At 39.3% G+C, this 71,931-nt stretch overlaps 2 protein-coding genes across 2 annotated transcripts in view; both read left to right on the top strand.

Moving 5' to 3' along the window:
• Positions 1–6,480, top strand: part of PARP11 (poly(ADP-ribose) polymerase family member 11) — a 12,708-nt gene extending 6,228 nt beyond the window's left edge. The window contains exons 6-8 of the mRNA XM_041414150.1: positions 1–82; positions 3,718–3,869; positions 4,294–6,480. The exon at positions 1–82 is cut by the window's left edge and continues 49 nt beyond it. Of these exons, the coding sequence (XP_041270084.1) occupies positions 1–82; positions 3,718–3,869; positions 4,294–4,607 (548 nt within the window). The 3' untranslated portion in view covers positions 4,608–6,480. The remainder of the gene's footprint in view (positions 83–3,717; positions 3,870–4,293) is intronic.
• An 11,377-nt stretch (positions 6,481–17,857) lies between these two features.
• On the top strand, positions 17,858–69,668 carry CRACR2A (calcium release activated channel regulator 2A). Its single transcript, XM_041414149.1, has 18 exons — positions 17,858–17,977; positions 27,390–27,628; positions 31,904–32,015; positions 34,394–34,562; positions 36,087–36,233; positions 41,551–41,641; positions 44,221–44,316; positions 49,042–49,229; positions 51,119–51,190; positions 53,301–53,346; positions 54,143–54,255; positions 55,001–55,325; positions 58,874–59,006; positions 60,977–61,058; positions 61,990–62,104; positions 63,799–63,900; positions 68,494–68,570; positions 69,521–69,668. The coding sequence occupies exons 2-18, from the start codon at positions 27,461–27,463 to the stop codon at positions 69,609–69,611; spliced, it is 2,127 nt and encodes a 708-aa protein (XP_041270083.1). The 5' UTR covers positions 17,858–17,977; positions 27,390–27,460; the 3' UTR covers positions 69,612–69,668.
• Positions 69,669–71,931: the final 2,263 nt, after the last annotated feature.

Below are 71,931 nucleotides of genomic sequence, written 5' to 3'. Positions count from 1 at the left end.
TCTTTGGAAAAACAATGGATAGCCACCGAATTAAAAGAATTAAGAGAATACAAAATCTAGACTTGTGGGAGTTTTTTTGCAGGTGAGATTATTTCTAAACCCAACAGTTTTAGGATTGTTAATGGAGAAAAATTTTAAGTCATACAGCAGAAATATGTTTAATTGTTTTTATTATTAATGAAATTTTTGTTACTTTTTAACTTCTAAAAGTTTTCGTATTTGTCATTTATTTTATTCAAAATTTAATTTTCAAGACTGTAGCTTCTACAGGTACAGAAATTTAATACTTACAGAAATGCATTAGATAAAGCTGTAGCATAGATAATGTATTTAAGGTGTTCAGAATATCTGTGTGTAGATGCCCATGATCCTTACAGTGGAGTAAAGAGACAAAAATGAACTTTTTGTAAAATGATTCCTTGAGAGACTTGTATTATTTTAATTTTTACTGAACAAAGCAAATTGATATTTCAGTCTTGTTAAATTTCTCACTTTTATGAATCATAGGACAGAATTAAGTGTCTAATGAACACATATTTATGCAATTCTTTTAAGTTTAATGTCCTACAAAACCTTCTTATAAGTTCTTGGCTTTTCCCTCTTCACATTCTGCTGGCCTGGAAGAAGTAGGAAGTGCCCAGTTTGGTATCCACTTATTTTTTGGTGTCAGTCTTAAGCAATTCTACTTGACAAAAGTTATTTGTGTATCTTGTAGGAAGGAGTGCATATCAGAAGGTTTAAAGATGTTTTACTCTAATAAAATAATCTAGATTAAGTTAAAGAGTGAGGAAATAACTAACCAGATGTATACTAAAATCTTGCATAAGTTACATGATTTTTTTTTAAAGATATGTAATTTATTGTTAATTTAAAGCTATATCAACATGTGTGAGGAAGTGAAATTCCTTACATATGTTAAGGGTTAAGAGCGTTACCCAACTTCTAGTTAAGTTTCCTTTTTTTCTTGATGGAGTAAGGAAGAGGGTCAGCAGAACTCCTGCCTTGGACTTCCAGAGGTCAAACTTTGGGTTGTTCAGGAGGCTGCTTGACAGAGTCCCTTGTGAGGCAGTCCTGAAGGACAGAGGAGTCCAGGAAGGCTGGACACTCTTCAAGAGGGAAATCCTAAAGGCTCTGGAGCAGGCTGTCCCCATGTGCTGAAAGACATGTAGTTGAGGAATAAGATAATCCTGGATGAACGGAGAACTTTGGCTGGAATTCAGACAAAAAAGAGAGTTTATGACCTTGGGAAGAAGAGGCACGCAACTCAGGAGGAGTAAAAGATGTTGAGATGTTTTGCAGGGAGAAAATTAGAAGGACCAAAGCCCAACTAGAACCTAATTTGGCCACTGATGTAAAAGACAGTAAAAATATTTTTTAAAATAAGTCATTAACTAAAGGAGGGCTCTAGAGAATCTCCATCCTTTACTGGATGTGGGGGAAACAGTGACAAAGGATGAGGAAAAGGCTGAGGCAACAAAGGCACTAAGACCAGTTGTTATCTGGGCACCCAGGCCCTGAGCTGATAGTCAGAAGTGGGGAGCAAAATGCAGCCCTCATACTTCAAGAGAAAATGGAACCTGCTGCCCCACACAAGTCCATGGGAATGGATGGACTCTACTGGAGTGTACCAAAGGTGCTGGGGGGGTTCTCACTGAGCCACTTTCAACCATTTACCAGCAGTCCTGGCTCACTGGGGAGGTCCCAGTTGGCTGTGGTTGAGCAAGTGTGATGTCCATGCACAAGAAGAATTGGAAGGAGAATCCAGAGAACTACAGACCTGCCAGGCTGAGCGAGCTCAGTGCCAGGGAAGGTCAAGGAACAGCTCATCCTGAGTGCCATCACACAGTATGTGCAGGGCAACCAGGGGTTAGGCCAGGTCAGGATAAAATTAGGAAAGGCAGGTCCTGCTTGATGAGCAACCTCACCTCCTATGACAGGGTGACCCTGTCACCCTGTGGAAGAGGGAAAGGCTGCAGTTATTTTTTACGTGGACTTCAGCAGAGCCTTTGATACTTTTCCCACAGCATTCTCCTGGAGAATCTGGCTGCTCATGGCTCAGACAGGTGCACTGTTTGCTGGGTAAAAAACTGGATGGCCAGGCCCAGGGAGAGGTGGTGAATGGAGCTACATCCAGCTGGTCACCAGGGTGGTCCCCAGGGATCAGTGTTGGGGCCAGTCCTGTATAATATCTTTATCTGGGATCAGGACAAGGAGATCAAGGGCACCCTCAGTCAGTTTGCAGATGTCACCAAGCTGGGTGGGAGTGTGGATCTGCTGGAGGGCAGGAGGGCTCTGCAGAGGGATCTGGACAGGCTGGATTGATAGGCTGAGTCCAGCTGTGAGGTTCAATAAGGTGAAATGCTGGGTCCTGCCCTTGGGCCACATGACAGTGCTGTAGGCTTGCACACACTGGTGAAGAAATTATTGCCTGGTAGTATATTACAAAGAAATAGGTATTCCAGCATTTCAAATTCACTTCTTTTGGTGCCTCAGGTAGGAAAGATGAAAAGAGGATGATGCTTAGTTTAGCATCTCAGTTTGGAATTGTCAAGGAGTACAAGTAAAAAAAGGTGTTGGTCAGTGAGATTGCTGACCAGTTTTAGAAAAAGCTTTTGTGCTTACATAGGTACAAAGAGCATGTCTCTGGGTTTTGCTGTAGGTTTTACCTTTCATTGAGTGAATTGGCTGAACGAGAATTTTCACAGTGCCGGATCAAGTTAATTTTGTTGAACTGGATTATCTTGTCACTGCTTGTACAAGGTGCTAAGGTGATGCTTTTTAGAACAGTTGGACTCCTTGATTTCTGTTCCAAATTACCAAAGTGTCCTCTTGTGGCATTTCTGCATTCTGCACAATCAGCTTGCCAGTGTGCCCAGTATATTTTACTGCTTAGGAGGAACAATTGCCACTTAAACTTTTATGGTTTTGAAAAAGTGCTTTGTTTAATAAGATAAGGGATTACATTTGATCATTGCTTGAATGATTACTTCCATCACTGTAGTGGTCGGAATACTTTTGCCTCTTACAGTAGTTCCCATATTAATGACAAATCTAAATTGGCTTTATGAAATGAACTGGTCAGAGATAGTAAAGGACTGTCACAGAACATCTTTGATTGATTATTCACTTTTTCTATAAATCTGTTCCATTCCCCTGTTTCAAAAGTTACTTGAGGCTACATTTGTATATTGTCAGAGATCAACAGCCAGCAACAGAGGGCTCGTGGTTGAAGAAATTTCAGATGTTCAGCCTAACTAGCTCTTAGATCAGTTTCTAGGCACTATTACCTGGGCTGATTTGCCTAGGTAATAGTGATTTATAATCTGCCGATTTTGTATCCCTTCCACCATGACAGTAAAGCAGGGGGAGGAAACAAAATTTGCAAAATTACCTTTCTTTTAAAAATGTATCTGCTGAAAATGACCACACTAATAACACATGAACAATGTTGATAAAATTGGTGTAGGAAGACCTTTTTTTAAAAATCTTAGACTGTGTTGGAAAATAGTCCTACGGCATTCAGAAATGTGTGATTTCTAAATATGTACCTTTAAGAATTCCGACGTGTTTAAAAACTAGGGTCATGTAGGTACTTGTAAAGTGTAATGTGTTAGGTTTGTACCCTCAGCGGTGTTCTCACAGTAGTAATTTAGTGTGTTTGTACAACTATTTATTTATTATGTGCTTATTTATGTATTTATTCTGTGTTTTCTGTAGGAAAAAAGCTCAACTAAAGAAGAAAAGAGGTGTCCCAACAATTAATGAGCAGATGTTGTTTCATGGCACCAGTAATGAATTTGTAGAAGCAATATGTATTCATAACTTTGACTGGAGAATAAATGGGATGCATGCTGCTGTGTATGGAAAAGGTAAGTATTGCTGTCACATGCAACAGTGGTAGTGTTAACAGCTCAACATTAAGTCTTCCCTGTAGCGTGTACTTCGTGATACATGCCTTGTGTTTACCTAAGAGGTCTTTAATACAGCTCTGCTTTTATGGCAAGTGTAATTAAGGATGCAGTAAGGAATGTAATTGTCACAACTGGCTGGTAGGGCCAGGCAGCATGGGGAAGGGATGCCCAGCAAAGCAGTGTTGATCACAAGACAATATCTCTAATAAAATGTTCAAACTAAAAATATTTGGTCATATTGTTATAATATATAACGACAAATAAAGGATTCCTAATGAACATAGAAGAACTGTCATTTTTCATCACGGAGATAGCTATGCTCTGGTAGTCAAACTGTTATGGTAAGAATGTCATCAAATTTTCTTTGTCTTTTATTTGGAAGGGACTTATTTTGCAAGAGATGCATCATATTCCAGCCATTTCTGCAAAGAGAGCATGAAGCACGGAGATACTTTCCAGATTCATGGTGTGAACTTGCAGCCCCATCTGCACAGACCAGATAAAGTCATGTTTCTTGCTCGTGTATTAACTGGTGACTATATCGGTGGTGATTCAAAATACATGAGGCCTCCTTCAAAAGATGGAAGTTTTGTGAACTTGTATGACAGCTGTGTGGATAACACCTGGAACCCAAAGATCTTTGTCATCTTTGATGCCAACCAAATCTACCCTGAGTACTTAATAGAATTTTGTTAAGTTTGAACTGAGTATTATTTGTGGTTTTTTGGATAATTTTGTTCCTTTTGTAAAGACAACAACATAGAAACGATGCATGAAAGAGAGGTGAAAGAAAAGCTGGCATACATTTATTTAGGAGGGAAACTATTAAATATTTAAGAGAGACTGGTGAACTGTTTTTAAAAATCTGTAAACTTTACTAATGCATTTTTCAAATGTAGACTATTACAAATCTGAAGTTGCTTAGTGAGCCTTAAATACATTGAGCATTGGTAAGTTTTCAAAGGCAAGATTTATGTTTTGATTTTGTAAAGTATATTAAAAGTGGTTAGAAATATGCCTCTAATATAGTATGCATATGATGAAATTAATCTTTTATAAAGATTGCCTATAAAACAAAGTAAGAACAACAACAGCAAAAGCCCAGGGGACATGGCTATGTGTGTGTGTGTCTGTGTGTCTGTGTTCTGTAGTACATGTTACTTTGTTTGGAGGTCTCTTAGTTTGGATTCTAAACCTAAAAAAAGAAAAAGAATCTACGGCTCCTTCATCAGTTTCCTCCAGATAAAGTTCAACGAAGCTGTAAGGTTTAACTTTATGTACATTTTACTATGAGCTTCTATTATATACTGGGAAAACAACGAAGCCATTGCAGTAGGATTTGACCTTTGGTTTTGATGGAAATGAGGCCCATAAAGTTGTTGTGGTTGTTAGTTGTTTGGTATGTAACTGTTGGGCTCACTGTTGGGATATCAGCAGTTCCATACGCCCTTCTTAGTTCTTATCCTATGGAATTTTTGCCATCTTGTTGCAGTATTCATGAGCTGCTGTGATTCCTGTCTGTCAGTTTTAAGATCCACTCGGTGCTGATATACTTGATGTTACTGAAGACAATGTTTAGATTAACTTAACTGTAAACAATACAGTTAAAATAACAAGGAAAATTTCGAAAGATGCCATCCTTTAGCTTTTAAACACTACAATAGAAAGCTTTCAGTAACATTTGTGTAGACCAGGTTTTCATAACTGGTATGGTTGTAAAGTTGAAGAGTATTTTTCACATGTAGAAAGAGCAAGAGACAACATTTGGGTAAAGAACAGACCTGAGAACCTAAACACATGAAGAGGCTGAGGAAGGGGCTGTTACAGTGAAATGCACTGTTGTGTGAACAATCTGCTATGGAATTTGTCCCTAGTGTCCTTTGTTAAAGGACCTAACAGCACTAATGGGCAAAGTCAAAGTTGAAACCTTGCCAGGCTTTTTCTTTGGCTATGGCCAGTAACAAGTCCCTGTAGAATCAATATATAAGTGTGGCAGATATAGAATGATCTGTGTTCATTTGTTATAGAAATGTGAATGGACTTTTTGGATCAAAGGCTGTGTTTAAAATGGATTGCATTTAAAGGCACTGCAGCTGCTGGCATGACCAGGTCTGTTCAAAGTCGTACTAAACCGGTGGACCTGGAAGCAGAAGATGATGACATATCTGGCATTGTAACTGAGGACACAAATATCTCTTCCTTCTCCTGCGTGCTGTTACCGTTGTCTGTCAGTGGATCTTGCACTAGTTGTTTATCTGTTTCTGTTTGTAATTTCGTGGCAATTTTCCTTCCCTAAACCATTTAGGGCTAAAATGCATTTTCCTTTATTTTAGGAAGTATGATTTCTGATCCCAGCTGGGAACTCTAGGTTCTACTCTTGTAGGTATGATTTGTGTTTGATTCACTACTACACTAGCTCTGCAAAAGGCACTTTGTTCCCCACATTGTATGAAATAATAGCAAGTCACACAGGGAATTTGTGTATTACTGAATCCTTTTTATTATTACACAATATTCTACAGAGCATACATTTTGTGAAACTAACAAATACATGTGCTGTTGTTCCTTTGATTTGGTGTTTTATTTCTTCTGAAACAGATGTTTTTAGTTAAGAAAACTGAAGTTTCATTTTTAGCGCCTCATGGACACAAAATACCACCATTTTTACTGATCTCTGAGACTTTTATGATTGTTTGTGTGATGGTGTCTTGTTTGCTGCTTAATTTGAATTGAATGGCACAATCTTAATCTTACTGCACAATTGAAGTTTTACCTCTTCTTTCAATGTGTTCTGCTTTTTGTGCTGATGAATTTTGTTATTGAAGGTGTCTGTAAAATAACTGTCCTTTCTCTGGCAAGGGGAGAGTGATTATTATTGCAAGCAAAGTCCAGAACTGTACAAGTAGCCAATACAGGAAGTAGTTGGGCTTAATAAAAAGAGCAGTGAGAAAGGGAGGAAAATAATTTCTTGGCCTCTAGAGTGTTAAAGAGAAGGGATCTTGATGTGGGTCTGGGGAAGAAAACCTGATACTTTGTGTTACTGTTTCATGTAGTGAAATGTTGTTCTCCATTTTGGTTTTACACCTGTGCAAGAAGGCATGCTACTCTCTTAGCTGTCTTGACCTGAGGTAGAGCTTACTAAATTATTCTTGTGACAGCATGTTTTCACATGAGCACAGTACTTCAGGATAACATAGAAAAATAAGATCAGCTCATACTGGCCTCCTGGACCAGCTTTGGTTTTTACAGTTGGTGTGTACTCAGTTATTGCTGAACGGAAATAATTTCATCCAGAGCAGTTTGGGAGAGCATCTGTCTGCATTCCAGTTCATTTGCAGGCTCAGTTTGCACAAACTCTTGTTTTTGTTAGAATCCAAGGGGAGAAAAAGAGGATACAGCTCTGTTTTTTACTACATGTCCCAGTACATTCGCATCCAAGCTAGATGTGAGATACATCATGTGATGGCTGCAGTTGGTGACTAAAATTCAAGACTACATTGGATGCCAGTTCAGCTGGCGTCTTGAGGACAACTCTCACCCTTTTTAAACATTTATCAGCACAGAATATCATATCAGGAAGGCTCAAGTGAGTCTGTGCAGTTTACATACTGAAAATTACTTTCAGGAAGATGAGCACATATCAGTCTTAAAATTCCTGTGACCTAAATGTCCATCAATGTTGTAACTATTTTTAGGCACTGTCCAAAGCACCAGACTTACAGAACAGCACAGGCCTACTCCATTATAGCCATCTACTCTTGACAAGTCACAAAAAATACTATGGGGGCTGACAGATGGAATACTTCGTCCCATTTTAAAGCCAGCTGGCCTCTCTTGTGCCCCTCTCTGTTAAGCCCCTTTGTTCTCCTTGACTCTGCCTTCCCCTGTTCATCTCCCACCCCATGGGTGTGTACAGCTCCATTGATGCCTGCACCCCTTGCAGTCTGATCCCCCAATACCATTCCAAAGTGCAGGATGAAATAACCTTTCACACCCTTACATGCTCTTATCAGTTAATCTGACTGTCCAGGTTTGGTTCTCATCCCTGCCTCCCTTATCACGTCAGCCAGGTTTATCTTCATACATTCCTGTTCTTGGCTCCTTACAGTCCCTGTTGTGTCAGAAAAGGTAGTAGAGGAGTAGTCACTCCTTCCACATACTCATACAGATAATTGTGCCACATAAAACATCCGGCAATTTTAGTGCCACGTTGGTCCTAACTTGGGGATTTAGTTGGAGAGGTCACATTTCATTCCTGTGGTAATGAATGGACAGGAGACAGCCAAGGTGTACAACACCAAGACTGGAAATTTGCATGTTCGAGTGGATTTTTTAATTGGAAAGGGCTCACTTGAATGTACAGAAATAGGAAGTATTTGGTGTATATTGCAATAAGCAAATAAAAAAAAATGCAGTGTAGTAGAGAGTATAGGGAAAGGACCTGTTCAGGCAGTAATCAGTTCCATAGAATACCATAAAATGAGTTTCTCTTCCTTGTGTGCTTTGAGCTGTTAAGAGTTTGATACTGCTGTCATGTTAAGGATTGCAAACCAGTTGGTTCTGGCTGTTTGCACACTTACTTGCAGACATTTGAAGATTAATTTACTGCTACTACTTCTAAAGTCTTGCAAAAGCGATTGTGACTCCACTGCTAGAAACAAGTCTGAAGCTGTGCTCTTCTCAGCTATTGACTTTATTGACTAGAAATGTCATTCATTTCTGTATTTTTATTTTGTCTATTGCCTTTGAACATCTTTGAGGTGTTTTTGTTTCAGTATTTTCCTTTCTAGAAAAATGTTTTTGCAATTAGAGAGGGACGAAAGAAGAACAAGAAAGGATAAATGTATCAGCATTTGGAAGCTGCTGGGTTCATATCCGAAGACGGTGCCAATCAGGAAGGCAGGTAGTGGAAATGACATTATGTTTCCAAGCCAATATCAGTTACATCCATTTCCTGTTTGTCTTCTTGCCAATAAATGCCAACTTTAATTTAAAGGGAATGAAATCATAGTGACACCAAAAGGAACAACCTCAAATGTTTCTTATCTTTACTCAGCTTCTTCACTGATACAGTTTTCTTCCACTGAACTCCTAAAGCAATGTAATACATAAACCAATACAGGCATTGAGCATCTGACTCGTGTCCAGGTTTCAGGAACAACGTAAGGTCTTGGCCTGCTCGCCTCCCTTTTCCTGTTCCCATGCTTTGCTTGCCATGGGAAGTTGCCATAAAGTGAAACAGATGAAGTATCTGGAGCATTGTTAAAAACCAATTTGGATGGGAATATGCTAATGCAGTGTGTTGTGTTAAGTGATGTGTTTGGTTGCAGAGCTGGATGTGACCAAGTAGCTCATACATGTAGTCTTTTTTCCAGTCAATATACACCTTTGAAAGTTGTCCAAGGAAGCAATCCCAGCTGAGAACAGTTGGTGCAAATAAGCCCTTCAAAGGATGATCGGATATTGGATACACTGTTTTATTGTCTACGTATTAACTGGGGAGATTACATTAAAAATATTTATTTCTATAAAGAGACTGGCTGACACAAATACTATCATCACATATTTTGTTTTAACACAGCTGTTGAAAATACTGTAGCCTGACAAAGCTCTATCAGCTAATTACTGAATGTTTATGAGAACGACTTAAATAGCAGCTCCAGGCTGATATTTTTAAATTGCTTTGAATTTTATTTTTAGTGTAAGAAATATGACCCAAAACAATGGGATAAGACAAGGACAAGAGATGGAAAAGCTGGGGTGGGTGGGGAGGGGGGGAGAATCGATGGGAGAAAAATGGTTACATAAGTGAAAGGGTGCTTGAGTGTGCGTGTGCACTGGGGCTGGGAAGTGATGCAAGAAGGGGAGAGAACATAAGAATATTACTGCTTTAAATCTGTCCATCAAAATTTTTTAAATTCAGCTTTCATCCTGATGATCTTCCTGGATGCTTAGCAATGTTTATATATCCCCAGTGGGATGGAGTATTGGATGGAGAGTCAGGGGACTCTCCTGTAGTCAAATTTTTGGGTCTTTTGACATGTTGTGATGAGAGCAGACTTACAGAAGTGGCGCACAAATGATACAGAGGTGTCAGAAGTGAGAGGTGTAGCTACAGCACCTCCGCTGAGCACTGTTGCAAGGAGCATGGGGGTACCAAAGTGTGGCTGTCTGCTGTAAACATAACTGCTTGGCTTCTGGCTTCTCATGGGGCCACCATGCTTCCTGAAATATCCCCACTCCAGTGACACTGCACACGCCTTGTCTTTGCATCTCTTCCATGGCAAGTGTGTGGTATCAAATTTACTGTATTTAATCGACCACTGTAGTGTGACAAAAGGAGCAAAAATGTTATGGCTTGCATTAACAAATTGGAGAAAACTGCTATTGCTCTAAATTGTCTGCTCCATGAAGTAATTGATTTCTGGAAAGAAACTGTCTTCTGTTGTGTATTATGTTAGGTATTGAAATAGATCTCCAGATTTTCTGGCCTTTAGATGCTGTGGTAGTAAATATGACTGATTTTCAAATTTCAGAATATAAACCTATGCTGTCTCTTTGTAAAAAACAGGTTTCTATCAAGCATGCTCATAAAGGTGGTGAGTTTCTGCAAGTTTTCCTTTGATGCACAAAATCCCTCACTGAACAGAATTTAATAGTCTGTCTATGAGAATTGCATTCAATAAGACAGTATAATTATCTTTGTAGTAAGTATTCATTTAAACTGAAAATCCTTGACTGGAAGGTATGTATCTAACAGAGCCTTGAGCTATCAGTGCACTTTAGGGCTGGGATCTATGTAATGCTTCATCACAGATGGACAGCTTGTGGACAAAAATACAGTTTACCACCTCAGCATGAACGTGGGGGGAATTGGTAAGGCAGTATATAATTAATGCTGGATTTGATCCAGGATACCTTTCCCTTAGGAGAGGAGATCAAGATTTTTAGTGACAGTCTTTTAAAGATTGGTTTATGGTTCAGCAAACTGTGGAATATTGAGTAAAATTAGAACTGTATCATGGCACAGACTGAGAGAGAAGTCCTTCCACTGTACTGCTGGCTCCACATCCTCACAGGGAAACACTCTAAAATGGTGTTTTTCTTTTAAAATAAAAAAATAAATGCTAATTCTTTTCACTTTGAGAAATATGAAGAGTGTGGCTGTAAAATGTGATAGGGAAAAAAAATCAACTTGAAGAACTGGTTTTAATGTTCCCCTGGGAATGCTGTGGTTTTTAATATTTCAGAAATGGGTTTGCTTAGCCCTGAGGGAACGGGATTGGAAGAGCATGATAGACATGAGCATGCACAAAGACTGTACGTTCAGTATTAAGGGGGAAGAAATAGGTCACTGTGTATTAGATAGCTCATTTGGTTTCCTTTAAAGCCTCAAGAGACAGCAACTGCTGAGCTGCAGTTAGGAAGCTGCCCTGTATTCTGAGAGACCAGGCAAGTAAGCAATGTGGATGTCCTTGCTTTGGTTATACACAAACACACCTGTTAATTCATGCTTTCTTGTGGAGCTGATGGTGCCTTACTGGAAGAAGTGCTGGTTTATGCAACAGCTCTAGTTCTTAATGTGCCAATGCTGAGCTGCACATGGCTTAAGGAAAACATTTTTAATGCAGGTTATATGAAAGGAAATACTTTTCTTGTTATTTTTTGGTAGTTTATTATACATTATGCCTGAGAATGCTCCTTCTCAACACTCAGAAACTCAAGCAAAAGTATCAAGATGCCTTCACGGATGAACAAGGAGCTCCTGACTGAACTCAAACATCTGAAGGAAGCACACACGTGGTGGCAGCACAGAAAGGTGGCCGAGGGGGAAACCAGCAATGCTGTCCTGGGCTTGCATGGACAGGCTGAGAGGAAAGCCAAAGCAGCCAGGAGAGAGAACAACAACAACAATGCTGAATTATTCAGCGAGGAATTGAGGGATATCTCTAGTTCATCTGCCCTTGTCCTTATGGAAGATTTTAACCTCCCAGATATCAACTGGTTAGTATCATACAGCAGAAACAGGTCCAGGAAATTGCTGAAGCACACGGAGGATAACTTCTTTGTGCAGGGACTAAGGGAGCCACCTAGGACAGGTGCCCTTCCAGCTTTGCTGTTTGTTAACACGGAGGGTGTCTCAGGGGTGAAGTGGTGACTTGGTGGCTGTCTTGATCACATCAAGTAGTTGTGCTTCAAATAATTGGTGTTTGGAGAAAAAAACACCAGGAAAACTTTGTCCCTGGAAATGGGAAGAGCAGATTTTGGGCTGCTGAAGGAACTAGCTAGTAGGGACCTCTGAGGATCTGCTTCTGAAGGTATTTGGGTCCATGAATGCTAGTCACTTTCTAAGAGCCATTTCTTAAGACCACAGTAGCAGGCAATTCCAAAGGAAGGGAAGTCAAGCAAGCAGTGCAAAGGGCTGCCTTGGCTGAACAGGGATCTTATAGAAGTTAGGCAAAAAGAAACTGTACAGACACTGGAAGGAATAACAGGCAACACAGGAGGACTAGAGAGATTCTGTTTGGCACTGCCAGGAGAAAATTCATGCAGTCAAAGCTCGACTACAGCTCAAGCTGGCCAGCACTGAGAAGGACAAAAAAGGCTTTTCAAAATATATTAACAGCAAACAGAGAATCAGAGAGAACAATGGTCTGTTGATTGACGGGGTCAGTCACCTCACAAATAGGGATACAGACAATGCAGAGGTATTTAATGCCTTCTTTGCCTCTGTCTTTAACACCAATTCTGGGCCCTGGGATCCCAGGAGACCTGTGTTGAAAGACCAGGACTGAGGGGATGATGTTCTCCCAGCTGACCCTGACTTGTTCAAGAGCAGATGTTCAAGCTGGATGCACATAAATCTGTGGGGCCTGACAGGATTCATCCCAGGATACTGATGGGTCTGGACAAAGTTATCACAGGACCTCTCTGCATTATTTTTCTTCAGTGGTTTGGAAGTCTGAAGAGGTCCCAGTCAACTGGAACCGGGCAATGTTTCAAGAAGGGTAAAAAGGAAGACCCTGGTAATGCTAGACCTGCCAGTCTTAGTTTTCAGTGCCTGGTAAAATTACAGAGAAGGTTTTTTTGAGAGACAATCCACTCATTGATTATAGTGATCACAGGTTCACAAGGGGAAAGTCTGGCTTAACCAATTTAATTTCATTTCATTATAAGGTCACACACCTCATTGACTAAGGGAAGCCAGTAAATGTGGAGTTGTGGAATTTTACCAAGCTTTGGATACTACTCTCAATCAACTGCCCAGCACAAAGATGGACTAATCCATAATCTGTTGGGTAAATGGGGTTACATCAGGCTGGCACCCAGTCACCACCGGCATTCCCATGGGCTCAATTTTACAGCCAGTGCTCTTCCATGTTTTCATAAATGATCTGGACACAGGAATCAAACATACAGTAAGTAAGTCTGTCAATGATACTAAATTAGGAAGAGCTATGGACTTCCTTGGGGGTAAAGAGGTCCTGCAGAGAGATCTGGAGAGCTGAGCTGTCACCAACTGTATGAAATTTAATTAGACCAAGTGCTGGATTCTCCTTGTGGGACACAGTAATCCTGGTTATTCATACAAATTGGAGGATGAAGGACTGGAGAACAGTACTGTGGACAGGGACCTGGGGGACCCTGGCAAGTACAACATGAGTTTGCAGTGCCCTAGCAGCCAGAAGGGCTGAGCGTGTCCTGGGGTGCATCAGGCACAGCATCGCCAGCTGGGCAAGGGAAGGGATTGTCCTGCTCTGCTCTGCACTGGGACAGCCTCACCTGGAGTGGTGAGGGGCTGTTTTGGGTGCTACAATAACTGAAGGATACAAATCTACTGGAGTGTGTCCAGAGGAGGATGACAAAAGTGGTGACAGGTCTCAAGGGCAAGACTTAGGAGGAAGTGGCTGAGGTTGCCTTGGTTTGTTTAGCTTAGAGAAGAGAAGGCTGGGGGGTGACCTCATCACAGTCTACAGCTTCCTGAAGGAAGAGGTGGAGGGAGGGGCTGATCTCCTCGCTCTGGTGACCAGCAACAGGACACAAGGAAATGCAGTGAAGCTGCACCAGGTAAGTTCAGATTAAGCATCAGGCAAAGGTTCTTCACTGAGAAGGCGGTCAACCACTGGAACAGGATCCCCAAGGAAACTGGTGATGGTACAAAGCCTGTCAGAGTTCAAGGAGCATCTGGATGATGCTCTTAGTTGTATGTGGTTTAGCTTTAGTTAGTGCTGTGGGGAGCAGGGATTTGGAGTTACTGATCATTATGTGTCCCTTTCAACTTGAGATATTCTGTGATTCTAAGTCTATGGAACCTGATGGGATGCATCCCCAAGGGAGGGAGCTGGCCAGTGTGATGGCAAGTTCCCTTGGAGTGGAGGAGTGTCTCTGGCAGGATAGGGGAAGATGATCCTTCCCTTCTACTGAGCACTCAACCACATCTGGAGTGTTGGAGGCAGTCCTGGGTTTCCCAGTATGGGACGTGGACGTACTGGAGTGAATCCAGAAAACAATTCTTAAAGTGATTAAAGGATTGAAATATTTGAGAAGATACCGAGAGACAGTTTAGCCTCAAGGAAAGAAGGCCTGGGAGGGAGTTTTATCAAGGTATATAAATACTTGGTTGGAGCGTACAAAGAAAACAAAGTTAGTATCTTCTGAATACTGCAAAGTGGAAGGATAAGAGGCAGTGGATACAAATGGAAATACAGAAACTCCACCTAAATATAAAAAACTGATGTTTTTACTGTTCTAGTGCAATGCCAAGCACGAGAACAGATTTCCCATGGAGGCTGAGGAGTCTACATCTTTGTAAATATTCACATTCCATTTGGACAAGGCCCTGGACAATCTGCCTCTGCTGTGAGCAACAGGTTGGTAGGAATAGATGACAGTCAGATTAGTTCTGTAATTAAACCTTGATTTTTAGAAAAGTTTTGCAATTACTTTTTTTTTAGTGCAGCCCAATCAAACTCACCCTGCACTGCTGGTGATGTGAGCATGAAGTCTAACCTGTATCTCCTACACTGTGTCAAGCAAGATTACTCTAGAGCTGATCAGGCTGGAATACCTCCAGTTTTCTACCTGTCACTTAATGCAACTTCCATTTTGCTGTAAATTTCTGGTAAAGTTTACTGTAAATCTGCAAATTTCTTTTGCAGCATGTTTATGACTCCAGTTCTGTAACTTTTCCTCTGATCCTTGAGCACAAAGAAGGAAAACACGATTTTGAATGTTAGCATGAAATTCCCTCAGGGTGGTGCAATTTCATAGGCAATTAAAAGCTGCATTAGAGTGGAAAAACAAAACAGGCCTGCTACTGACAGCCTAAATGCAGAAGAAAATGACCCCTTGCATCCCAGCAGTATGATGGCTTTGCAGACTGAAATAAACACACATCACCCTGAATAAACTGTGAAATACAGCCTGTTTTATTTAAAGGGTGGTGGTTTTATTTTTATATTGCACTTGGCATTTCCTGATTTAAGAGCTGCAAGCTGTCTTCTGCCTACCACATGTTTCTGTTTGTAGTTCTGGCATTTGTATAACCCAGTGGTAGAAACTGTCATCCAGTTTCTAACTCACTGTACATTAAACATAGCAGTCAGAAGGATCCTAGCTCCAGACAATGTTTTGCACACCAGTATTTTTCAAAATCTCCTGCTTTTAGTCCTTGAAGAAACTCAAATGAGTTTATGTCTAGATTTCATAGAGGACAATTTTAGACCCATACAAATGGGTTTAAGTCTTTCAAGTATTCAATTTGGCACTGTAATTTGTGTTGAAGTGCAATCTGTGTTACGAAGTAGACTCATGCCTGTGCACATTTATTCTTGGGCTATTTTTTCTCTTTGCAGTTAGCGTCACAGTCTCTGACATCATTGTATATGAGTTTACTGCTTCTCAATCCACTTACTTCAGGAGAGAGATGGTAATGCATTTGATTCTGGCTGTTCATGAAGAACAAATTGTGGCTGCTCAAGAACATTAGGATCTTTGTCTCTACCAGCTAGGGAATGGGATGCATCTGAAGGTATATGATCAGAAACTGCTGAAAGAAATCACAGCAGTACATGAGTGCAACACAATCCATAACTTTTTGCTATGAGAGAGAATAAAACCAGAGAGCAATAGACCATTTCTAGCTGGCTCTCTAAGGCTATACTCCAAAGTATTCACAGATATATATAAGAACAGCATTAGCTGTCCAGACAAGACCTAGAAAATTTCATTGACCAGCTCTTCTCCTATTGCTTAGTAGGCCCCACAATTTTCTTACAGAAATTGAAAAGTCTAAACTGCCTCATACTGAACGGTAAAGAAGAAAATGGAATGACTGGCTGCAACAAGATACCTAAGCAGTGTTCAATTTTAAGATATATTCCTTGGAGTCTTAATCCACAAAAGTTACCACTAAGTTTGCAAATGCTATTTCAGTGAGCTTTCCTCCCCATGCATATCACAAATTCTCTGCTATTCTGAAACTTTCTATATACTTTCTTCAGTTTCTTCACAAGCTTTTGAATTATGTCTTGTACTTTGTAGCTCATAGTGTGCCTTCATTTCTCTGAAAGAGTCTTGTAAGATTGTCCAAACCTTTAAAAGAAAGGCAATTCTGTCTTTTACCCACTACTTTACTCACTTACCAAAAGGTTAAATAGAAAAGTTAGGCTGAGTCAAATCAGCATGTGCAGAGAATTACAGTATTTAGCAGGCTGATGATTTCTTGATAAGTACCTGTGTGCCTGTTTTCACCCCCAGTACATACAAGGCAGCTGCTGTGGTAAGCAAATTTCAAATATTTACCTTTTTCACAGAGCATGGATGACACTTCACACATGGACGAAGTGTCAAGGAGCACTTCACTGCATGGCAAACCCACACTCAAGCTTGCCTTGTTCAAGCCTACAGTCAATCATTGTAATGAGGGAAGTAATACTTCCCTTTGCAGAATCCATCCTAGTTAAAAGCACATCATCAACTCAATGTTCAATAGCTGTATTAAATGATTACTTGTAGTGCTTTGTAAGTAGTTTTATCAGGCTTATGTATGTGTCTGTATTTGGCAGACTACCTGCTGGTCTTCCTCACATTCCCCCTGCAGCTGCAAGATTTGCAGTGCCCAGAGCTCTGGGATTGTAGCTTACTTTAGGGAGATAAGCCTGAAGGGTTTCAGGCTGTTCAGGAAAGATGGATTAGGAAGGCAAGGAGGAGGGCTTCAACAGTGTGAAAAGGAGTGCCTTGGGTGCATGAAGCTCTGCCTTGGGACAGCTGTTGAACCCGAGGACAGTGTGGATAAGGACATGAGAACAGATGTCACAGACGTGTCTGCAACCAAATCATCTGGTCAGGAAGATCGAGGTGAAGCCTTCTTTGGACACTGTGCCCTAGAAGCTCTTCTGCAGTTGGGAGACCTTACAGTGATGGGAATTATGTGAAAGATTTTTCTCTTCTTTTGGGACTACTTGGAAAATCTGATCCCAGAAGCGGGTGTTTTTCAAAATTTACTTTGCACTAAGTGAAACGTTTGAATCAAATGTGAACCAATTCTGTCTCCCGCTGCCACCTTCTGCAAACAGAACTTGAAGAGTTTGAGATGACAAGGTGGGGAGATCCTAGTAGCTCCATTTGGACTGGTCACCGCCTTAGCACCTTGCTGTGGATGAGCGCTCTGGCGCCATTCCAAACCCTGCTGCCCTGACCCGCTTGGGTTTCCCGTACCCTTACCCTGGAAAACCATCACGCACGCAGTCCTGGCTGCAAGAGAGAGCAGGGAAGGCTCACCGCCCTCGCCTTCCCCCGGCTCTCTGATCTCGCCGAGGGCGAGGCGCTCCCGCCAAGGTGAGGCGAGACCGGGCGGGGCACCCGGGCTCCGGCTGCAGGTAGAGAGGGAGGGAGGGAGAGAGGCCAGGCCGGCCGTCCCGCCCCTGGGGCACAGCCCGCCTCGCCCGATTATGTCACCCGTGCTCAAAACAAAGTTAGGAAAGTGCTTTCAGCCTTTCCGCGGTCTCGCTTCCAGCGCGGGGAGCGCCGGCCGGGCCAGCTCGAGGGGCCGGTGCCTGCGGCAGGTGAGTGGGGCGGCACCGCGGCCCGGGGGAGCCGGGGCAGGCACGGCGAGGTCCGTGCCCGGCCGGACCGCTCTCCCGGCCGGGAGGCACCCGCGGCCGCCGCTTCGCCGTGCCCTGCAGAGAGAGCGAGCCCCGGTGTCCCCAGCGAGCCCCGCTCTGTCGCAAGCCGCGCTTCCTGCGAGGTGTCCGCGGGCGCGGGGCCCGGTGGGGCCCGGCACGGAACGCGCTGTGGCCCCGAGGGGAGCGGCGGCCCGAAGGGAAGGCGGGGGGCTGCCCTTGTCTCTCCCTCCGCTCGCTGCCAGGCTGGAAGGTGGCAGGAAGGCGGCTGGAAGCGGCCGCCGGCAGGCTGGAGCAGCCCCCGCAGCGCCGGCGGCGGGGCGAACGCCCTCAGGGCGATGGGGCCGGGGCTGGCACGGGGAGCCACAGCTCAGTGCCGGGCTGCCGCCGCCGTGACTCCTCCCACACGCCGAATGGCTCCCCGAGGTGCTGCCCAAAAGTGCCGGCCGTGGCTGTGCCGCCCTCCCGCCGTGCCCGGTGTAGCTTCGTGCCCAGAGAAATCCCTGGATGGCCTGGCCGCCGCAGGAGCTGCCCCGCTGGTTTTCGCTCCCCTGCAGATCCAGAAGATGTGTTTGTGGCTGGTGGCTGCCTTCAGGCCCACCAGATGCTTGTTGAAGAAGGCAGTGCTGTTCCTGGTGGTTGTAGAAATGATTCCTGTGCCCCCTTGCAATAGTTTGGTGTCACTCTTACTCTGCTGTAGCACTTATGTGATCTCCGATTTAATTTTTTGTCTTTCTTGATCGTGAAGGTTTATGATGATTGTAAATGACAGTTACAAAAGACACGTGCTGCTGGCAGGATAATAGATTTCTTAATATACACCAGCAGAACAGATTATTACTGCATGTAGTGAAACGTGGGTAGTGTCACAATAGGGAGAATGGTAAAATCCCTCTAGAACACATTGGCTAATTTAATGTGCTCTTCTGTTTTCTTAGTTGCAACTTTGTGGTTTTCAACAGTATTTTTCAGCTTAGTTTCGCTTTTCTTTTTGGAATAAGTAAATTATTCTGATGCATGGGTAAAAATGTATTGGTTTTCTGTGGGTTGTTCTAAGAACTCTGGTCCCCATATTTGAGCTTCAGTAATTGCACAGATCAAAAAGGAGCCATTACACCCACAGTGAAAATTAAATGTTGGTCTTCTCTAAACTAGAGCCTCATTTTTCATGAAATTGAGAGAAGAAATCAAAAGTCAGAGTCTGAAGTACAAAAAGGAAGATACCTTTCTGTGAATGGATTAAGTAGCAAATGAGATTTAGGGCAGTACTGCTTTACAGTCTCATGGTCTGCCAGCTCTCAGAGACTTAAGTTCACTGCTGCTGAAATGAATGAGATGTGTTTGGTTCCTTGTGAACTATCTCTGCCCCCACCACCACCCTTTCCTCTTATCTTGTGGTGGACTAGGAGATAACAGTAAAACAAGCTGAAATAAATGCATTAAAGAGCACTCTACAAGCTTTGTTTGTGGTTTCTTCATACCACAGGATGAATGTGCTGCTTCTAACAAGTCTCTTTTTTCTGCCACTTCTGTTCATTGACAAATGATATCCTATCATGATTTTTAGGTGGGTAAATGGAGGAGTAAAAAGTACAGTGGTCTTTCCTGATTCCCTCTCCACTCTTTGCTGATTTGCAGTCTAAATGTATCTGAACATATCGTCCCAACATGTAAGTTGGGAGCAACACATCTATAGGGTTTTATTTCTCATGTTAGAACATATAGATTTAGTCAGTTCAAGTTAAACCTGATGTAAAAATGTAATTGATTCCGCTGTTCATGACCTAATCCATGCAGAAGCACCAGGATGTCTGTGTTTGATTGAAACTGTGTTTGAAGATTTTGGGCCCATCTTATTCCTTAGTCTCACAGGGGGGTGTCAAGGAAAGTGAAGGGTCTTGCTGGGGAGCTTCCATGAACTGAAGAGCAGCATAAATGAAGTCAGGGATCCTGCACAATTGTAAAGATAACTTTCTGAGCAATTGGATCACAGAGAAAGGGGAAGTTGTATCTCTGTTCAAAAGCAGTGGTGAATTAAAATCCAATTGAGAATCTGTAATGATGCATTTTTAATTGCTTGCATAGTGAGACTTTTTTTTGTAGAGCTGAACAGGATGAAGTACACCAAGCCTCCTAATCAAACATAGATAAGTGGATTTGTTTACATGTTTCCAAGGCCTTGGAAGTGAGCTGTGTGGAGCAGATAGCATGAAGGTTATCTTGTTCTGCATATAGGAAAATATTACTATTTTAGTATCATATTTTACCATTACTTTTTGCAGTGGAAAACCAGTGGACTAGCAAACTAAATATTCTTGTGCTTTACTGACATGCTCTTGCCCCATAAAACCTGTCCCACTGACTCAAGTGAAGCTATTTTTCCCAGGGAAAGTTTGTAGTTTTAGAAATTCTGAACGTTTTGAAGACAATAATTTGTGCCAACCTGATTTCAAACTGAGTGCCAAATAACTAAGGAAACACTTGGAATATGCCTCTCTGTCTTCTAGTGGAATCTGCATTGATTTGGGTTCTCTAAGGTCCATGGCAGAGTAGACTGAAATTTTATACTAATGTTTTTTCCATGAAAAATGATTATTATTTGAAGAGAATATTTAATTTGCATTTCAAAATCCTCTGACTTAAGTTAAAGATGTAACATTCCTTGAAAAACTAGAAATAGAGAGTGTATTTTAGATTGCAAGCCAAATTATTATTGGTTTTCAGGCAGATAAAAGGTTTTGGTTTTTTTCAGAAATTACATTTTTAGCAAAGGCTTTTGGAGGAGGCAGAATATTTCAAGAGTTTTTTTTGTGAAAATGGTGTACTTTAAACATGTTCTTGTCAACCTGATTTCACCAGCTGAAAGTAGCTCCATTTAGCAGTGAGTCATTAGGAAAACCTGAAAGATAAGACAATTAAAATGGGTATACACTATTTGACTTAAACTTTTTCCAGATCTTTACTGCAGGGGGAGGGGGTTTCCAGTGCAAATAATTGGTCTACAAATGGAACAGCTCATGTGAACTGGCAATATCTCCTGCCAGAACGTTATGTTACACCACTTACTAATATAATGCTGTTATCAATATAGTTAATCGCATTTAATTTCAGTACTTGGAACAATGCAGCACAACAAATTGTGCTTAGAGGCTTTTTCCAACATAAATGATTATGTGATTCTTTGCAGTCTGATGGACTCAGCCCAGTTTTGACTCCACTACCTTTGGGAATGCGTTGCATGTGTTGTGAGATGCTCATTCTTAACAACACTTTTTACATCCCTGAATTAACAAATGATGTTTTAGAAATAAGTCATAGTAATGGTAGAATAGTTCTGCATAGTTCTGGAATAGTTCTATTGCAAGTTCTGAAAGTACTAATGTTTGTCCAGTTTATGTGAAGACATCCAAAAAACCTCATGCTACAGCCACAGATGTTAGCCAGAGTTTTAGCCCAAAACAGGTAACTGGCCAAGCTGTATTTGTGTGCAGTAACAATTTATTGGTAATTTAGAGAGATAAAGACAGACTTAGTGAGGAAAACACCCACTCAGATCCTCATGCACACTTGTACCACCATCCTGCTCAGGTGTTGCATAGGTCAGCAGGTTCTGAAGGCACAAGGTTTGTGCCACCAACGGGCAGGTGAGGAACAAGAGGTGGGGAAAGAGTTCTTCCTGGAACCAGTTTTCTGGGATAAGGTGGAAAGAGCAAAAGGAGGGAGAGGAGACAAGGGTCCTTAAGCCTGCATGGACTACAAGCAGGGTGCTCTCAGTTCTGTTGATCTTGTGATTATTCTGCAACAGTGATTTCCATGATGATGGCTGCCCCTAAATTCAGTGTCCCTTCTTAAGAAGTTTGCATTTTCAGGCAGCTCTTAGCTTTTGACTTCTTAAATACATTAAAAAGGAAGCATCCAAAGCAATGAAGCAAGAGAAAAAGATGTATTTCTGTTAAAATCATAACCTAGAGTAGCTTTACTTCTCAAGGATCCCAGCAGCACTTAGCAGATCCATTTTAGCTTAATCCTGCCTTTTTAGTATGGACCCTTAAGAACTGCTAAGATTTAGGCAATGAACATCCTGTTAGTTTTTCATCAGTGTTTTCATATTGAAAAGCAGGATGGTGAATAAATTAATATGCCAGCTTACCCTGGGCATCTGAATTTTAATGCATGGATAGTTTTATTTACTGCTGCCATAGAAGCCAGCAAGAAGCCAGGCAGGAGATCTTTTGTCTTCCTCTGGGGAAGCTGGCCTTTGGGAGAAGAAAATTTTCTTACAAGCTCAGTGAAAACTAGTTGCTTGGATGCAAATGTTAAAAATAAAAGTTTAATGAAAATATGTTCACCAGTCAGAGCTGGAATTCTGCATCACAGTGCACAGAATTGACATAGTTTGTTTCTTTCCCCAACATGTGTATTTGTGGATTCATCTAGGGACAAATGCCCAGTGGAGAGTAAGTGGTCTCTGTCCAAAGTCTTTGGCTGTCTGTTTTGGAATCCTTAATGCTTAATCACTTCAGGCATATTTTCTGCTTTTCTCCTGTTTCACAGTTAATATTGTTGAGACACTGCTTCAGATACATAATCTGGATTTTTATCCTTCTTCTTTAGCTTTAAGGTTTGTTTTGGTTCTTCTTTTCCTTAAACAGCAATCTTCAGAAAAGGAGAAATTTCATTTCTATGACTTTGGTGTATGTATGACAAACAATATCTTCTCCCAGGTCTTTTTCCTCCTTGAGTTCTGCTGAGCTCCCTTACCTTGAAATAAATTGTAAGTAATTTTTAAAGCCTTGTTGTGGTATAAATGAAGATTTAAGCTTGCAGATAGGAGAGTAGGTGGTCCTAATGGTTCCTTTAATCTTTAAAAGCTAATCAGGTCAGGCCGGAGAGTTTCTGTTAAGACAGAATCTAAACAGTCTGTCAAGACTGATTCTAAACAGTATTTGGTTCTCCCACACAAATCTATTTACACTAAAGGAATTTCTACATAACTTAGTTTTTCCCTTTACAGGCCAGTGGATGTAGGATTCTTCTTTTGTCTCTGCCTTTGCAACTCCCCTGAAATTATTTTCATGTCACATTCCTTTCAGACTATCTTCTTGTGGTCCCTCATGGGAACTCCAGCCTGCCTCAGATCTCTCCCTCTGGAGTTAAACTCCTCACACCCACTCCATGGTGTACAATCTCCTAAGATGAAAAGACATGAGAGATCATGTACATCATGAGAGAAGTGAATTCAGGCTCTGTGGAAGAGGCTTTGATGATACATTTCATCACAAGATTTTCTGACTTGCATGTTTGTACTTGAAAAGCCAAAACTGGAGGAATCAATGCCCCCTTTTTTTCATCCAGTTGTGTCTAGGTGTCCATATGGTTAGGCCAAGCTTTATAATGCTTCCATGAAAGCTTAAAGGTTAATTGTCATAGTCATAATTGAGAAAAAAGAGGTATTTTCTTGAGCATGCAACTTTGTATCTCTGCTAGTTGTTTTAAGTGTGGGACCTGAATTTTTATGTTGGATGGTCATAAAATCTTTTTTTAAATGGCTAGAAGTAACACTGAAGTCCACTGATCCAGTCATCTTTCTCAGGAGTGATCTCCTCTGCCATTATTCGCAGATTTGTGTTTGGTCTGTTCTTCCATGATGGCAGAACTGCACTGCCTTTGCTCAGTTCAGTGCCCCACCTTCTTTACCTTTGGGTGGGTTTTCATGTCCAGTTTGTCTGACATGTTTGCTTCTTGTAGATTGTATTATGTGCATAGGGAGCATTTTTCTCCAATCCTGTACCTAGAAAACTTCTATGTACTTGAGCTTGGTTATTGTGCTCTCTTTGGTCTTAGTCCCATTCTTCTGTCATTCCCTGTAGGTCCTGCTTTTTTTGATTCTTCCTTGATAGACCACTGGGGCTTAATTAAATTAAATAAACTATAACTTTCCAGTTGAAATTGAAAGGATTCTACAACAGAATTCACTGTCTAACTGGATGAATACTTGTTCAAAAGCAGGGCAGAGCAGTTGGGAACAGAATGACTTCCTTGTGGTGATGCATTTTAGCTTTAGGAGCTTTTCAGCACAGCGCTGAATAACTAACTCTGATAACTAACTCTGACACAAAGTTATTTCTGAAGAGGTCCCTGTTCATGTGTCAGGCATGCTACACTGCAGCTGTGGGTTATTTTAACATTTGGTTGTAGGAAATAAACATTTCTTGTAGAAAAAGTATGCAATCTATTTTTTATTTTGTAGTGTTTGTAAGATGTGTTCTCTCTCATAACAGTGCTTTGGATGAATCCAAGGTGACCTTGGTATTAAATAAGCTTACAATATTTTTCAGCTGATATGTTTTGAAGTGTGCTGCAGAAAATTTGTACCTGTAGACACATGCTAAGAAAAATATGTCACCTAAACCTAAAACCAGAAGACATATGAGGGCAGGCAAAACAGCTCTCTAGGTTTTTAACTATCATAGTTAGGGAGAACAAGGTTGTCACACATCATGACTTGTGAAATCTGTGGCTTAACATTGCTCTGTACTTCTAAAGTTTGGTGATTTGCAGTAGACCTGACTGGAAATGATGAAAATGCCTTTTGGAATATTAACAGTGACCTGCCTTTTGCAGATCCATCCAAAATTTGCCTCATGATTATTGGACAGCAACCTCTGAATCACGCATCTTTGTTTAGTGTTTGGAGCTAATCTTGTTTGCATCAGGTCATGCTATGACCTATTTTGCATAGTGAAGTGGGTTTATAGCTAAAAGAATGGAAATCAAAGGTCTTAATAGAATTGATTTTGTAAGCCATTCATTTTCTAAAGGAGATGGATGAGTGAATGGAACTACCTGTTTTTTGAAACTGGCTTTGAGGTAATTACTGAGTGCTGATTCAGTAATGTAGGACAAATTGCAGTTTTAATCTTTCATGTTATTACTAGCATTTGCAAAGTATCAGGACACTGTAGGAATTTTGATGAACTCTATTGGCTTTAGAAGCTGCCATAAGGATTAAGAATTTTTGCAGATGCTCAAATTTAATTTTCTGCTGTATTGAAGACGCTGTGTAGCAAGTTTTTATGATGTGTATAAAAGGAGGGGCAACTTATAAGAAGGTGAGGCTCTCATGATGCATGTAATTTCATTTTGTGTATGGAAATATTTAGAAAGCATGGTGATGTTTGCTGAATTGTACTGTTTGCTAACTGCAAACAACTTTATCAAAGTGTATATAGTGCCTTTTGTTTCGCCATTTTAAATCTGTTTTTGTATTTCTGTTCTTTCTCTTTCAATGGGCTATTTATTCCTTGCATAGTTTTTCTTTTTTCCTAAGGAAGTCTGATGGACTGTGCAGAGGCAGGCACTAGCAGCACTTATTATCTTGATTAGCTTGGCCTGTTCCTGAAGTTGTGGTCTTCTGAGAAATTGTTGAAATAAAAAAAAAAAAAAAAAGAAAAAACAAAAAAAAAGAAAAAACCCCACAAAAACCCAACATTTTGAGTCTGGGTCAGATCTTGTCAAGGCCATCTTTAAGCTGTGCTTGTCCCATTGATTTTTGGTGCTTTTACACCTGTTTTTAAATTAGTATCATTGCTAAGTTGAAGCTGATGCTCTGGTTTGTTACCTCATACACTGGTGTCAGCCAGGAGTGAGCTGTATTGAAGTAATGGGGGTTCAGGTGTGTAAAAGCAGTATGAAGTGAGAATTTTATCCAGACTATTACACCAGTGTAGTTTGATTGTGGCTTTCCATCTGATCTACTTGTGGGTGGCTATATACAGTGAGAGCAAGGATTCATCTGGCCCATATACTGTTTTTAAGACTGTTGGAAACATCATGGAAGGATTTAAGGAACAGGGCAATTATGGAGCAGTTTTTTACTTTGTGTATGTTTCCAGCTACTGAATGTTGGTCAGACTTTCTGAGCTAGAAATTTTCCTCATAAGAAATTACAGCTGTTCAGGCAGCTGTAATAGGCAAAAGCCCCTTGTTATGTGTGACCAGAATTCCCCGTGACAGCATTTTTGAGCCGTGTTAATTATCCAGGGCTGCTGACATGGGTGTTCTGGTAGGCTTTGGTGCCTCTTGGAGTGTGGAGTGTGGCTTGACCCAGCAGAGAGGTCTTGGGGCTCATAAGGCACCCCTGACAGCTGTACATTAAAATTCAAGAAAACCCATTCTGAAGGAGGAGTTTCCTACGGTATGATGCTGGGTGGTTTAGACATCTCTTGGCTTCTCTCAGAGTGTTTTTTCTTCTCCTGCTTGTAATACTGCTTAGGAAGATTCTGACAGGTTCTTTGGCCATATAGCCAAAGTTATTTCAGTTCTGGAAAGTATTTGGACAAGAGTCTTGGGATGATTGGAATGATAAAAGAGGGAGGGAGAGGAAAATCACCTATGTTTGCAGATTTTTCCACATGGTTTCAGAGAGGCTGAGTGATTTGCTCACCAAAACCTTAGTCTGTCTTGAGGTCAGTGTAAATTTACACTTACATGCAATTTGCAGTAAATTTACAATTACATGCAATTTGGGAAGTCCAGCTGCCTGGCCCATGGCTATCAGAAAAATCACTTTGCCATGGGAAGCTGTGTGAGTTCTGTGATGATGAACACATCTTAGAAGACGCTGTGTCCCAAGAGTGCCAGCTTTGAACTTAAGCATAGAGTAAAACAGGCTGAGTTGCTCTATGTAGTCAGAGCCTTTTCACCTTAAGAAGCTGCACAGACAAGCTAAGGTCTTGTTTTCTCTTATTCTACCTTCACATCCATGCAGTACTGAGGTCTTTGCTCTGCAGACAACATAAGTTTTGTATTTAAACAATTTTCTCTGGCTGTTGTGGAGTTGTTCCAGATTGTGCCAGTCATACTGGATCAGAATCAGGCTATATTCTCTTATATTAGTCAAATGCCTTAAAAAATTCTTTGTTCTGTTAAAAATTTTCAGGCAAATTTGTGTCTACTTTAGGCAGACCTACTTAGATAACAAGTACAAATTCAAGGCAAATATATGAACTCAAGTTGTAGTGACTTTAAGTTACTATTGCCTGTACCTGTATTTCTTATGTTTTCTTGTTCATGTTGATTGATTGTCTGTATTTCTTGTCAAACTGGCTGATTTTGCTTTGAGATTCCATTTCAGAGCTAGTTTTGTCTTCTCCTTCCCTCAGACTCCCCCTTCCTTTTTCATCATCCCATTTCCAATATCTTTAGTGCAGCCCATCAAGGGTAAGCGTTTTCAAAAAGCTTTTTCTTCTTCTAAGATTTGGTGCCTCATTAAAGAGATGGTTACTAAGAGATTGTGGAAAGCATCATTAAGAGGGTCTGATTTGCTTTTTTCCTTACTTTTTTCCATGCACAGGTTTCAGATCAGAATTTATGGGTAAATGGGATAGCAGCATCCCAGGATATTCCTGAGCTGAGATTGTAACCATGGAAAGAATAAAAGGAGACTACACCAGTCCTGTGCAACCAGGAGATGCAGAGAAGAGCAGGACTGGAGAACAAGACCCGGAACTAACTGTGCTGGGAAAAGCACAAGAGTTCTTTCAGATTTGTGATCTGGAAGGCAAAGGCTTCGTCACTCGTCAAGACATGCAGGTAAAACAAAGTTGATTATGTGAAATGCACCGTGAGAGAAGCTCCTAAAGACCTTAACGACTTGAGACTGATTAATTTAGAGTTAAAAATGTTAACACCCTCCTCATAACTTTAAAGAGATATGTGGGATTTAAAATAATATCTTTGAAGTCTTGCATAATGCTTGTATTTTTTTCTCACAGACAAAGCAACAAAAAAGTGGAAAATCAAAGTAAATTAAGTTTTAAAAAAAAGCCTCAGGAATTCAATTCTATTCTTGTTGAAAACATTGAAACACCATTAAATTCATTACTTTGTGATTTGCCACAGTGTCAGGGTGTATTCAGTCCACCAATTTTATCCTTTTTTTCAGCAAAATTGTGTAAATAAAGTCTTTCACTGTGGCTTCACTGTCAGAAAATGGTGAACTCTCAGCTGGATCACATGTATATGTAGGAAGTACAGAGGAACAGTGCTTTTAGCATTATTCAGTGTTGGCAGCAATCTTAGGAAATTGTGCTTAATTTGTTTGAGGGCCCAAAATCAGATTTGCTGAATATGCTGATGAGAAAAAGCAACTATATATAGCAAAAGCTCTTGAAAATGTGGGTATGGCACATTGCAGAAGTGATAAGATGATTTGAACCAGTATGTGGCAGAGAACAGGAATGTACTCATGCTTGACATGCAAAGCATAGTTTGTGTTAATCCATTTCTACTTCAGTACTTATGGGTGAAACAGAATTGGGGAGCAGGAGCAAAACAAATTCATCATGATCTACTAATAAAGAAAGCGTCTAACAGAAAATTTAGAAACTTTCCCTGTCCTCAGAAACAAAGATGTCTGTATGTATGAAAACACAGTTGAAACAACTTTAACTACTTACTTTGGAAAAGCAAAACCCTTCTAAGTAAACTGCCCAGTTTGCTGTCTCTCAAGAGCTTTCTTTGCAGTTGTGTGTTGCTGAGTTTTCTCATGACCTCTGTTAATTATGCAAAGTTGAAAAAAGAGAGGAATGCGGATGCTTGCTCTGCTGTAGGCTTTGCCAATCTACATAATCTCACTGGAGTAACTGAATTCAAAAAACCAAACATATTGCCAGTGGTAGTGTTTGATAAATCCAAAGCCACAGAGTTTAATGAGCTACAATTTTAGTGTCTTTCTAAAAACTGAATGGCATAGATTTTACCTAATGGAAAACCCGAATATTTAAATGTATGTATATGTATATAAAAAGTTTTAATACCTGTTTTTGCAAGGAATGTAAATTTATTTGATTCTGTTTGATTCTAGGTTTATGCTTAGAGTGCTGCTAAATTTAAACTTCAGGTTCTAAAACAGATGTTGCAAAAGATGCAGTAGAAATAGTGTTACAAAGAACAAATAAAGTTCTATTTCATTGTTCTATTTCATCATGTTTGTTTACTATATCTGAAAACTTCATCTATGTATGTAAGTGTATGCAAGTTCTTTAATACAGAAATAAAGGTGCTCAGGACATTTGAGATGGCGTTTCTTTATACTTGATTTTATTTCCTGCATTTTTCATGATGGTTGCTCCCTGTAAAAAAAACAAAATTCAATGAAATAAATCAGTATTTTCCTTAAAAGGTACTAAGTGTTGATGACTTTTGCATTGTGCTGTGTTTGGTAGGTCTGTACTGCTTATAATTCCTGAAGCTTTGCTTCAAATATAGGATGCTAATGCTAAGCTTTTTAATCTTTAGGCATGGGATACAAGGCATGATTTCAGCAGAGTGCTAAGTATCTGAAATTTAATTAATCTTGATAGAACAAATCTTGCAGTGTTTTTTCTCTTGTGTCTATAACAGTTACTACACTAAAGATTTACTCCTCCTTGATTATATGATGTTGTTTATTGTGAGAGGATGTTAATAGTTGGATTAAAAAAAAATTAATTCCATTTCCAAATATCAAATGTACTCAACCTTCAAACCAGCAAGAGGTTTTCTGAAATGGCAAGAAAGAAAATTCTACCTTTGACTTGAAACCCCAGTTTCATCTGTTGGTCCTTCAGGTTATAATGAATAATGAGAATTAGTGCTGTAAAATGTTTTGTTCTAATGTACATGGGAGGATTGGGTTCAGATGGTGCTCTTAGCTATTTGACCTCTGTCCTTGTATTTAGCTGAGTAAAAGCTTGGTGTTTTAGGAGAATTAAGCACAGCTGTCATGAAACCACAGAGCACATTTGGTGGCAGTGCAGATAGCTTCTTTTGAAGCTGCACTGGTATCTCTGAATATGTTTTATTTTGTTTTCTTTTATTTTAAAAATTTTAGGAGCCTCATATTGAAAGGGCCTATGTATTTTTACAGAAAGCTTGAAATGAGCAAATAAACAAAAACACAACTATGAGACCAATAACATTTTGCTTTCCTAGCCACAAACCACTTAAGAGGTTGGGAAAACATTTACTTAATCTTAGTGTGTCCTAGCTCATAAAAGTCTGCACATTATCTGGAGGGAATTTAATGGAGAAAAATGTTGATACATTCATTAGAATCTCCTATTTTCATACTTTTCCCCCCTCCCCCCCCAAGAAAATGCAAGTAATTGTGGTGTTTTCGACTGTAAATTTAGTGTAATTCTCACCAGAATTTGTATGTTGCATTAGGGCACTGCAGCTGAGGTTGGAGAAGCCCATATTTGTCAGTCAGGTTTGCAGCAAGACCCCCAGGCCATTGCACTGAATAGCAGCTGGGTCTGGGTTTTTGGCATGGTCAAATTGGGTGCTCCTTCAGCAGGTCCCAAAGATCTGGTGCCAAGAGTACAATTTCTGTTTTTCTGAACGTAAAAAGAGTAATTTGTTTGAAGCACCTCATCAGTGTGGTGTTGGCTGTAAGAATTTTACAGGAGAAGCTGATTATAAAAGGTTTCCCTTTAGATCTTAGAGATGGAAATCCAGACTTTGGGAAGATGGGTGTGTTTAAGTAAGAAGCTGAAGACGGGTGTATCGCTGATGAAATAAGTCATTTAAACTGAGTATACATCAAGTTTTCCTGGGTTTTATTTTTGGAAGCAGGCAGCAATACACAACTAATCCTGCTCAGAAATCCCTTTGTAACTATTCCAGATAGTTCTGTGCTTTAGCAGCTCTGTTGCTTTTACTTCTCAGGGCCACCTTGGAATTCCTTTTAACTCTCTTATCCATGCAGTTCATAAAGCATACCCTAAACTCTTTGTGGCAACCAGGGAACTCCTGGTTAATGCACTCAGCCTTTCCTGTGTGGCTTGGAATATTGAATAGTGGTTTCTGCTGTTTTGGATTGCAGGAGAAACATTTTTGGCCCTAAATCCCTCTGCCACAGTGGAACAGATCTGCACTTTTAATCTAATGAACTTTATCAACCTACTAGCTTGCAGTTTTAATATGTTGTATATAAAACAGGAGTTTGGGGGGATTAGAATGTTAATTAATAAAGCAGAGGAGTGAACCAGTGTGCATTTATATTGCTTCTCAAGCTGAGGAAAGGTTTTAATTTTCCTAGTGCTGTCTCCCAGTGGAAATGCTGGTTATTGGTGTTGTTTGCCACTCCAGTTTCCTCCTGTTTCTGGGAATCTGTCAACACTTAAAAGAATTAGAGTAAAACCATTAGGATCAGTTTTATATTATTCTTTTCTTTCATGTCTTTAGATTATCAGGAAAAAATATGTGATATTTTTGGAGCTGGTTTTATGCAGCTGTGTCTTTTTTGGTGTGAATATGCTGCATTTCAGAAGTAGACAGTCATGAACTCCATTGCACTCATTGTGGGAGCAACAGGTTTGGTCCTCAAACCATGCAGCTTTCTTAGCTTTGTTTTATTTACTTATTTATGTACACTTTTTGAATCAGCTTAAATTAGGACAGTATATCCTCTATAATGTAGTCATCTAGAGAGTTTCTTGCTTGACTTTATGATGTGGAAGGAGCTAGTTTTTCCATTCTGCTGCCAAGTTTGTCCAGAAGCCTGATAACCAAGGCATTTCACCAAGATAATCAAGTCATTTCACCAGGATGCTGAGAATCCACCTCAAGTTCTTTCCCTTCCCTGTGTGATTGGAATTTGTGGCACCAGGCAGTTGTTCTCCTTGCGTAGACATAATGGATTCATAAAGGCAAATAAGTCATTAAAGCAAATGTCCCTCACTTGATCTGGTTTTGCTCTGTAATTGGATTTTCACTCGGGGAAGCAAAGGACCTATCCTGCTGTACTGTGGATGTTTTGTAGAACCCAGTCTTCCTCTTATCCTGTAGTAATGGATAAAGTTGCTGCATGTTTTGTCATTCCAGAGACTGCATCCTGAGTTACCTCTTAGCCTGGAAGAACTTGAAAAAGTTTTTGCTACATTGGATGCTGATGGCAACGGCTCACTTACCCCAAAGGAGTTCATCACAGGATTCAGTGAGTTTTGGAAAGCCTGTCTCCTCTTTTAAGCTTTAGTCATGTTCTGTACTCTCCACATCAATCAAGAAGAACTTTGTCTTAAGAGGACACTTAATAATGCACACAGGGAGCCAGACTTTACCCTAAGTATAGCAGATATATGTAGCAGAGGAAGAAGTGGTCAAATTATGTGAATAAATGGAGAAAGGGCTCTGGGGTCCTTCTCTCTTGTGTAAAATGGCCAGTCATGACACAATATGAGAAAATTATGTAATCATCTGAATCACACTTCTTTTAAGCTGTTGGGTAAATCTATGTACAATTTATTGAAGGTTTCCCTTGGGCAGTGGGTGTGAGGGGGGAGTCTTGTGTGTTATTTCATATCAGGTAATAGGACGTGAAACATAATTAAAATTATCTCTAATCTTAATGTAAGACAATGCTAGGAATATGTTAATGCCACTGTCCTTAGAGCTGTGGAAATGCTTCTACAATGAATTAATTCTTCAAGTGGTGTTAATTTATTTCAAAACAAAACAGGATGAGGCACTTATTACTTCTGTAAGATATGATCTGATAAGTTCTTTGTAACTCCCTGTTTTTCAACAGCACTCTTACTGTCATATTCTCTGTGTTTGTCACAGGGTGGTTTTCTCCTCAGATGTGACATTCCAGATAAGATGACAATGTTAGTTAAACTGTGCTTGGTTGTTTATGCAGAATCCATTTTGTTCCTAATTTTAGCTCTGCTGGATAAGGTTTAAGCATTTTCCTTAGAAAACTAAATCTCATCTAGGCATGAATTGTAAAAGTAAATGTTAATTTAGTTAATAGCTGCAGGTCCAACAAACAGGACCTTCATTTTTGTTTTCATCGGTAGTTTGAAACCCTAATTCTGTCATGTCCCAATGTCCTCATGCCCACTTGAATTTCTTCTTCTAGATAAAACCCCTTTAGAGGTTTTTCTCCCAAAATTGCCCTAAGCCAGGACAGCCACCTCTCCCATTGTAGAGGTAGATCAAGTATCTTCACAGGGTATACTCTAATCTGAAAGTTGACATTATTAAAAAATGAAATAATAGATGCTTTGCTTTTCATGAGTTAAATTAAGATTACTTCCATAAGCAGTCCCTGCATAACCAAAACTCTTTCTTGAAGGAGGTTGCAAGTGGCTGCAATCTCAAGCAGCTCCAGATCCTGGGGATTCCTCCTGCTCGGGTGCTGGAGCCCAGTGCAGAGGTCCAGGTGGATGTGACCACTGCTTCCCTGTTTGCAGGTTCAGCTGGTAGTAAAGTTAAACAGGTACCCCAAAGACACCCACACAGGCACACAAAGGACATGGACCACACCACGTAAAGGACAAGATGGACAGTGTGAAGTGTGGTACATCTTAACCTGCTACACAGCGCTGACTGGTATTTTTCAGGCCAGCTAATCCTACATTTGGCTAGCTGATGGTGTTGGCATTCCTGGTAGAAGCAGAAGCTGTAGTAGATAAAAGCTGCTTGAAGAGGCAGAGTAATGTCAGGATAAAGCTCATGCTGCACCAATTACTAGGAGAGAGTCCTGTTTCTGTTTCTAAATGGTGGCAAATCTGAAATTTACTGTAACCCCTCTTTGCAACATACTCCCTTCCCTTGTTTTGTTGCCAACATGCTCTGTTGGGTGCTATGAGAAAAAAATGCAAGATGGAGTTAAGAAAAACATAAAACCACACCAGTGTTTCTGTTTCCTTGGATCTATAGAAATTTCTCTACTGGAACTTAGACTATAACAAAAAAATCCTCTGCATAAAATCACAATATCCTCTCCCCCAAAAAAATTTTGACTTGTGGATGTTAAAATAGATGGCACATTTGGAATTTGATGGAATGTATCTGGTCTGTGGCAAATAAGTACAAATGCATTGATTATTCATGTGACAATTTCACTTCTGCATCCTCACCATACAACCACTGTTAATAAAATGTAGCTTCCTGTATGCAATTTATATAGGAATTGAATGTGTGTCTTTGGTCATGCACTAAAAAGAATGTTAAATTTTATTTAATAAACATTTTATCAGTACTGATATTTCAGGTTCCTAATCTATTTAAACTTATCAAGAAAGAAAACCACAACATTTATGAAGAGTTGTTATTGCAATTTATGCCCTTTTATGTTTTTGCATGGAGATATGAATTTTTTCATTGGTTGTGAATTTTGAGGTGCGTTATTTACTGAAGATTAGATATTAAACTGGGCACAAAGCCAGCCATAGAACTCAGGGATCCTCTTGGCATGCCCCATCCTTTTTTTTTATTTACCATAAAATTTGAGTTTTAGTATGTTTAGTATGACATTGCTTCTTATAATAATTTCTGAAAATGCTAATGTGTGTAATTTCTAATTCTTAGGCCAATTTCTTTTGGAGCAGATTGCTTTGAAAAATGACATGGTGCAACCATCAGAAGGTGAAACAGCCTGCCCAGTTAGATACGAAGAGACCATGACTGGTGAAGAGGATGAAGAATTCCAGTTCTCAAATCTCATGGATCGGCTTGGAGCTGTGAAGGTTTTGGATGAGTGAGTTCTCACAACAATAGTAATCAGTTGTGTGACCCTTTATGATCCACCTCTGGGTTTGATTTTAATGGAATTCAAGATGGATGGCAAGGACAAAAGCTGCTCAAAACCACAGAGATTCTTTTAAAAACTAATTTTCTTGCTGTCATGATAAAATGCCATTTGACCAAGTTTCCAAGAGCAAAGCTGTTATACTCCAGGCACATGAAACGTGTTTTTCTGCCATGTGATCTGAACATAGATAATTACAAGCATGTAATCCACAGATGTCACTGATTTTCAATCAATGTGTGTTGATTGCTGTTTTTGGCAAGGCCTGTGTTTAAAGTGCACCATAATAGGGAAGTTTTTTCCACTTTTTCTGCTTTTCCTCCTCTTCTTGCCTAATTGTATATTGTGATTGCTCTGGTAATGCTGCTTCTTCCAAGGCCAGGATGGATCACTCTGAAACATGGAGCATAAAACCTGCTCAAAGAACTTCTTGTGTGCTGGCCTCACATTCATTGGTCAATCACAATGAATACTGTAAATACAGTAAATACTGTAGAACAACAAAAAAAAAATTGGGCAAAAATGGGAGAGAATCTAGACAAGTGATACAAATATTTAAGAAATACATCAGTGATTCTTACTATGGACAAAAGTGCTCATCTGTCCTTCTCTTCCCCTGACTGCCTGTTCCAGGAGACAGTACATTGTCATCCATCCTGAAAGTCTTTCATTATGAAGAGATATTTATCACCCACATTTTCTATCCTTATCCTCATTTTGTCCTTTAAATACAGCACTCTTTACTGGCTAGGTTCAGGATTGCAATGCTCATGGAAGAGAGTGAGTCAGGAAGAAACAAAGTGGTTCAGGAGAATATTGGCAAAGTATTAGAAACCCATTATCATTCACAATAGAGCTGTCAGTGTCTGCTGAACAGATTTGGAAACACAACATTATCTTGGTAAATCTTTAAATCAAAATTTCAAGATGTTTTGTTCTGCTTTTTGTAGCAGAATCACCATGGAAGAAAAATGTATCGAAAATTACAGATTGCCGTACAAATGCAGTTTGTTAACATATCTTTGTTACTTAGAAGTCTGAATCTCATTCATTTCTTATGAGGGAAGGATTTTGATTAGCTTTTCCACTGCCCCCTCCCCTCTAGATCTGTGGAAACTTCTTTACTTCTAATAGAAGTGATGGCAGGGCACACTGTGTCTCGTCTGTCTCCTTTCTTACCCATTCCTGTTTAGGTACAGTGTCTGGCAAGGCACCCACTAAACAAGCAGTTCCTGTGCCATTGTGCAGTCAGGAATGGCCAGATGTTGCAATGCATTTTTAAAAAAATAAATCTCCCTAATTTCCCACCCCCTCATCCTTTTCAAATCTGGCACAGTTTAAGTTGTTTCTAATAAGTTTTGTGTTCTGACTAGTGTTGCCCTGAAGCCTCGATCTACTAAGGGTGCTAAGGGCATTTACTGCAGCCTGGGAAATGTTCTCTCTTAATGAATCCTTTACGATGTTTTCTTGCAGTGAGACTGATGTGAAGCAACTTTGGTTGCAGCTAAGAAAAGAAGAACCTCATTTACTTTCCAATTTTGAAGAGTTCCTGGTCAGAATTTTTTCCCAGCTCCAAGAAGCAGATAATGAGAAGAATGAATTGGAATGTGCTCTAAAAAAGTTAGTACTTCTCTTTGTTAGACTGCTTGTGTAGTTTTACAGCTATTTCACCTGCTATTTGAACTTCTGAAATAAACAAGGTATTTCAGTGGAGAATGAAGGACAAGACTTCACTATAATGTAAAATTTCCTATAATGTAAAATTTTGTCAGGCATTAAGACTACTTGTAGAACTTTTCATATGGCAGAGCTGAATTAAATTAGCTTTTCTCTTCTGGTTAAGATTTTATTGACTGAAATTCTTTTGTAGATAGCTGTTATTGCATTGAAGTTTTAAGACAATATTGAGTGATTCCAATCTAGTTAATCAGTTTGATTCCAGAGGAAAGTTGTATTTAACAGTAAATCTGATAAATTGTCTGTGTGCTTTGCAAGCATTGCGTGCAGAAAAGCTATAAACCTGGATTAGCTGGCCAGAGACGTAAGAGGTTTAAGATGTTAGAGCAGCACAAAGCACTGATACTAGTGAAAATGTAAGTTAACAAATATATATAAAGCAAAGCTACGAAATACAGTAAATAACATACATTTGTTTTATATATAAAATGTATAAAATGTAAATATAAACAAATACATAAAATACACATACAAAAATATGTATAAGAACTAAAAATTAATAGATCATACTTTTATATGTAGTTATCTAGAGGGAGAAAAGTTATGATGCTAAATCTTAACAAAATGCAGAATTATAGGTATAGTTGAAGTTCCACTGTATTTTATTTTAAAGTGTTAGTTCTGAATTTCAGATCCTTACAGACTGAGCAATAAAGGCAAATATATTGTTGAAAATTTACTTCATTTTTTCAGCACTCTCCTGACTATTGTGAGAATGTGTCAAGGCTTATGAAGAAGGAAAAAACCTAAAAATGTATGATCATTGAAGACAATTGGTTTAGATTAGTAATAGCATTTTCTGCTAAGTCTCTGTGTGTGGTTTTAGCCTTCAGGCAGCTGGAAACAGCATACAGAGAGTTTTGCTGTCTGTTTTAGTCTAGAGATTGTTAACTACCATGTGTGGTGAGAGGTTTGTTCTGTGAGGCTTTTTGGGGATTTTTATGTGTTTTTTTGGGAGCTGGATGAATAAATGTGTCTCTTTAATAGCTCTGATCAGTGCAGAGGTGTACAGAGAGTACATTAGCATTATCTTTTCTGGCTGATGTGAAATCTCTACCTTGAAAGTGCATTGGATTTTTATTCCTTTGTAGTAGACACATGTTTTAGCTAATTTCTTCTTTTTGTTGCTCCTGATAACACCACTGATTTCAGCACGTTGATTGTTTTGTTTGTAGTCGATTGCTGGAAGGAATCAGAGTAGTAATGTTATCTTTGCTAGCAACAGTGGGGATAAATAACCTGTTCCTTTTAAACTATGTATGAATCACAACAAAACTCAAGACAGCACCATATAGGGGAGAGGAATAATTTTTTTTAATACCCACGTACTCACTAGCAGTAAGATGCATGTATCTGCAGAGACTGGCCAGGATTTACTGAGGGGTCACAGAAGAGAAGGGATGCTGGGTTTTGAGGACCTATAATGTCTACTGGGTTGTTCTTGATTGGTGACAATAACACTCTTTGGAAATTGACTATGATTTTGATCTTTTGTCTTTCCTTCCTGTGTCTTTCCTTCCTGACTCACCTCTGTGAGTCATTAGGCAATAAGGCAGTCTACTCTCAGCCTTTTGTCTCATTTCCTGGGTGTAGGCTGTGCTTTTGTCTTCAATTGTTCCTTTCTCTTCTATCCTGGATGCCCTCAGAAGCTTCATGTGCATTTGCTAGGATTTTTATGCCATAAAAATCTATGCTCTTCACCCATGATGTTTTTCTCTACTTTTTTTTTTTTGGTCTTTTCTTCTGGACCTTTCGCATGTGCGTATTTTCATTCTTGAACCCGAATCCTATGGTCTGAGAGATCCAGGAGTTTCCTCCTGTTCTGGCTCAATACATCCAGTAGGTTGCTGCTGTTCCTGTTTGTAGGTCCAGGCAGCAGTGAGGCTGAACATATATTCTCAATACACAAACATGCAAATTCAGCACACATGGGGAATGTCCAGGTTAATACTGATGTAACTAGAGAGAGGGGAAAAAAAGAAAAAAAAACCAGGGGGTTTTCAATCTAAACTAAATGTGATTTTGTGGGTACGATATTTATTTGCCAGGGTAGGTTAGTTCTCCTTGATTTTTGGTATTCGTGTTTCATTTTAAGTGCTAGTTTAAAATTAGATGGCTTCTTAAACATAGCAGTAGTTCTTTCTTAAGTAATAGGGTGATGTATTGAGCACCCAAAAAAAGCAGAGATTAACATTAGGAAGATAAAATAAAATCATGCTTCTGTGATGAGCTATTACAATTCCAGAGAAAGCCCATGGGAGCATTGCAGAGAGCTTCCCAAAATCAGCCAGAAAGGCCCAGTAAAGTGCTGGGTACTGCCAGGGAGGGTACTGGGCATGTGGCAAAGCATATTTTTGCCACTACATGGACTCTTAGTGCACCCATGTCCTGAGTGCACTGTGGGAAGTTCTGGTCTCTGCAACCCAGCAAGAGTGTAGTAGGATGAGGAAAAGTGCAGGGAATGGCAACTCAGTGGTTAAAGGAATAGAGCAGCTATTCTGAGAGAGCTACTTTTAAGAAGTTGTATCTCTTGAATGAGGAGGCAAAGGCTGGAGTGGAATATGACAGACCTTGTTATTCTTCAAATCCCTGGCAGTAGAACCAAGGGGTTTTTAATAAGACTGATAGGAAGTAAGCTAAAAGAGATGAGAAAGACCTTTTTCCTCTAATAGCAGATAAAATCTTTAAGTGCCATTAGCTCTGTCTGCTGCTGTGCTTTGCATTTGAAGGACAAACCTAATAAAAATGTAGACTCTGTTTCAAACAAGAGTTCTAAACAGGCAAGATAAACAGAAGGGTAAAGGGGAAGGGAAGGATGAACTGACTTCTCACTTAGCATGGGAGAGTGTCAGAATCCATCTTTGTGGAAGATGAGGAGAATCAGCATCTCAGGAGATTAGTTCACACTGTGCACAAATCACTGTATTTTTTTAAGGAGAAAGAACCATTATGATAAACTGCGCTGACAGCAGTTGTGAAATCAAAACAATTCACACTGCAGCTACATGAATAGGCAGAAATTAAACCCTTGTAAGTGTGTTCATCCTGAATCTGTTATCTGAACTTAGTAAACTCACACTACATTTCATCTGCTTTCATCTCTATATGTTTATTCCAGTGTTACTGAAAGGAGAGACTAAATTATCAAATATGACCAAAACTGTAAAATTATGTGTTAAGTAAAATTTGAAGCGGTAATCTAAGGGAATAGAAAAACATGTTGCATTTTTCACATAAAAATGATATATCCTTATTGATTCAGGTTTTTTTTCTCCTGAATATATGTGGGGAATGTTTGCCAGCTAATTTTTTTTTCTTCTGCTTGTTAGTTATTTTACTTATAATTGTTAGATTTTTGATTATGAGGGAATATTTCCCCCTTCTGTTTAATTTGATCAGAGATATGAATGGAAATCCATGAATGAAATGCTTGGAGGGTATTCAGCCTGTAGAAATGACATGTGCTTATGTGCCAGGGCAACTGAAAAGATTCCTACATTCAGTAGTGCTTTCAGGATATAGTCTTCATGGTGCTACCATATCCTTTGCTTCCAAGCACATTAGAGTTAAAAAATACCAAAATCAGCAAGCTAAAACACAGGACTAAAGTTATTCTCCCTGTCACACCGAAGCCCAGGAAATCTTCATGATTCCCATGGAAACACTGGCTGCTGTGCAGTGTGTTCTGCCTCTGCAAAGTTACAGGGCTTTTCAGTAGTCAGTCTGGTGCTGGTCGAAGTGACATTTTACTGCCTGAGTACAGTAGGTGTATGGTCCTAGCATCTCTGCCATGTCTTTCTAAGTAGTTGTTTTTCTCTATGAATTTGTGTAATTTGATTCTATTGATGAGCGCTAATTTAATAAATTAGCATTTTGTTAGTTTCAAGAAAATAATTTGAGATCAGACCATGACACATCGTTACAGTATAAGGGGAGTAAGGCAGCAAAAAGGGCTTCTGGATTTTCTGGCACTCTCTATTTGAAATGTTGCAGTCACATGGCAGAGGCCCTTTTGGAGCCTGGTTTTCTCACCTAGTCAGAGTTTACTTGTTTGGTTTTACTCACTCTTAGATTAGGCAAAGTTTTTGGATTTTCTTTAAAATTGGCTTTGTTTCAAATTAGAAGTGAACCAGGCCTTCAATAAGGGAAAACATAGAATATGTACTGTATTGGGTTAAAAAAAAAAAAAGATACAAAATAAATGTTGGGTTTTTTTTCCTACTGCATGTTCCTTGTCTTGCTCTTGCTGAAGTGAATGCCCTTGAAGATTTGGTACTTTATTTGTGACAGATGCATTATGCAAATTGCTCAAGGAACAGCTATGTCAGGAAGAATAGGAGGCAGTATACAGTACTGTCAGATAACGTTCCTAATAATCACTATAAAAAAATTATTCTGAGATGTCCCCTGAGTTTGATACAAAGATATTTTTGCTTTTCAGTGTCTGGATTAATGAGCATAGAATAGAATAGAATAGTAGCAGAACAAAGCAGATATCTCATTCTCTGTCAACAGTTAACTTTTTTCTCTCCAAGCAAAACATTTGCTTTATGTAATCCTTCATGGATCAAACTGCAGTGATATTAATTGCAATATTCCACTGGAAAAAGGTGAACTTTTTAAAGGTTGTTCTTTTTTCTTCCTGTAGTTGTGCACAGCATATTTATTTCTGTTCTTCATCTGGGCTTTTCAAATTTATTTCAGCAAAGCAGTTAGAGAGGCAGTAAGGCTGCTTTCAAGAAGGTCTTTCAAGAATTCCATTCTAGCTAATGTGTCATAGACAGAAGTACCTCATTCAGTACCCTTGAATGGGCAACAGTGCAGTCCAGCAGCAAAAAAAGGAAGTTGCCATGAAAATAGTTTTAACTGTCAAATTTAGGTTCTGATATCTTCTACTGTCATTAGGAAACTCTTCCTTATACCTATGATCTAGCAATCATTAAAATTGCAAAATGAACAGCTGCTTTATATGGAAACATCAGCTTTATATTAGCTTTTGAGCTACTGAAGCTTTACTTCTATGAGAGAAAAAAAAAAAAATCTGTGAGCTTTGCTGCACAAAAATTTCTATTTCCTTGCCACCAGAACATTCTTTGGAGTCTTGTGTTAAGGCAGAGATGTGGAGCTTAGCTGGTAATGTGGGCCATGAGTTGAAGTAATGCTGCAAAGAGCCACTCAGTGTATTTTTATCTCTTATTAGGAAAATTGCTGCTTATGATGAAGAAATTCAACACCTCTATGAGGAAATGGAACAGCAAATCAAAAAGGAGAAAGAGCAGTTTCTCTTGAAAGTGAGTGTCTCTGTTATAGTGGCCGTGGATCCTGCTCCCCTTTTCTGTGGTTTTAAACTCGTTCTGGGTGTGAAATTAAAGCCCACAAAATGTGTTTCACAACAGAGGAAGAAAAAATATCTTTTACCTCACAGCTACTTTTGTGCTGCTGTTTCAAACTTTTAGTCTCTGCAGCTTCAAGCTTAACGTGACTTGTTGGATGAAGGAGCTGTGATGTCCTATGCTCAGTGGCTGACATACAGCACAGCTGGCATTCTTTTGAAAGTCACTTGAACTACAAACAATGTCTTGTTGGTGCTACTCTAGGTCCAGCTTCTGGTCACAATCAGGAAAAACGCTCCGTGAGGTTGTTCAGAGCAGCACCAATCCTGTTGAATTCTCTGATTTTTGGGAGGGGATAACAACAAGAGATGAATCAAATGATGGTAATTTGCGCAACAACTACAGGTTATTTGCAAAATAAACACGGGGCAGAATCTTGTCACTGCCATGGTGCTTCCAAAACACCTGAAGATGAATTCCCTTTTCTTGGGAAGTTGTCTTTAAATCTCCTCTACTGTGTCTGTAGTCTTTGGATTTTTCTTTCCTGCTTCTTTCCTCTTTTTCTAGTAAAATTAGGAAACTAACAAGGACTTCCAGCATGCTTCAAGAAAGAGTCACCTTAGAATCTTGTAGGTGGGCAGGTGACATGTTACTTCCTAGCTACTTCAGGATGCTCAGGAACTTGGGCAATTATGTTTTGAGTATTAAAATATTGGAGGTTCCACAGCTGCTCTGGGTGGCCTGGGACAGTCAGTCATGAGATATTGGCTCATCCCTTTTTGTTGTCTTGGTATCAGTCATATAAATGGAACAAATACAAGGTTTCAGCAATACATGATAGAAATAGTTGCCAAAATAGTGGTTATTGCCTCCATTCTCAATCAAGTATGTATAAATATATCTAGACAATATAATCAAATGTATCTCAAGCTTCCTTTTGTGATGCAAATATATCAACTATTTTTTGTTCCCTGGCAACCAAAATAAAATAAAAGAAAAAGAAAGAGAAAAAAGAACAAAAAAGTGCCTTATCAGCTGTCTAAGGAATAGTTCTTTTCACTTGCCTTAATGGGTAATGAATCTGATTCAAATTTTCAAGTTTTTTTCCATTCCAAGCTGAGGGCAGTTTTTAGTGGTGGATGAGACGAAACCTTTAAACCTAAAACTTTATAAAGTTTGTATACCAGCTGAAGGATAAAAAGTATTTGCAACTTTGCCTGAGAGCACTTTTGTGGAACAAATAGTTTATGTGTTCTTAATAGTCCACAACTGCAGTGGTACTGAAAATCCCCAAACAACAAAGACTTTTCCATAAGCAATGATTGTTGGATCTCCTAATTAGCTGTATATTTGAGGTTAAGCCATTTCTTTCAGGCTTTTTCATGAAAGCTTCCCACTCAAGCTATTTACAGTTTAGTCAGCAGTCACACTAAGGGCTGCCAGACACTCATGAAGTATTGTTTCTTTGCATGACTAATTTGAGATCCGGGGAGATCTGACTGTTAAATTCTTTCTCTAATGCAAAGTCTTACAAAGACTTTATAGCCTGGAGAGATGCATTGATGCCATATAAAGGGGAAATTATTGTGGCTTGAATGAAGAGCAGCTCTTGAAGAATACATTTAAAGAAATTGGTAAGATGCAAATAAGTACAAATTGTAGCTATTTACAATACTTAATACCCTGCTGACTGAATGTTACACAAAAGGGGCAGTTAGTCTGTTTTTTCACTTGCATATATATTCTTCCCCAGAAAGAGCCAGTTACCATGCATTTCATTACCCCATTACATGTACTGCTTAAGGGAAAACACTTGTAAGAACCACTGCTGTCATGAGGGAATTTTTATTTTTGTTTAAAGATATTTTCCTCGGGACCTTAGAGAGTAAAAGCCTGATTTTGGAGAAACAGGACGGATTCTCAGCTGATACGAACTTTTGGAACCTGATTTTACTCAGGAGAGGGCTGACAATTTTTGTCAGCTGAGGAGTGTCAGAAGAAGTAATCCCAAAAGTGACTGGGAGTTTCCCAGTGACTCCAGGATAGTGGACAGGTTAATAAAATTGATAAGTGAAAGGCAGAGCTTGAAGCCCCAGTTTCTTGTTTATACCAGTGGAACATCTGTGAAAACTGATGTTAGTGATGGATTTGAAGCGTGGCAGTTGCTGTTTCTTTCACATCAGCCTGAGTTGCTGTGGCTGGAAATACGAGGATACATTCTGGCTGTATTGATCTAGACTGGCTCAGCTCCTCAGCCTTCTGCCTGAGATGCCTGCCTCCACTTTCTAGACTCAATACCTACTCAATACCTACTCAATACCTACTCATGTGCAATCAGCACATTCTTTAGCAACCACAGTCATGGAAGCTGCTGGACTACAATAATTTAGAGATTCGTGAGTCATGCCATCCCTAAACTGAGTACTACCTGTGTCTTGTGATATTCACTGTGGAAAGCTTGATTCCCGATTCATTCTTCTTCTCCTGTGATGCAATTGTGCTGTTCTGTTAATCCATTTTCTCTTGGAATTTTGCAGGACACAGAGAGGTTTCAGTCCCACAGTCAAGAGCTGGAGCGCAAGCTGCTGTCAAAAGAACAAGAACTGGAACAGTTGGTTCAAAAACAGAAAAGGGTACTAACTGATATCCTTTGGAGTTAAAAAATAGATGGCTCTTATTTGCTCATATGATTTTCTTTAGGTACTATTTTAGGTTCCAAAACTGCAAGTTGGTGTAATGTGGTTCTGCCAAATTGTGACCCTCTGTTGTTCTTGTAGTTTTCCTTTTATGTGGTAAAATGGAGAATAAAATAATGTATTGCGTATTCTCCCCAGGTACTAGGTTAATTTCTATGGAAATGTAGCATAATTCCACTGCCTTCAGTCTTTTACAAACTGGCTTAACATGCAGACAACTTAAGAGCAGGGAACAATGATTTGGCTGTTGTAGTGCACACCTCTGCTCAAAGCCTGTACCAGCCACTCATTTACTTGTTTTGGACTGATTCAGCACTATGAACTCAAAATGCTCCCTCCTGAACAACTTGGTCCTGATATATCTCTGTGATAACAGTATTATAGCAGTGCATGTTTCCCTTGCATTGGTAACAGCTTGTCAAGTTCCCATAATAAAACCTGAGGTGTTTTGCTTTAAAATGCATGGCCTGCTTGGGGGAGCAGGGAACTTGCTGTAAAGTGGCTCCAAGGTCATTGCAGGAAAGACTAGCAATAGGGAAAGGAGGTAGCACTGGCATTTAAAGGGCTGACACGGAATGCTCTAAACACAATTCCCTCTGTAGAGTATGAATTTGTGGACAAAAAGAAGAAGGTTTTTCACAATAAGAACCATGAGCCACTGGAATAAACTTTCTGGGGAAGTGGTGGATTTCCCAGCATTGGACACTAAAGATTTAGCTGGGTAGGATGCTGGCTCATCTTGGCTAAACTGAATTTTTGCCAAAAAAGATTGGAACAGACAAACCTTGAGTTACCCTTCCAACCTGGTACTCTGTTATTCTGTGAAGTTTAGCTGATAAGAATGCAGGACTGAACGAAAAATCTATTCCACAGTTGAAATCAGCTTCCTGGTGTTAATTACCTTTGTCCAGTGCCACTGTGAATCAGAATATATATGGTTTTATTCAGGCTCTGTACCACATTGCAGCACTGTAATGGAATAACCTATACTTTGAATATATCTGTGGAGGCATACAGATCAGGCATTTTTAGTCTGAAACTAAATGTGAAAGTATAAGAAATTACTTATTCTAATTTTCTAATGATTACATTTAATACTTTCCTTTGTTTGTTTGTTTTTGCTTTAAAGCTCTGTTTAAAACTTGGTTGTCAACCAGTAATTCCATAAAAAACTCTTGTTTTTTTAAATCAAGTACGTGTTTTCTAAATTTGGTATAAAACCCACAGAAGCTATTCAAAGGCTTTCACTCAATTTTAAGCCTGGTATAATCAATCAATATAGGCAACAATACCAGGAAGTCTTATCTTATGATTGTTGTCTACAATGCCATTGTCTACTATTGCCTATCTTGGAGAACATAAAACAATGTCTGTGCTATTTTTATTAGTATCATTTTTTAATCTGATTTTATGTTTTCCATTTCTGTTCGCTACATTGCTTATTATTAATAATGTTACTGTGGGTTTTTAAAATTTGTAATTTCTAGTATTTATCATTTCCCCTCTCCATTATGAATTTGCATGAATCACAACAAGAGTGCATTTGAAAGACAGACTCTTCATACACCATAAATATTAAACTATCCCATTTTGGTTTTATGGAAAGGAAGCTGTGTTGGATGAATGGAATTCACTATTTCTAACGCTGAGATGGCATAATTTCATTCAGATGATTGATGACAACTGAAACTTTTGTCATTATACCAGCTGATTGGCCCTTTGTTAATCTGATATGCAGTATTTGATGTTTTTTTTTTTTCTGGTATACCAACCTAGCCTATTTGTTTGAGTGCTTTACTCACTGTAGTTAGAGGCACTGTTTTCTACATGTATTTTTCTGATTTCTAATGATCCTCTCTGAAAATGATTCTCATCTTTACTCAGATCTGCTTTTATAATACTGTGTCCCCACTCATTTTCTGGTGTTGCTTTTCATTCACTGAGATACCCATGAGTGGTGTCTAATGTTTGCCTTACCCAGAGATCTCTTTCACTTTTGCCTCCTCCTCTGGCATGAAAATATACTTTGATAATTAAATCTCTTCTTGAATACAGTAAAGGTAGCTTGATTTAATTATGACCTCTATGCTTGGTTGTATGAGAGAACCTCTTGGGAGCAACACAAATGCTTTTTTCCAAACTTCATTAATAAGTCTTTTTTTAAAATTTAAAATACAATGTAATTGTTTTTGTGTTGGAAATCATTAACAAAAATATGAAAATGAGATTTCAGACTGGATGAGCTCTGTGTTGTTTCCTCTGACATAGCAAGAGGGATTTTCCCTTATGAGGGTTGTCTGGCTGGCATTGCTCCTCAAGGGATGTCAGTTGGAACATCTCATGAGGAGGCAGTGGGGACAGAGGATGTCCAGCATAACCTCTAGGGCACAGACTCTTGTGTGAGAGAAGAAAGCAGGTGTGGACCAGGTGAAATGCAGGGCAGTTACTGTTACTGGACTTCTCACATAAAATGCTGGGTTCTGTGCTGAGACAGCCACTGAAGAGCGCAATCTTGGAATTGGGAATGAGATGCATAAAAACATGCATCAGTAGCATTCCAGTGATTGTAACTGCCTTGTGGCACTGTATAAATTTTACATCTTTCACATGCTACTGAAAGAAATAGGGAGGGGAAAAAAACCTACAGAAAGGATGCTGCTAAGAACAAAGGATTGTACAGAGAGTGGTCAATGTGTGGGGACACCAATAAATGTCTTCAACACTAGCTCATTTGCATTTGATAACCCCAGTTCTTTATTCAGCTTGAACTTGATTTTCCTCTCATCTTTGTCAAAAAGAGAAAATGCACCATCAGCTACCATGTCTGTGCTTGACCTGTAGAAATGGGTTAATTCTCTCTGCTACTTAGATTTTCTTAAACATGTCTATGGGCCATGAGTCTTTCCCCTGCAGTTTCCATCTACCAGATGAACATAGGGACCAATTTGCAGCCCCAGTAAGCAGCTAGAAGTTATAGGATCTATGCCATTCTACTACCAGCTGAGCATTCCCCTAGTGAGTTATTTCTCTGTGTTCGGAGTTGTTTGGAAGAATGCTTTAAAGGTAGTGTTTGGCATTTCTCAAAGGATTGTACCCTCAAAGGGTAAAGTGAAAGAAGGGAGCTTTGTATTGCTGTGAAACAATCCTTTCTCCTCTTGTTGTGTTCTGGGTTTTAGACATTATATTATAATTTTTCTGACAAGAGTGAGCACCAGGATTTATAGCAAGTATTTCTAACATCAGTATAGATGATTCTGGGAGCTGATGTTGGCTGCCATTGTGTTACATATCCAGAACAGTCTCTGTGTAAGTTTTCAGATGGCCATTCTGTTCTCTAAGTGGGGTTTTTGTCTGCAGCTTTTTGCTCCTTAGATTTTTGAAAGTTCATCTTTGTGTGGTCACTTTTTGCTTCTCCCAAAGCCACTCCTCTGGATGAATCTTGTCTTAAGTACCTGAAACAGCTCATCTTTTACTTAGAAGGGGTAACTTCGTTCTGTTGAGGAGCAGAAGCAATATTCAGGAGCTGACGTAACCTATCCCTGTAAGCCAACCTTGTTCAGCAGTAATCTAATGCCCAGCCAGTGTTCCATGGGAAATGTGAGCCTGCTGAGGCTACAGTTCAGCTAAGACATTAAGCTGCTGCTGCTGCTGCTGCTGCTGCTAAATGCTCCCACTCCACATGTGTTCCTGACTTCTCACAGTCCGGGCTATAAACTATTTTCTGCACTTATTTTTAACCTGGGCCTCGTTCAAAACCAGGACTACAACAACAGCAGTGTTCTAGGGTAGGAACTGGAAGAGCTGGGTGAGGACAGATTTTGGTTGGGTGAGCTCTGCTTGTTGGGATGGGCAAAATGAGAGTTCTGACATTGTTATGTCTCAGATCTGGAAGATTGAAATGGTGTCATTGTAATGCTCCAAGTATGTTTTACATCCCTTAAAATGAATACAGCGGAAAACAAAAAAAAAAACAAAATAAAACTTTTCTATTTTAAGGTCAGCAATGCTTTCCCTAATATAAAGTTTTGCTCTGCTGTCTGAATTTGCTCAGTTAGCCAGGGAGAGGCAGGTAAAACTTCTTTATGTACCAGAAACCACTGTCATCTGCTGTTGCTTGTTTTACAGGGAAGTTGTATCTTTCCTTTGATGTACATTGGAGAGGGAATATAGAACTGAATAAAAAGGCTCTAATTCACAATTCTTGGCAGATCTGTCTGAGGTGGCAAAAAGGTTGCTGCTTGCTCATATTGCTGGGGATGGGAAGGTTTATCAGCTATCAGATTTAAATCTAACAGTTTTTAGGTAGATCTCTGAATCACTCTGTGTAGGCCTGGTCTTTGTGAAGAATGGTCTAAAATAGCAGTTGTGAATATCAGCTTAATGCTGCTAATCTGCTGTGTAGCACCTTCTTTATGGTTTGTACTGCTGTGTTCTTGTACTGGATAAAATTCAGTCATAGAATGGAATGGCTTTGTTTTTGTGTAACATAATGATGTCTCTACAAAGAGCAGTGGAAGAGCACCATATGTGTTTTATTCATTTTTTGGCTTTGATAGAAATAGCTCTCCGCTCAGCTAACCTCTAAGACCCAAACTGAAAGCCTCAAAACTAAGATTCCTGAGTCAGGTGTCATGTTTTCTGTTCTCTTTTCTTCCACCCCAGTTAGAGCATCAGTGTACACAACTCCTCAGTGGCAAAGAAGAAACCAAAGTAGAGAACACCAAGCTGAAGCTGACTAACCAGGAGCTGCTGAGAGACCTGGAGAGAACATCCCGTGAGCTAAGCCTGGCTCAACAGCAGCTGCAGGTGCTTCAGGAGGAGGCATCAAGGCTCCATGAGGAGAAGGAAATGTAAGTGTCCAGCTGCAGCAGTTCTTGTGCACTTGCTTGCTGTGCCAGTGAGCCCCCTCATGGTACCCAGTGCTGTGATTTAAGCTTGTGTCAAAAGCAGAAACTACCTGCAAAGCTGAGTGCAGTTCTAGCTGCTTTCCCCCAGGTAATTCAGCATGTTTTCTGTAGCCTATCTGGCTTCTGTGGAATCTTTTGCTATGTGTTCAAAATGTCAGTGTTCTCCCCACTGCCACTGGTTGAGGGTATTTGGAATTAAAAATTCATGTAGTGTCTTAGTTTTGAGATACCAGTGGAATTCGCTATGGAAATGCCTTACAGTTGTGGCACATGATGCTTCATCCTCCTCAAAGCTGAGTCTATCTGAAACTTGCTTCTCAGAATGCACTCTGACTGAGATACCTGAGATCTTCTTTTTCTCCTTCATCAAAAGTAAGCCTAGTAAGGCCAGCAAGATAAAATTTAGCTTATCCCAATTCCCACAAAGCTTTATGGCAATTCAGAACCCTGATTTTGGGGTTTTCAGTTCAAATGTTGAAGGTTTCAGATTCTGACTCCAAAAAAGAAAAAAAAATTCAAGAAGAAATATTTATGGTTCATATTTTGAGGGATAAAAATGACTTGTGACAGTTCAAGCTACCTGTCTTGCTCCAGCCTTCTGCACAAAGCAGAAGAATCACTGCCTTGAGGCTGTAATTGGCAGAAATGTTCACTCAAGTCTATTATAAAGAAAATGCTCAGGGATCTGTAGAAGCCTCTTATTGCCAATGGAGAACACATGAATGACAGATGGACCCAGTTCATTGCAGCAATGAACTGTATAATTCAGAGCTGTTGCTGGTTGACATATTTCAGGATAGAGCAGAACATTAGTTCAAATGTCACATTCTTTTTCTCCTAAGATTTGTGCCAAGCTCTATTAAGTTGTCACTTCCTTAATTTTTCTTGAGCGTAAAAATAAAGAATTTTGTTGATAAATTAGTATTAAAGAATGGCCACCGTGATTAGAATTTTTAGGTTTGCATGTTTGGTGTGTGTTTTGGAAGTAGACAGTAGAAATACTCCTCCTCAAGGTGGTTTGTTTCCTCTTTGAGGCCTCTCTTTTCAGATCCAGAGCAAAGACTATGGAATGATCTGGTTTAAAAGCTACAAAGGAAATCTGCCCAGTGGTCAGACTGCTGAATAATACTACTGCACTTACAAAGCACTTTGGATTCAATAGTGGTTTATGGAATTAGAGCTCAGCCCTACTCAACTGCACCTGCAGTGTTGCTTTAAACATCTGAGTCAGTCTGGTAAGACCTGAGCTACTGAAGCAGGTGTAATGTTCAGACAGTGCACAGGAAGAACTTGAGGCTTCACTGAAAGGCGAAAAAACCAATAAAGGCCAGACACCAAATCGTGTTAAATCAAAGTAAATGGTGTTAAAATGGCTGCATAAGTGTCAGGAATTGAAAAGAAATTGTAGGGATTGTAGATGTGAGAGCCTGACATATGGTTCCTGCAGCAGGATAAGCTCTAATTTTGGATAAAATGTCACCTGTTTTTTAGTGGCCATAACTGACAAATATTTTAGCAGTGTTTCTGTTCTGAATGCTCCAAGTGCCAGTATCAACATATATTAAACTCTCTGAATGAAGAAATTAAAAAGCAATATTTTTTGAAAAAAGAACCTCTACTCCTTCCTCTGCTAACTTGTACTGCTCTGCTACTGTGGGCCTTATACTGAATAAACTTCTTTAAAATATTAACCATTCATGCAGAATAGAATCTACAATTTTGAAGAAGCTGAGGTCTCAAATGTAGAGGCCCCTGGGGGGAAGTGTTTTAGTGTTCTTACCATGGATAGAACAAATTTTTTTCCCTCTTTTTTTTTTTTTTTTTTTCCACAGGGAGGTGTACTGGGTGACAGAAACCTTACAGAGGGAGAAGTCAGGACTTTTGAAGCAGCTGGATTTTTTAAGGTAATGTTGATCTTCCAAAAACCTCTTATGTAATTCTAAAGAGGCCCATTAAAGGATGAAATTATATTGAGATATGTAGTGACTGTAAGTGTCAAGGTGTTGGCAGTGGGGTGCCACATGGCAGCCTCTGTGCCAGAGAGAAGCCAGGGCTGTCCTGTGACAATGGATAAAGCACAGGGCACAGTGGAGCCCCACAGCCCCCATGTGCTTCTGTAAGAAAAGGGTGGGAAACAACACAGCAGTTGGGAGAGAAGAGAGAAAAAAATATGTGAGAAAGCCTTTCAGGCACCAAGGTCAGTGAAGAAGGAGGGATAGAAGGTGCTCCAGGCACTGCTGGGGCAGAGTCACTTGTAGCCTGTGCAGACTCCACACAAGTGCAGACATCTGGCAGGAACTTGGTCCATGGAGAGGAGCCCATGCAGGGGCTGGTTTTCTGGCAGGAATTTTGGCCCGTGGAGGACCCACGCTGGATTAGTCCATTCCTGGAGGATTATTCCCCATGGAAAGGATCTGTGCTGGAGTTTGGGAAGGACTGTAACCTGTGTGAGGGTACTCACACTGGAGTGAGAAAACACTGTGAGGAGGAAGGAGCTGCAGAGAGAAGCTGTTATGGACTGACCAGAAGCCCCACTATTCCCCATCCCCTTGTGCCACTCAGGATTGGTTAAGGAGGTGGAAGAGCTGAGGGTGTAGGAGTGAAGTTGAGCCTGAGAAGAAAGGGGATTGTGGAGAAGGTGATTTTAGTTTTGTCTCTATTTTTCATCATCCTGGAGTAGAGTGTTTTGTCTGTCATGGGTAGCTGGTAAGTAACCTTCTTTTTTTAATTTGGCCCACAAGCTTTTCCATGTTATTATCTTCCCTGGCAGCCAGTCAAGGTCAACTGCCACAGGATAATGGCACAGAAATAGTAAAAATGGTTACAATGGTTGGTTCTTGCATTGAGTAGAGGGCAGCACGTCTGAAAAATAGGCTTTTGTTTACACAATTCAGTACTGTAGGACAATCTCCTTTCCAAAAGAGAAACGTAAAACAGAGCAGGACTGAACAGCTCTAAGCTGATTCTGAGGTAGAAGCCTGGCCCCAGGAGCTTGCTGACAGGCTCTGTTGCTTCTCAAGTTCTGGGAAGTGAGGCAGAATGAGGATTATTTCCCCAGAATATTTGTAAATTATTCCAAAATGTACATAGCCAACATTCCTTTATTGATAGACTTCAAAGTTTGGAGCAGTGTTCAGACACCTGTAGCCCTCTTTTAAAGGTAAAGCAATGTTGGGTTTTGTTTGCTCAGTGGTCAGTCAGTGTGGGCTGTAGGTTGCACCTCCCTCTAGACCTTCATTGGCTGCATTTCCTTCAGGAGGTCTCATTTTAAAGTTGCCTAAATGTTTCAGAGACTTGAGGAAAGGCTCTTATTTTGCAGCATGTGTTTTCCATAGGCCACTCTGTGATCTTGCCTGCTGCAAGTTTTGGGGACATAGAAACATCTGGCAGCAGAGGTTTTTTCTGTTCACCCTGGCTGCTCAGTCTCTCCTGTGGCCAGGCCAACAACAGATGGAGACAATAGATGATGTACTAAGCAGGTGTGCTGTCAGATCTGATCAGAGCTTGCTGATTGCCTGGAGTATCTGTTTCTTGACACTTTCATTGTTTCTGCACAAAGGATGGAAGATGGATGTTTTCCTAGGGTGACTTTTCTGTGGCAGCCACAAGTGCAGTCCTCAGAGGGGCATAACTGGCCTTCACAGCTGTCAGCAGATGAACAAGAGATGGTGTTCAGTGCACCCTCTCCACATTAAGAGGTCATCTTTACAATCATTAAACATTCTAATTTACAGTATGTGAAGGCATATTGACCACAACTGATTTCTATGTGTTAAGGCATTTGTTTAGATAAAATACAGGAAGAGATCCAGATCCCATCTGGCTTTAATCAGCATAGCCCTGCTGGAGAATCAATAGCCCAGACGAGGAACTGGCCGAGGTGAGAATATAAATAAGGGATGATGAAAGGTTTGCACTGCCAACTGTCCAGTCTGTCTGTTAGTGTGGAGTAGAAAAGTCAGCAGTTCTAAATACTTGTCTTCAGTGTTCCTTTTGTTTGTGTTTTCTGTGCAGAGAGAGGAACAAACATCTCAAGGATGAACGTGACATATTTTTGCAGGTAACCAACTATTATTTTCAAACCCAGTGTTGAACAGACACATATGAGAACAGCTTCAAAACAAGGGGAACAGAAGGCTATGCAGGAGATGGACTTTCATGCCACTTAAATCTTATCCTGTTCTTAATTTGTATTGTCTTCTCACTTGAAAATAAGATTTTTTAAAATTTGCTAAACAATTTTAAGAACTACGTGTTGAGAATTATAAAGTGGGAGCTATCTGAAGAGACATGAATGTATTTTAGAAGAAACAAAGGATGCAGTCATGAAGGGATGAAATAACCTAAAAATTGAACATTTAAATTGTGTTAATTTACCCAGTCAACAGTCAGTAATGTCCTGACACATTTATACAACAGTATACAATAACTGGTGTACCTGAATCAGTACCTGAGTACCTCAGCACCTGAACTGGGGTGAGAGCAGATCCTGTTAACTTTTTAAGCAGCAGCAAAGAATGGACCCCTAAGATGTTCTAGAAGTACCCTGGTGTAAGAAGACTAAGGCCACTTAGTTTATATTTGCTTGTGTTCTTAGTCCTACAGGAAGCTGCTTGTGTAAAAAAAAAAATACCCATTTACTTTTTTTCATGGCATTGTGCTGTTTTATTTACAAAGCAGATGCATTTTTGCAGGATCTGGAGTTCCCTGTTCTGATTGTTTATCAATTGGAATTCTGAAGCATTTATACCTTTAGGATTTTCTTCTACATCTTTTCCTTTCATTTGCATTGCATTGTTTAAGTATTTGGAATGAGGGTAGTTAACCATAACGAACATCAGAAGCTAATCAGTAAGAAGTGTTCTGTATTTCTGCAGAAATGCAAAACAACTGTTCCAAAAGCCAGCTGGAAGCAGAGATCAGGGTCTATCATTGGGAAATACTTAGAGGGCAAGATGCTGCCAAACAGGTAGGAACTTTTTTTCATGTGTTCTCTGTCTGAGTATGACGAGGCTTAGAGAAAGAAGATGTGGAATGCTTCCTTTCTGATATTTTTGAACTTTTCAAAGAGTGTATTTCTTAAGTGTCTGTCACTATAAAATTACTGTGTTCATTAAGAAATTTGAAAATGAAGAGCTAAATTTTAACATAAAACAAGTGTGTTGTCTGCAAAGGCAAGAGATTTCCCCACTGTGGATGGCTGTAGGCCGAGGGACACAAAAACTTGCCCACGAGTCTATGTTAATGTGGTACAGTTCTGAGTCTCCACTTGGACTTTTTTTATCCATATTAAGCAAACCCATGTCCCTCCTATGTACTAAAGAGAGAATCAGATTGCTTATAGAAATGATCTCTCTTGGGGGTTTCTTTTTTTCCTCCAGAATAGGAGTGAAGGTGGGAAAGGAGAAAATCACAGTAGAGAAGTTTACTTTAGCTCTTCTGTGAGATTAGAATTGATGTTAATCTAATATTTTCATTTCTGGTTAAGGTTTCTCCTGGAAGTTATTAGCTTTCCCCATGATGCTTATAATTATCAATATATATATACCTGGTATGATGAGCTGACTTTTCAGCAGACACTGGAATGACTCTTCTCTGCCTGCTGTAACTAATCAAAAACATGGGAGATCAAATTCAGTTATTCAGATTAAATTCAGAATAAAATAGCAGGTCCATTATATTTCTGTGATGTATTTTCTTCTTTCTCTGTCTAGCCATTCATTTGAAGAAGATGATGTTTTCAGTAACTCAAAGAGAAGGAATTCTGGTGGACTGAATGGAGTTCTCTCTGAAGAGCCTGATGCTGGAGTCACTGGAGGAATGCCTAAAACATCACATCTCCAAAGAATAATATCAATTGAAGAAGATCACCTACCCCAGCTTCTTGACAGGCTGGTTGATAAGCAGCTGAGCAGGTGGACTGGAGAAGACAAAAATACTTTTGATACAGAAATGAATAACAAATCCAGAGAGCAATCAATGGAACACTCATCATCATCTTCTAGAGAGCAGCCTGTAGGGAAGGAAGCACTGTCAAATGTAAGAGGCCAAAGGAGATCTCACCTTAAGTAGAGAGTGAAGTTCTGGGCCCTATGATTTAAGAAGAATGTGAAGGTCATTGGATGCATCCAGAGAAGGGCCACAAAGCTGGTGGGAAGGCTGGAAAGTGTGTCCTCTGAGGAGTGGCTGAGGGCTCTAGGTTTGTCCAGTTTGCAAAAACAGACTGAGGGACAACTCCCTTACACTCTGCAGCTTCCTGAGGAGGGGAAGGGGAGAGAGAGGTGCTGGTCCCTTCTCCCTAGGATCCAGTGATAGGATGTGTAGGAATAGTTCAAAGCTGCCTCAGGGGAGGTGCAGTCTTGACATTAGGAAGCATTTCTTTAGTGAGAGGGTGGTCAGACACAGGAATGGGCTTCCTGGGGAAGGTGGCCCATTCCACAAGTCTGTCAGTGTTTAAGATGCTTTCTGATAATGCCCTTCATAACATGCTTTAACTTTTGGTCAGCCCTGAAGTGGTCAGGGAGTTGGACTAGGTAGGTCCCATCCAACTGGAACTCTTCTGTTCTATTCTATTCTGAAGGACCTTGGATGCCATGAAGTGGTGTCATAGGTTAATGTGTCATTCGTAGAATCTAAAATTATTTAGTTTCTGTCTTTAAGTTGAAGCATGACAAATTAAGCCATTGCATGAAGTGGGGGATGAAAATGTACTGCAGACAGGTGCTGAAGGTGCCAAGAAGGGAAACTCAGCCTAAAGGAGCAGTAACTGTGACAATGTGTGCATAGATTTACATTTGAAGGACTGTTTAGGGAAAGTGTAGTTAAGCGTTGTAATAGATGATACAAGAAGATCCAGTGGAAGGTAGAAATTGTCTTAAAAAAGAAGCAAGTGTTTTTTTAAAAAATTGGTTTTTTTGGCTTTGGGGTTTTTTTTTGCCACAAGGTGATATTTCTCATATTCTGATACTTTTGAGTCAGCTTTGGTAGCTGTTACAGTATCTGAAAAATAATGAGAGGATTATCATGACTTTTTAATTATTATTGAAAATACTTTTATTTAACAAATGGAAATCCTATATTTTTTCAGCTCTAGCTTGTATACGCATGCTAGCAAGGAATTCACTATTCACTAATAATCCTTAAAACAGTATGCTGGAAGGTACATTTCTTTGGAGTCTAAAGTTCTTTTTGTACTGCTGTTGCTTCAGAGCTAGCTGTGCTTGTTTTCTAATTTTAGAATCATTGTTAAGGATTACTCATTTTTAGATTCTTGAAGCACATATTAAAAAGATTAAAGTATAGGAAAAATTGGTTTGCTTGGTCATAATTATATGGTTCTTTTAGAAGAAGCAAGCATGTCTTAAAAATTATGATAGAATTATGCCATGGTTACATAATAATTTCTAAGTGGTACCTTTTAATAAATCATTGAGGGTACAGAAAAGAGCTTCATATTTTGAAATTGTTTAATTCAGTGCATGCTTTTTGCTTGCTGTATGACTTATTTTGTGCCACATTTTCAAAGCATGGCATTACTGGACTTTAGGATGACAAAAGCCAGGTGGCTCATCCTTGTCCAGCTAGGACAAGCCTGAAGGAATATATTCAATACCTGAAGGAACTCTAGTGGAAATTAAAGCAGGATTTTCTGTTCAAAACTCCTGCATGAGATTAATTTTCAATATGGAGTATGAACTCTTATGTTTATACCTGTAATCTCCTACATTTGTGTTAAATTGTACGAAAGCTAGGTGTGTTACTTTACCTGACTACTTTTTATATAAAGACTACTCAAAAAACACATCTAAAAGACATTTTAGACTGCATTGTAAACTAAAATAAATTATCATCCTCCTGCTATTCCATTTTCCCATCAGTACTTTGTTGAAGCAGACTATGGAGTAGCTTATTCCCTAGCATAGTGTTCACATGCAGATTTATAATCAAGTTTAATTATTAAGGTTATTTTCATGACTGGACTTGATACATCTCAGTGAAAAATGGCTTCTTATGTTCTTGTGTTGGGAGTTGAGCTGAAGGCCTCTGGGGTCTTTGAGTTTTGGTGCTACTGGAGTGTGTATGACCACCTGGGACAAAGTATTTCAGGTCACGTAGTCCATATATTTAGCTATGGTTCTCAAAAGCACTGTGATAATATGCCAAGCTGATGATTGTATGTTAGCTTGTTTAATTTCCCAGAGCACACAGACTAATAAGCTGGGAATGGTTTTCATCAGGACTGAGAGAGTGCTTTGTATTAATGTATTTGTGCTACTAGTAGCCTATAGTTGCCATGGGGTTTAGAATTTTAATAGAAGATGAAAATAAGAAACCCATCTATAATTGTGGTGGGCTATAAGCCCAGCTCATGAAAGAGACATGTATTTTTTGTCCCCAAAATTTACAGTGTGAATGATTTTTATTTTTTTTCATGCAAAGGGAGACAGCAGCTCAAGCCTTTGTTGTTTGAGATTTTTTCCCCATCAAGAGAAGCTCTCTATATCTTCTCTTTCTTTAAGACTTCTGTATATTTGTAGAAAACACTTCCAAGTGCAGACTTCAGTGTCTCATTCAAAGGACTGTCGGGCAGTGAATTCAGTTCTGATGTCTTCATGAAGGCAGTGGTCTCATGGATCCTTCAGGTCAAATGACTGGCAGAGGGCCCTTTCCTCCTTTCCTCCTTTCCCTCCTCTCCCTCCTCACAACCCACACCTTAACAAACTGATATCAGGACCATCCATGATCTTGCTCCCCTTCTGCAGCATAGAAAGCAAACATTCTATCTCCCTCTTCCTTCACTTTTACACAGAATAGAAGAGACCAGCAAGGGCATGCCCTGCAAACCAGCTGGTGCTACAAGTGCTTCCCTAAGCAACTCCTGATTTACATACAAAAGAATTATGACCTACTTGATAGAGGATATAAATATTTTCTCCAGCATCCACTTAGCTTAGCCTGCAGTAAACAGAATCTGGATAAGAAGAACAAATTGTTGTTCCTTCTGCTTAAAAAGCAAAATGACAGAAACATAGCTGAATATTTACAGCCTGATTAACTGGTCTAATTCTCTGTCTGTGTCTTCTTGAATGCTTCTGCCTGTAATGTTAAACAGATGTAGAAATGCAGTAATTGGATGGAAGTTCTTGGCTCTATGCTAGTAACAGAGAGAAGAATCTGGTAGCATAAGCCAAAAAATTATGACTTTACTTCTGTTATCTAGATGAAGATGTGCTGCTTCCTCTGTGTCGCTGGCATAGGATGAAGCTGCTGAGCAGAGCTGTGTGAAGCTTTATAAATTTTGATTTGTGGCCATGAACGTAAACTGTTTTATTTTGTCAGTTTCCTGTAAAGGTTCATATTCAGTATACTTCCAGAGCTCAGTGCAAATCACTGCACTTTGGATGATCTGGAATGATGCATGGCAAACATCTGAAATGCTGAGTTATTTTAAGAAACAGAATATTGCTTCATGAGTAATGAAGAATATGATAGGATATAATCTGTTATTTTCTGCATATCAGCCTTTAACTGGAGAGGCAACAGGATTTATAGAACAGTTAGAGGCTAATTTTTGCTCTTACTTGAAGGAGGAGAGAATAAACTCTGTCCCAGAGCGCTTATTCAAGATCGTTTTTGTGGGCAATTCGAGTGTTGGAAAGACTTCATTCTTAAGAAGATTTTGTGAAGATCGTTTTTTCCCAGGCACTGCTGCTACTGTAGGTAAGTTTAACAATATAACTATTGTTATTTTTGTTCTGACAGTACTTAAGAGTTTCTACTGAGATCAGGCCTTGTATTATAAAACAGAAACATACAGATGTTGTAAAAGTAGGACATGGAAAGTAAGTTCTCCTAAACTGGAAAGCACATAATTGATGGAGAAGTTTCAGAGTAGATTCTGTATTGAAATCCTGGCCAACACTGAGATAACTCAGAAAAAATCTACTGATTTCTGTGAAGCTAGAATTTCCTTGTAGATCTCACAGTTCTGAAACAGATCTGTCCTCTGGACTGCACTGTACTAACAATCCCACCTTTGTATCTCATTGCTATCCTTCTAAGTAATCTGATTCTGTTTTAGGGAGAAAGTAGAATATCTGAATCACCTATTTGAAGATTTAGCATTATACTAATCACCAAAAAAAAAAGTCAGACCAGTGTTTTGAAAGCCAAAATTTTCAAAGTCTACCTTCTTACCTTGCCTAAAGTTGTAGACCAAGCTTTCAAAAGTCAGACTCAAAATGGAGGTACAAGAACTCAAGTATAGGTTATTGCAATGCAGCTGGGTTAAATGACCAGATCCTTTATGCTTAGCCTTTATTGACACCTTACTTACTCTGCAGCATATATGAAATAAAACCTACTTCAAGGTGAACTTAGTAATGTCCTAGTTTTTTAATGACTGTATCTTCATTAACTGGAATGGGGGCTTGGACACCTGTCTGCAATTATAGACTATATATAGTCTATAGACTTAAAGGCTGTGTCCTGTCCATGTTGTCCTGTAATTGGCTGATACACTTCTCTACACTCTGAGGTCTTACACAGTGTGTGCAATTTTCCAGAGGAAAAACACGGGAATGAGTCTGAACTTTTTCCTTTTTTGGCTGGTCATCCAGAGTTCTTGCAAAGAAAATGACTAGAAGACATTTGTCATACCTTTGATTTAGTGTTCACATCAGTGACTTTCACAGGTGTGGGCTATGGCTGGCAAGGTACAGACAATTGAAAAGTCAAGTGAACAATATGGAGAGGAATGTTCTCAATGAATTTCTACAGAATAGTTCAAATTTCTTCCCTTGAGGTACAAGCAATAGGTATAGCCTCCATACAGGTTTTTAATTGCCTATTCAAGGAACCTTAGCAGGCATAGATGCTTCTCCATTGATGCCGCTGGTAAAAATCCCATTTTTGTGGAAAATGGCCCCAAAGATACTGTTGCTGACCTACTGAGATCCCTTCTGACCTGAATTATTCAATGATTCAGTGATTTTATGATACAGTTCAATGTGATACCAAAAATATGTAGGTTGTCATTAGGAGGAGGTAGTGACTGATTAACATTTTGAATTCTAATTATTGTTATAAATATCCAGAAAATACTTACATCTTCACAGGTTAGAACAGTCTGGAGAGGATTAATTTAAAAGTTTAAATAAATTAATTTTTATGTCCACTAATCGAAAGGAAGTGAGCTCATCTTCTATGTTATAAATAGGGGAAGATGTTCACCACATGTTCAGTCCACCTATGTTCAGCATTTATCTTAGGTTCCACTGTTCCCTGTGCCATGCCTTGTGTTTTTCCACTAACTGTGGAAGGTTCCCATGTGGTTAGCTCAGACTGAACTAACACATTTCACACAACTGATGTCATACAGTGAATTCCAGGCTAAATGGCTTGGACTGCTGTGGACCGTCAGATGGACCATTGACTCGTGTTCTGTGATTTGGAAAGTGACTTATCTTGCATATTTTACAAAACTGAACTACTCTACCATCACTCAGTATTTTATTGCTGGAGGACTTTAAGCAAATAAAAGCTCTTGTTCTCTGATAGCTGGAGACTCTGGACATAATTTTTAATGCAGTGCCTATTTTTTTACTTCTCTGGAATTGTTGCTATTTGCAGGATCCAGTTTGCAGTGACCAAACAGCTTGTAACCAAGCTCACCTTGGTTTCTGTTGCAGGTGTGGATTACAACGTGAGAACTGTCACAGTGGATCGCACCCAGGTAGCGCTGCAGCTCTGGGACACAGCTGGCCAGGAACGGTGAGGAAGGCTCTCTTATGCTTCACCCCTGGGGCTCAGCCCAGCTGTGTAGCTGCTCCCTCACTCCCTCGTCTGCTGGGATGGAGGAGGGAATTGGAGGGATGGAAGTGGCAAAACTCCTTGTTTGAAATGAAGACAGTATGATGAAATTCAACTCCATGCCAGTCAAAACCTGTATGCATTTTAAGGTCTCACTTCCTTGAATCATCTGTTTGAAGATCATTAAGTGTGGACCTAATCCTGCTTCTTGGGAGAGGAACAAATATAGGAGCATTCCTAATAGTGCCAGTGGATTCACAGTTTAGCTCATTCCCTTGCAGCACTAAGTAAGCTCTGAAAAGTTTAGTTGCACTGTTTCTTTAGGAGGAAGACTGATTTTAAAATGCACCTATATGCACCTATATTTAAAATGCATTTCTATAGCAGAAAATACCTTAATGGATAAAAAAGATGAGTTTATTTTTTTTTCTTTTTACTAAAGCAATACCACTGTAGTAGAGCTCCAGGTTTTTGTAAGATTTCAGTGGTAATTTCCTTCCCAATCTCCTCACCTATTGTGTAATTTTCTATTACTATTACTAAAAGCAAGGATGATAATGACAATCTGTATTTTCTACATGAAGTTTTAGAAAAAGGTCTCCAAAAACCTAGCTAGCTTTAGAAGAGCACTTAGTGAGGGGGAGATTTCTGCTCCAAGTTTAAAATGAAAGAGGTGAGAAAAGCTGAGATATGCAGCTAATTATCCTGCCTAACCCAGAGTCAGTTAAAGAAGGCAAGGGGAGCTTTTCCAAACACTTTCTTTTAAAAAATCCTATTTAAATTTTTTTTCCAAATAATTTATTTGCCTTTGTGTGGAGGAATTACTATAAATTTTAACTTGTCAGATTGTTGCTTCTGTTGAAGAGAGCTGTAACCAGTTTCTTACTTGTAGGTACCGAAGCATTACCAAGCAGTTTTTCAGAAAAGCTGATGGGGTCATTGTGATGTATGACATAACATCAAAAGACACATTCACAGCTGTCAAGCAGTGGCTGATAAGCATTGAGGTAACGGGGAATAACTTGAAATCCAAACCCTGGTGTCCTGCTCTACCTTCTTCTGAACAAGGGTTGTTAGCAGGGTAAAACAGAGAGCACCATGTTTCTTGTGTTGTCACAATTACATTTTTGCTGGTGAGTTTGGTCTGCACTGTTGCCAGTGAAGTTGTTTTTCATCTCTATCTCTATGAAAAAAAAAATCATAGTTCCAGGGTTTTAAGGACTTAGGATGAGTGGTGGGAAAATCCCAGCCTGGAGTCCTCTGATTTCTCATGAAGAGGGCTCAACTGATGACCCCCACTGGATCACTGGTAGCACTGAGAGGTATTTTGGATCAGTGATGGTGATCTGGTGATCACTGATGATCACTAGCATTTGATAACCAAGTGTGTAGCTCATGGAAAATAGACTATGTTGTGAACATAAGCCATAGACTTAGAACTATGTAATCTACATTAGTGCTGTGAAACTGCCTTGTGAAAGACAGTTCAGTTTGCTGGGGATCATCCTTTCAACCACTTGAAAAGGAAATCATAGTCCAGTGACATCAAATAATTAAAAATTAAAACATATTAAGAGCGTAAGCAACGGAATTTTCTTGTGGCCAGAACAAAGAGTAAAAATAAAACTGAGTCACTGCTCACTGCACAAAGGGCTGACTTGTAGCAAGAATGAAGTGTGACTTCCTGTTTGCACACTGAAAAAGTAAGGGACAAATCAATATGCAAAGATCATTTAGTCTGATTTTATTGGGCATGTGCTCTTGTATAACACACTATTATTATAACATTATTATATATATGATGATGATAATTATTAGTAGTAGTATATGCTATTATATTTCCAGAATAGCCAAGAGGTGGCTTTGGGAGTTCAGATTAGGACTCAGTCATTGAAATGCCTCCAAACACTCATAGTTATTCCAGATATGAGTAGCCTTAATGAAGTACTATTAGCATGCATTTGGGAAGAGCAGGCCCTTGCTAATTATATGATCTTAATAAATCAGTGGCATGTTTTAATTCAGTATGGTAAAAGCTAGAGGAGCATTGCTGATTTTGATTCAGAAAAATGGAATATTGTGGTCAAAAGTATTTTCCAAGCTGTAATAGTTCACTCTTCTTTACTAACTGATTTTTGTTTGCTGCAAACTGTTGCTAACTTGGACATACTGCCAAGTCCCTTTACTGCTGTAGCATTCAGCCCACCTAATGAAAGCACTCACTGTGATAATTATAACCCTTTTCAGAATAGATTTTGATTTCTGTCTATTCTGTGTATTTTGGGGGGCCTTTTCTGTGTATTTCTTCACTATTTCGTGTAATTCATTTGGCATAATAGTACCCAGGTGTTGCCATTATTTTTCCTGGCCATGTAATTAGAAAAGCAGTGGCTGTAAACACATAATATCTGAGCCTGTGTAGCATGGTGTTTTTCTCTCTCCCATTTTAATATAAAGTCTAATGAGCTTCTGTGCCGTTATTAAAAAAAATCCCTAGTCAGTGTAATCTTAGCATTATGTCTTTTTCAAGTCTTTTATCCAGCTTCAATTCCTGACATGTTTGTAAGCAAAGTGGCACATCCCTGGTTTGTGTGAAGTCTTAAATGTCTTGTTAGAGTGTGACATTTGTTAGCTTTTATCCTCTTCATTTGTGATCTTTTGAATTCAACACTTCAGTTGATATTTGCTGTTTATTCTGCAGGAGGCAACTGGGGAGAACGTGCCTGTTCTTTTGTTGGGTAACAAAACGGATAACGAAAAGGAGCGTGAGGTCCCGATAGGAATAGGAGACCATCTTGCAAAGGTACTGTACTTTGGGAACTCCTTACACGGCTTGAAGGTGAAGGTTTTGAAATGGAGTCTCAATGTTTCTAAATATATAGAAGCACAGATTAATCTTAGTCAGGTAGGTATCTTTAAGGATTAGGAACCCCATCACACTCTTCAATTCAGCTTTCAGTGATGTAAGTGCTGATAATTATGGTACTTACAACACTGCCTAGATAAAGAGAATACCCTAAAACCAAAGCAATCAAATAAAAAACCCTAAACCAAACCAAAAAATGAGTGGAGAAGAAAAATATTTAAGAATTCACTCTCATTGTGTCTCGTCTCTCTTTGTTCTCTCTTTTTCTCTATTTTTTCCCTTGCTGCTTCTTTTCTCTCTCTTTTCTTCCCTTTTCCCTGTGAAAGGATTCTTAACATAGAGATAATTTGGGGACCTTTTCTCCCTCCTACCTCCTGTAAAACCAAAGAAGACCATCTGTTACTCCTGTGGTAGGAGTAGAAAACATGTTTACTTTTAGTAACTTTCCATCAAGGAGATAAAATAAGTAGAGTTAACAGTCTGCATCTACCAGAGCACTGGTGATCCATGGGCATAATTTAAGCAATCAAGAGACTGCAAATACCAGATACTTGTTTATATTCTTGTGCACCATGCCCATCAATTTTTCCTTTGAATCTCTTTATACAGTGCTTATAGTTTGAGCATGAATGTCTGCAGAATATTCATTTATTTAGAAGTAAGTAATTGAAATATTGCTGAAATATTCACCAAATTGGTAGGAATATACCTAAATTAAACAGTGTGCTGGATTTCACATATTTACCTCTTTTGCCTTTGAAAATAGATTTACTGCCAGTAATAAAAAGGGTGTTTTTAAAATTTGAAGTGCAGCTGAATTGTTCTTCCAGGAAAAGTTGCTGATAGGCAGTTCTCTGTAACTGAAAGAATTAGGGCCAGATCTCTATCTTATTTCGATTATTCACATAGCCCTTTGAAATTATACCTCTCTATTCAGGTTTGTGTCCATTATTTGGTTTTTGTCAGAGAGGTTTATCAGCCTTGAACTTTATCCACAAAGGATCTCCCTTTAGGAAATCAGCTTTATTTTCTTGGGTGCATGGAAAGCAGATAACTTTGAGACCCTGGAAGCTAGGAGTGAGACCAGGGTGTAGTACTGAATCCTTCTGTGAAAAAACAAGTGACACATAAATGCTAAATGGACAGGCAGTAGGCGTCTTGCATGTCATCTTGCTCTAAAAAAACTGTACTAGTAAAACAAAGATGAATCACTCTAGTATATAGAGCTCACAGCCCACCAGGCTATTAATTCTAACATGTCATGCAAGAAAATAAAATGTTTTGCATAAGTAAAACAAAAAGTTGTCAAATAAGATGGTTATAATCAAATGAATGGATCTGAATGACTCACTTGAATGTTTGAATGTGCTGCCTGAGGTAGTTAAGAGAAGGAGTGATTAATGGCAATGGATTAGTTGAAAAGTAGCATAGATATAATTAAATTATAATAATTTGCTTGCTGAGCTAATAATAACCATGAATTTTAATGAAATACTAATTCTTGCTAAATGGCCATGTAATTGCTGTGAAACCACATACCACTGTCTCTGTTAGTGTATGCAGCTGAGTTACTTATTTTGTGAATAATCCCATGAATTACTCACGAATGATCCCAAATACACAGGGCTAGGTGCTGAGCTGATACTAATTTGTAGAGCCATATTTGGTGAAAACAAGCTCTTGTTGTGCAAAGAATCAGTTTAGCCTGTTGGTCCTGAAGTCCAACAGTTTTAAGGACTGTTTCAATGTCTCACAGGATGGGATTGGTTTTACTCAACTTTTTCTATAGTCAGAAAGGAAGATGTATTTTCAGGGGGCATTTCAAGTCAGCTGTATTAACCCTTGCTTTACTTCAGTCCACATCCTACTAGGACTGTGCTGTACTACAGCTTTGGTCAGAAACCCAAGGGCTTCCATTATAATGCCCTTGTCACATAACTTCTCTGTGAGGCGGGCAGCACAACTGATTTTGAAAAGGAATAATGGCAGCCTGAAAGGGGTGGTCATTTGAGAAGACTTGTAGTTCCAGGGTGTTTGTTATACCCTGTGAAAAGGAAGAATGGAATGAGCACAGGGTTTGTGGAAGCCCATTTGACTTGTTTCAGCAGAGGATCCAGAAGCAACACTCCATGTAACAAATTTCTCTTTCGCTTAGCTTGATCCAGTGATCAAGAGTTCATATGAGCACAACAAGAGAGAGTGTTCAGATCATATTGTGAGTGTCCAGGAACAGCCAGTGTTCTGTTTGAGTACAGAAGTCTAAGTGCTGCCAATTATTTAAATAAAATGTCTTATGATAAAAGTGCTGCTCAGGCATGCTTATATCTGCATGATTTTATTTTGGCCCTGCAGATACTTCCCGAGTGATCTTAAATGGGTCAATAAATCCTTCTCTGTCACTTTTCCTCAACTATAAAATAAGATAATAATGCCTCCTCTGCCTTGGCTTTGCGGAGTATATGTGCTTCATGGAATGAGGACTGTTTCTGTGTATTCATAGTGCCTACTTTGTCAGCCTGTCAGTGCCATTCTTACACAAATACTGCCAATGAGACAGCTATGCTCAGAGCATGGTACTTTACAGGACAGAAAATGCCCAGTTCCCTCTGGTAGTACTTCATTTTCCTCCCTGTTCTTTAGATGTCTGCTGATTTGTAAATAAGTTTTTTAAATGAAGTAATTGCCAGTGGTCTCCAAGGTTCAGCTGGTTCCTGGATGGAGATGGATGGCATTTCCTACCTTAATAATTATGTGTGTCCTGCCTGCTCCTAGTTTGTGCTCCTTGTGTATTCTGTCAATTAAAGTTTCCTCTTTGAATCAGAGAAATGGCATGTTGTATTTCCAGACTCTCTCCCCTTTCAGATAAGAACCTTTTTGCTAGACTGAGAGAATTAAGCACTCATTATCAATTTAGTTTAACTTCTTGTCCTTCCATCCAAGCAATTTGTTGAAAAATCCATTCAGATTCATACCAGCTTAACTGAAATTATCACTGAGTTCTCCTCTGGTGTATGTGGGAAAGATGTTGGAGTAGTATCACTCTCAACTAGACTGACATGAAATACCTATAAACTGACCACAGTAGGATTTCTAGTAGAGATCTGATCAGCTGAGCAGAAAAAGAGAGTGTAATTTTGATTTCAAGCTTCTGTTTGCATAGCTAATAAGAAATTTGACCAGGTCAAATTATATCTGAAAACTTTTCTAAGAAAAGCAAGAGAATCATAGGGTTGCATTATTGCAAATGTTGCATATGTTTTAAAAAATCTATAAAAGTCTATTCAGCACTAACATTGCTTGATTTCTTCCTTCTCTGCTTTTCTGTGCTTATCTGGTCATCAAGAAATTATTGCATGTTGCTCAATCCTGTTTTTCATTGGAACAAACAATATAACCATTGACAACATATATAAAACTGACATTGGATAACTCTGAAGCACTTTTTTTAGAGCTGCTAAAATAAACTACTGTATTTATGGAATTCTTTTCCCCACTTTTTGTCTCTGAAATTCCATGAAGATGACTAAAATTTCCAAAAGTTGTGCAATTCTGGAAGCATAGTATATAAAGAAAAAAAAAAAAAAACCAACAAAAAAAAACAAACCAAAACAGATTTACCTGGTCATCTTAATGGAAAGTTTTGAGAACTGAATTATAAATGCGTTCTGAAGAGTGGTTAAATAAGTTCAGTAACCAGAGTTAATAACAAACAAATGCAACTCTGCAGATGTGATTGTAATTTTCTAAGGTACTGACTTATTTGCTTGAATTTTAAGCTGCTGCTATAAATAGCAATAAGACACAGAGACAAGTGGAAAGGGAATAGAAATTTGAAATCTGGATGGGTAAAAGGACATGTAGTAATACCACAGAGGCAATGCGGTTGACCTTCATTGTAGCAGGTTGTGAAAGTAGACAGATATCTATTTTGGAGGATAATCTGTCATTCCCTTTCAAACTTCTCTGCCATCAGAGCTGCCAGGTCAGGCTCTTGTGCAGATGATCTCTTGCCTTTGCATTTTTAAGGCTTCAGCTGAGAATCTCTCCCAAGACTTGATCATCTACCCACTGTTCGTAATTACAAAGTTCCCAGGGGTGTACAAAACTGAAAGATGCTGGCTGATTGCAAAGAGAGTGCAGAAAAGTTTCACAAGTACAAAAAGATGAAAGAAGAGTTACTGGAATTCTTTTCACCTGCTTTGTCCAGCACTCAGTGATGTGGGAATTGCCTGATCATCACAAGGGAAGTTCACAAGACTTAGTACCTTACAAGATCTGTTTTCATGTGAGCTCTTACATCAAAAGCCACTCCACAGAACAAATATCTAAGAGAAGCATATAGTTGTTATTTGTGAGGCACACTTGGACTTCTTTTGTTACTCTTTACAGTTAGCTCTAGAATTATAATACTAAAATAATTTATTTCTCCTTCTTTTTTTTAATATTTCAGTATATCTCTGTTGCTCTTTTTACAGCTGGAGTGAGACATTGTGCAAAAGTAATTGAAATGGTCTTTCTCTTTGTTTGTAGGATTACAATTTAATTTTCTATGAATGCAGTGCATATTCTGGGTACAATGTGGAAAGGTCCGTGCTCCACTTAGCTAGGTAAGAAGAAAACACCAACAATGAGTTTTTTTATGTGCCTGACTGCCCTGTAGCTCATGACGTTGTGAATTCTCTTTGTTTATCTTGTTTTAAGTTGTATTATATTATAGTTACTTTAGTTTTATATTTTTTAGTTATAGGAACTCAGGGTGGTGAAATATTCATTGCTTTTAAACTACTCTGTAGCCTGACCCTGTTGCTCTGACTGAGAGTTGCTTGAGTTCATAAAGAGTTATGCTGATGAAACTCTGTATAGATCCAGAAACATCTGGATTATAGCTAGGAAAGCTGAGGGCCTTGGCTGCTGTGATAATTCTTGCAAGAATTTCCTGAAGGTTTGCAGAAATATACTTGAAAATGGATCCTGCTGATTCCTTGCAGCAGGACATTGGATATGTTTTCTTCTCCCCTCTGCCCATTACAGCTCAAATTCTGCTGTCTGCCTGGGGGCTGGGAGACAGGAAGAAGTGCATTTTTGAAGTTATATAAAGGCTAGAGGTAAAGATACAGGAAAATATGGCCCCACTGATCTACTTACAGAGGTGAAGACACTGGTAATGCGTTGGCAAATCTCTAATATTGTTGCTGAAATTAGTGACATTTTGCAAAAGTGTTGGTAATTGATAAATGTCTGGGCAGCCAGATTTGTTTTAGTTTTGTTCCAGCCTTAAAAGTAAGAAATGAAAGTCACTGTTTTGAGTCTGTGTAATATGCAATAAATGTTAACAAGTAGCACTAACTAATTTTTTCTAACTAAATGAACAAAAGCAGTTGTGTGATGGGGCCACCATAATTGCACTTTTTTGCTTGTTTGTTAGTTCACAAAATTTTGTCATCTTCTGTTAAATCTCTGGACAATTTTATACTCTTGGGAAAATGGGTTTTTTTGTTCAATCTCTTGTGGGTTTTATTGACTTTTTTTTCTCACAAGTATTCTTTCTTTGCCCCAGGATTTTAAAAGAACATGAAGATAAAGTGAAAGAGAAAACCATCAAACTTCAATCTGACACAAACAAAAAGGCATGCTGTATGAGGCAATAAAATGCTGAGGCATGTTTAGACAAGTCATAAATTTATAAAACACTACCTGACACTATCAGATTTGCTTTTATGTTCCACATATTTCTTCTGCTGTGGTCTGACTGTAGGTGCAAGTGAAAGTTAAAATCTTTATATGATCTGATCTTGCTTTTATAAATATTGTCTTTATTTAATTGACAGTGTATTTGGGGCAGTAACAGTCTTTTATTCTGTTTGATGCCAAACACCACTGAATCCTGCTTTGTCATCAGGCTTGCAGAAGGTGCCACATTATTAATATGAAGAAATAATTTTTTGGGAAGAAAACTATTTTGAATATGAAGTAAATTCCTACTTGTTTGAATAACCCATCCTCTGAATACTGTTTGTTTCATTTCTGTTTGGATCCTTAGATCCTGATTTTGGGCTAAGCTCTCTTTACAGTTTTTTAAAAATTGCCACAGGTGTAGTTTGTAGTTCAAAACATGTTAAGGCTGACTGAACAGCTCTTTGTCTCCAAAAGTCTGTCACAGGAGGTGTCATAGAAAATTTTGGAGGTAGAATTTTCAGAAACAGCAGATCTTATTTTGAGGAAGATTTTTAAAAACTTACCAGCATTTAATGAGTGAAAAATCACACCGAAATTCAGTGAGATGTTGCTCTTTTAGCAATGCTAAGAAAAAATTCCTCCTCGTGTAGCTAAACACATGGCTGCTTTTTCAAAAGCAGCTGCCACATAATATTCCTCCAGGGCCTGATAGCACTGAGACACGGTTTACCCATGGGGATGCGTTCTAGAAAATCATGGCCCACCCTGGATCATAAGAAATGCAGATGTCAATTATCTTTGGAAGCTTTTGTGGAATATAAATGGAAATAAGAAACTTGAAAGTGCGTCATCCAGCCACCACATGATCGACAATTATTCCTGGTGGGATACAGCTTCACTGCATCCAGCTATTGTGGTAAGCATTCAAGAACAAGTACTCACAATGGTGAGCTTGTTGGGAAGGTGGAACCCATGGCATAATTTATTTCATTAAAATATCACACAAGATGGTAGATTTTATTATATAAAATTACAGACATGTTACAGACATTTTGTTTTTAATCAATTTTCTAAATGTTTTTAAAAATGTATTTTTAATTTAACTAATCAGTTTGAAACTAAAGATGAATAATAAGCATTAGCTCAATAAGTAACTCTATTTTGGATAAAAACTTTGTCAGTAATTGTGCTCTTGGGATTTCCGTCTGATCAAAGGTGTTCACCCAGTTCCAAAAACTGCGCAATAGGGGTTTATGGACTTTCCCCTACAGCAATTTCTATATCCATACCAGCACTCAAATGCCCTTTCCTATGAGTTGGGGTCCAAGTGTGACCCCTTCCCTATCAGGTAGAATAACCAGGGGTTTACTTCTGTCAGGAATGATAGATTAACCAAGCAGCCCAGGATAAGCTGATTATTAAGAGTTTTTCCCTTGTTGATTCCTGAGAATCTGTTCATCCAAATGAAAAAAACTCCCCTTGCCTTCAGTGAGGTGCCTAAGAAGCTCTAAAACACTAAAGGAGCAAAATGAGTATCCATTACTGAAAATCGATAGGCTTTCTGTTCACTTCTCAGGGTTGCTTCTTGAAGTCCATTACTGTTTGTGGAGAGTTGAGTCACCTTATCGACTGTGGCATGTTATCCATCATGGAAGGCTTAGAATTGAACCATCTGTGTTCAGTCCTGTCTGGAGCTGAACTAATGCAAACCATTAATTTAAACATCAACAAAAACAACACTTCATCCCAATTTCAGCTAGGAAAAAAGTGTCATCAGTTTAAATATTGGCTATGCTAATAGACTTTGAGTGATCTGATTTCCCAATGATGTTGGAACCAGCAATATTTCCTCTAGCCTCTGTCAGCCTCAGATAGCTTGAACCCTTAATTTCAGCTTTACTCCATGATTCTAGCCCCACATATTCAGATCCTTAATTTCTTTTTCCCTGGTTCATCTTGATTTTGAAGGACAGTGACAAGTGAAATGGATTTTCTTTCTGTGACTCCCACAGGATCATTTTTATTTGGGTGTCCTTTAGCATGCACTAAGACCCTGCCAGCAGGATGTACACAATTTGAGAACAGACAATGCTAAGAAGCAGCTGAATCCTGGGATGAGGGGGGTTTCTCCTTCTACAGACAAATCTGGTGCAGTCTAGCACCCAGGCAATGTCTTCCATCTAGGATTGATAGCTGTGGCTGCTGCTGATCCTTTTTGGAAGTCCAGCCAAATCCCAAGCTGAGTACACATTGCAAAGGTGCAGATACACACAGAGCACCAACGTCATCAGC

This window comes from Onychostruthus taczanowskii, unplaced genomic scaffold (genome assembly GCF_017590055.1).
Source record: "Onychostruthus taczanowskii isolate IOZ18803 unplaced genomic scaffold, ASM1759005v1 scaffold44, whole genome shotgun sequence".
NCBI classification, from domain to species: domain Eukaryota; kingdom Metazoa; phylum Chordata; class Aves; order Passeriformes; family Passeridae; genus Onychostruthus; species Onychostruthus taczanowskii.
Note: the sequence above shows the minus strand (reverse complement) of the source record. Positions and strands in the feature narration are given on the sequence as shown.

What these genes read in the sequence shown, in the direction of transcription:
- CRACR2A (XM_041414149.1), top strand. Translation starts at nt 27,461, where the DNA reads ATGGAAAGAATAAAAGGAGACTACACCAGTCCTGTGCAACCAGGAGAT. An exon ending in AGGCACTGCTGCTACTGTAG is followed by an intron (nt 59,007 to 60,976) that starts GTAAGTTTAACA and finishes TTTCTGTTGCAG; the next exon opens with GTGTGGATTACAACGTGAGA. An exon ending in GACACAGCTGGCCAGGAACG is followed by an intron (nt 61,059 to 61,989) that starts GTGAGGAAGGCT and finishes TCTTACTTGTAG; the next exon opens with GTACCGAAGCATTACCAAGC.